Raw genomic sequence first — 71193 nt, 5'->3', positions numbered from 1 at the left:
GGAGGATGGGGAGAAAACAGGGAGCCATGCTCAGGAGATGCTTCACAGGGGTCATGCTCTGCTGGGGGGTGACAAGGCCTCATAGCTATGGACCTACTCCTATCTTTTAGTCCTTTACTGCCCACCTGAATGCATGAGCAAGGCACCAAGAGGTCTTTTCCTCCTTGCTGGTGCAGAGTTCCTCATGTGGATAAGGCAGTTTGGTCAGTTTGGTTTTGACTTACTGTTCATGGTACTCACATTTCTGCTGGTGCCTGTCCTTGGAGAGGGTGCAAGCTGAGTCCTATCATCTCCCTCACATCATCTCTAGGAGGTCAGCATCTCCCGCTCTGATCCTTCACTCAGCATTTCTCATGAGCTCATTTTTATTCTAGTTTCTTATAAAATGAGGCTTATGCAATCACGTCTTCTGCATAGGCACATGCATCCATCTGTCCCCCTTGACAGCTTCTGAATTTGAACCCATTCAGGCAACAGGGTGAAGGTTCCAAAGATCTTAAATACCCACAGCTTTCATGAAAATTGGCCCACAGATAGAAGATCCTCCTTCCTCCACAGTGAGGCACAATTTTTAGAAGATGGGAAGAACACATCCTTGGGGAAAAACACATCCTCCCAGGAAAAAAATGGGACAGACCCATCCCTGCCAAAGCTAATGGCAAAACCACCAAGCACTATTTTTCAGCCACTTATGTTGCTGATTCGCAGTTTTTCTCGCTCCCTCCGCTGAACTTTTCTCTAGTTAGTTTGCCTGGTCTCTTTCTTCTCGTGACTTATCAGAGCCCTGCCAAAGCAGAGGAAAGCACAAGACCGCTGTATTAAAGAGGCCTTGATTAGAGACTTTAATCAGCTCTCTGCTGCAAGATCTGATGGGCTAATGTCCACTTTGATGTTGTTCTACTGCATGGCTGGCCTRGGTTGGAAGCATCAGGGGATTCATGCTCAAGTGATCTTTCTTTTCTAGTTGTACATTTTTAGGATATTAATTGGGACAAAAAGAAATTMTCTCTTTATGATAGAGATGTGCTTATGCCTGAGACTTTGGTAATGGGCCTTTTCTTCTTTGTGTGTAACATCACTTGTGCTATAGGATCTCCAAGAAGTAAGGGAAGCTGCAAATGCCCAACCTCGACATGCAGCCACCTCTGTCACTTTTTAAGAGAGCAAAGCAAGAGTACGCAGTAGTTCTGGAAAAAGAGCACTCTAGCGGTTTAAAATGCCAAGGGAATTCATGTGATGAGGATGCGGTTAGTGGAGCGCAGCCAGTTCACTGGGTTAATATGCCTACCCTTTGCAGAACAGACCAGGGGACATTTAATCAGTGTAAATAGTGAGGACCTCGGTTTTACATCTGATCCCAAAAATGCGCATTAAATCCCAGGCGAAAGCTGAGCTTTCCTGGATTTTAGTGGAACATTGAGGATGGCAAGGCTCCTCCCACTTGCTGGTACCAGGGGCACTGGCTCAGGGCGCTGGAGCGGGCAAAGTCTGTGGGTTGAAACAGCTACCACCTAAGCAGCATGGTTCCTTGCGGCATTGGTGAACATGTCCCGAGCTCTGCCGTTGGTGAACTTCCCTTCCCACCACCCAGCCGTGGTCCCTGCAGGGTGCCCAGCAGGGCCAGCTGCCCCAGATGTGGTCTTAAGACACTTTGCTGCTGAGAAGGCTCTTCCTCAAAGAGCACATTTGGGAAGGTCACTGTGTGTTTGCACCGAGCCCGGTGCGAGGCCCTGAGAGGGACCTCCCAAGATGGGTCTGAAACCAAACTTTGCAGCTCTTCTCCCTTCACAACGATTCCTGGCCTCTTTGGACGTGCAAAGCGGGCTGTCCAGCTCAGCAAGGCCGTTGAACCCAGGGCTGGCTCCCACGCTCCTTCCCGCTGCCGTTTTCCTGTGCTCTGCTCCGGTCTTCCTGCCACTGATTGCCCAGCGCTGGGCCCCGCTCACACAATACCTCTAGCTGATCTAGCTGATGAGCTCCAGAAACCTGCAATATGCCCCTGATTTTATTTCCTCCCCTTGTCTGATGAATGACAAGGAAAGGCTGTGCTGGAGGAGCCGGGGCTGGGAAGCACTCGTCCTTATGGCTCTCCGGGCTGATGGCACTGCCGTGGACGGGGCAGTTGTTGCCTCTCCCTCCTAACTAATTGCCCCTTCCCTGATAGGCTTCTCCCAAGAGCTGGGGAACTCATCACCTGCATCAGGGAGGAAACCTTTTTCTCACCACATTTGTCCTAGGGTGGGTGAAGCGGAGCAGAAATTCACCTGATTGCGCCGCAGAAAAGAATAAGACATTAGCTTTGCTTGATTTTAAACACGTCTGGAGCGGAAGTGTCTGTGCGGTGTTGCTGCATCTTGGGCACTGCTGCGCTGTTTGCAGACTGGCTTTACCCAGGTCCTTCAACGTGGTCTGGCCAAGCAAGCTGGCGAGTCACAGGGGAAATTTATGACTCCATTCGGCAGCTCGTGTGAAGAGAAGGCTGGCTCCTAATGGACGAATATCCACAATGATTGTCTTGGCAAGGGCCGCTTGTTGTTAATCTCAGCAGAGTCCCTGGCGTGAGCTGCCGGACCAGCAGGACCGCATCGCCCTGGGCAGGAGCAGCAGTTCAGGGACGGAGGTGCAGCCCCAGCCGCTGCCTTTGCTTTGGGCACAGAGAGCAATAGAAATCGAGTCACTGCAGTCGCTGCACCATTTCCCTGCTAGCCTTGCAGTATTTCTGAGGTCTCCCTGGCACACGACGAAACGTCATCCTTGGAGAATAGCAGCTCAGAGCAACGCGGTGAGGAAGGAACGAAGCGCTGTAGGACAGAAAGGGAAGGACGTGACTGATAAGACGGCGCAGTGGCATTTGGGAGGACCAGTCTGTCTGCAGCCCAGATGTCTGGTTAGCCGAAATTCGTCTCACACAGCATAGTCTATAAACTCTGGTGCGGCTTGCTGGGACTTTCGGGATGGAGCCAGCTAACTGCAGGTGATTAATCCATCACCCAACGAGCAGTGTCCAGCACAAAGTCAATGCGCTGCTGCAAGGCAGCTCTCTGAGGCTATGCTGCTGGGGTTTGCAGCCAGGTCAAGGGGGACGGATGCATGGCCAGGCTCCGCAAAAATGCTCTCCCATCTCCTGCTCTGGCATCAGTCTGCAAGAGACAGCCCCGTGGGAGTGCCGTTTGCTGCGCCCAGAGCCCAAGTCTGCAGCTGGAGGCAGGCCTGGGCCATCTGCAAGCTTTGAGCCATCTGACGAGCAGAGGGCCAGATTCCTCATTAAAGGTCTCATTAAAGAGAATGACAGTTGAGGCACAGAGCTCACAGCAGGCTCAGACTGCTGCAATTTGAGGGATTTCTGATCTTTGCATTTGATGTAACTGCGTTTTCCCATGCAAGGCGGCAGCACAACACAATGAAGCCGGAGCAGGCTCTTGCGATCCTCTTGCATGCAAAGCCCATTCCAGCACCAGAGAAACGCTCTTGTCCCAAATTCACCCAGATATGAGGGTCATGGTGTAACCTTCACGTTGAGTAAGGGGCAATGCAAGTTGAAGACACTTGTGGCAATTCAGCCCAGCCAAGGATTTGTCTTCATATCGCAGCTGACAGCCCAGGAGAGTCATTTCCACACCCCCGGGAGTTGCTCTGAAGCAGCCGCTCTCAGGGTGACCCCGTGTGGTGTCCCCACATGCTGCCCACCTGGGAGAGGTGTTCGATCCAGGCRGCTGGGGCGACATGCAGGAGAGCGAGTGTGCCGCGCAAAGGGGCCAGCCGTGTCCTTGTCCTCCCACATCGTGCACAGCTAGACATCTGTCCCGTCTCGCTCCAGTCATAGCGTGTGCTCTGTCCTCTGCTAGCATATGGCCTGAGTCAGCGTGGGCCCTGATGGCTTTTTAATAAGCACTTGTCTGATGCAGAGTTCGCCGAGCAGAGCAGGTTGGCACCGGTGCCTCCTGTTTTCTGGGCRTTTGGTTTCCAAAGAGACTCATGTCGCAGCTGAACCAAGCACACAGACCTCTCAACGCTTGGGGGTGTCTTGTCCACACCACCCACCTGCTCAATTCAGTTCTCCCACGCACCAAGCTGGGAAAAGCCAGCAGAGAGCCCAACTCATTTATTGTCCCCGTGTGACCGCAGCCACCACCAGCGATGCCCAAGAACCTGGGCACTTCCAGGCACAAATCACTGCTGGCCACTGTGACTTCAGCCTCCTTCAGTTCTTGTCCCTGTGGCAAGGACAACAGGCTGGGTTTCTTCCCAGGCCCTCAAGGGGAATTCATTCCCCAGCACCCGTTGACACCAGGCGTGCGCCTTCCCACATCGCTGGCATGAGTCAGAGCCTCCCCCGACCTGTCGAGGAGATTGTGCTTGGTTGTGCTGCGCTATTGATGCCTGCATAATCCATTCTCTATGTTGGCCAAACAATACAGGATTGACTGGGGTTGGTGAGTCATTGGGGCCAGGAGGTCCCCATTGTCAGTGTGAACTTGTTTTTCTCCTGGGGGAGGGGGACAGAAAGAGCTGCTTATAGGAGGGGTCCCTAAAGGCACTGTTCTGCCTAAATCTCAAGAGTAAAATGCAGATTTCAGAGGGTGATGGCCAGGTCTCTGCGGGATTCTCGACTCTTGCAACGTTGGTTCCCACCCATGGCATAAAGAGCCAAGATGGGATGGGAGAAGGAGGACCCACAGAAAATATACAGTCTCTGGGATCTTTCACTCTAGTTTAAATTACCTTCCCCAATCCTGCCTCTGCTCCAAGTGGTCCCCAACTCATAGGAAGCAAAGGGAGAGGAGGTCAGCAAATCCATTCTTCTGCTTCCAGGCTCATCGGCTCTACCCAAATCATTTCTGACGGGGGTTGTCAAAGTTGGATCTCCAAAGCCCCTAGATGGACAGCGCACGCAGTGCTGCACTGCCCTGCCATCCACAAACACTCCCACCACCTGACTCGCGCATGAGGAGGACCCCGAATCCATGTGTGCCCTGGGGAACGGGGCAGCAGAGCAGGAGGCTTTGGTGAGATTTAGTCACATTCTCAACCCAACATCAGTTTCCCTCCTTGTAGAATAAGAGTATTTATGATCGGAGAAGCACCGGGAGACTAAATTCACTAACATTTGCAAAGCACTGTTGGCATGCACAGAAGAATGGGAGAGCAAATAGTACTTAAGGTATTAGAAGGCCATTATATACTGATGATACAGCTCCTCAAGGCGTACCGAGCTCTGTTTAGAGTGCTTAGCACAAATGGAGGCTCCAGCAACAGCTGATTACATGATTAGAGCCATGGACAGATTTCAGCATGAGAGACCGCAAAGTTCAGCGCTGCTCCCTGGGGCACCAACACGAGAAAGGGCCACAGCACGAGGAGGGGGCAAAGAAGATGCCCCTTTCCACCAGTATCAATAGCACGAGGATGATGGTAATAACCATAATGCCCMAAAGTGGTAAACATAAATCTAGATCTACAAGGAACAATTTCCCTTTCTTTGAACACCTCCAGAAGTACCCAGTGAACCTGGGGAACCCCCTGCCACAGGCTCCAACGGGAGCCAGGAGCAGCACCCAGCAGGATCCATAATTCACACGATCAATGACAACGCTCAAAGATGTATTAAACAGGACGCAAAAGGAATTAGAATAGATATAAGTCTTCGTGCTTTGTGGCGTAAATGGAACGATTAACTACCTGTGGCTGGGAATAAATGGCTCTTCTGGGCAGTTTATCCCTAATAGCCCACTCTGTGGTTTCTCTCCCTTTCCTAATAAAGCACCTGGAAAGGCTCATTGCTGGAGACAGAATATGGGAGTAGATGGCCCCTGGCCTTGCACGGAGTCATTACACTCYGATGCGCCTATATTTATAAATCCTTCCGAAAGCCTGATTGTCCATACAAATGGGCCAGGGGAATCGAGAACTATATTAACTGCCCATCTATCTTGTGACCGGCTACAGCTGTCATTACAGCTACTGCCGGGCACAGGAGGTTTTTTCCAGGCACAGGAGGTTTTTTCCAAACTTGTTTTCACTTTTACAAATATTTTTTGCATAGGAATATCTGCGCCTTTCTACCCAAATGGGTCAAAATCTCTGCTTTACTTCCTTCTTTTATCTCCACCACCATTTTTACAGGCCATTTTCCTTAATTATTTTTTTTATCCCAGGGCTTTTGAATGGGAGTACATGCAAATTACCAATTCCTGTGGTTTGAAAGCTCAGGTATAGCAATGAATAGGGAATCCGCTGGCTTTGACTGCTGAATATCACCCCACTGGCTTGCATGCCAAAAAACATTTGAAAACGCTCTGCAGTTATTCTAGATCACAGTTTTGCCCTATGTCTGAGTACACGCTTAACTGCATCGCTCTTTGGCAAAGCCTGTTCGACATTAAGGATGCTAAAAAGTCCAKTTTCAAAACAAAATCTCCCGGGGCATATAAGGGAAATGCTGCAGCGGGGTCTGCTGGCGACTTGGGTTTCTCTGGCCAGGGTTTGGGGGAGACATTGCTGCTGTGCAGTAGACTTTTTTCTGGGATTTGCGTGTTTGCTTCCCTGTTGGCAGAGGCCGGCCCAGGGCCCGGCGCTGGGTGCACTGACCCAGCTGGCGTGCGCAGGAGCCCCGRGCAGCGAGGCGCCCTCGCCCGGATCATCCCAGGCGGGCAGAGAAATAGCTTGGGCGATGCAGAAGGAAAGAAAAAAGGGACGAATGGTGACGGTCAGCGCAGGGAAACCCAGCTGCAGACGCTGGTCCCAACCAGCTGAAACGCGGCAGGCAAAACCAGCCYGCCACGTGCGGATGTGATAAATCACCTTCCCAGAAGGGACCTGCTCCCGAAGCCGGGACAATTAGCATTGGCCTCACGCCCTGCAGCACCGGGGCTTTTATCCCTCCTAAGCTTTTATCCTCTCCAACGTAACTGAGGCTCTTCTTATTATCCCTTTCAGTGTCTAATCCTTCCCCGAATACCGCTAAGCTTCTGTTGCGGATGTGCCCGGACTCCGATATCTGTCTGGAGATAATATACCTAGAGGAGGGTCAAGATATTCACAGCTTGTCCTGCTAAGGCATGCCGGAGCCGAGCGCTCCCGCCGGAGCCGAGCGCTCCCGCCGGCATCGCGGCCCCCAGGGGCGAAAGCCGAAAGCCGGGCGTGCTGCCCTCTTCGCCGCCCGGCGCAGCGGCACTGTCGGAAAGCCGATAGGATCTGCTCCAGCTGCGCCATTACGCTCCGGCCCCGATACCATCAGGCATCCTCGACGGGCTAAAATTAAATTGGAGAGAAAATGAGCTTTCTTTTGTTTCCTCCCGAGTCCTGCAGCTAGATAGAGAAATACATTCCTGGCTGCTTGACCTTGATAAAAGCAAGGCGCTCGGGCACCCGGCTCCAAATGAGATCGGAGGCGCAAACGCGATTAATTGGCATCTCCGGCTCCTTCCGTGAGCTCCCGGGGCCGCTGGGGGCTGATGGCGCGCGGAGCTGAATCCCCCCAAAATCCCCATTTCCCTGCAATTTGCACCGCGGTCTAGAAGACGTAACTAAAACCATGCTGGCTTGTGACCACCGGCCGCGGGCAGCGCTGCCACAGGGGCCAAGACGCTGAGCGGGCACGAGGCAGTTGCGATTTTTTGCCTTTTTTTCCCCTTCCCAATGCCAGGACTGAACTTCTGGGCAGGGGGGGAAGTGAGAAAATCCGATTTCTTTTGTTTTCCCTTGCAAGTTGAGCAGACACGAGCCGCGGCCGGTGGGTCAGTGGCACCTGCCGGGATGCCGGGATGCAGGAGAGACCTGCTGAAAGAGCGAAGGGCTGCGGGCAAAGCCGCGAGGGGCCCCGCGCCCCTCGTCCGACTGCAAGAGCCAACGCGGCCCTTTCTCTAGCTAGAAAACCCTTCTCCACCGCCCAAGGTACAAAATAAATGGCCAGGGAGCCTCGGGGATGGCTTCAATCAGCCGCTTCGGGCCGGGAGCAAGTCTCCTYCCTTCTCCCACGCTGTCTCAGAGGCAAGAGCAGAAACCGCGCGGCGCCCGATATTCGCTCTCGGCGGGAGCGYGAGGTGAGCGGCGCGGCCGAGCTGCCGTCAGATCGCGGCGGAGGGGGGGCAGCCCCGCCTCAATATCGCAGGTTTTCACAAGAAAAAAAAAAAAACTTGCGAATGAGGAAGGAAGAGCCTCTCCCGCGCTCCCCGGGGGCCGGCGGCTCTTGCGGCACCCACGGGAGCTGCTCGATTTGCAGGGAGGCTTCGCACGCCCCAGCCGGGAGCCTCACAAACCCCCAAGGATGTCGGAGAGGGGGTCCAGGATGGATACCAGCAGCTTTAACGCTCCATATATTTCCCCTCCGAGACCTCTGTGGCCTGGAAAGCTTATAGAGCAATAAAAGAGCCGGTCCACACTGCCCGAATAGTCCCTGCAGGAGCCCTTGGCGAGAGGGATTTTGGCTGAGGAGCCCCATTTCAGTCTGGGTCCAGTTTGTTCCTTGTCCTTTCTTTTTYGTGCATCGCTAGCAGGGGAAACCCTCTAAAAATAACCCCAAAAYGGCGAGAAAAGAGTGTCAGGGAGGGAAAGCATTCCCATGCAGTTCGTTGACAAGCTTCTGCTCCCACGCCGCTCCGGGCTTTTGCTGCACGGAGTAAACACAGCCAAAAACCGCTCGGGGAAGGATGGACTTTGCCTTTGATGGACTGCCCGGCTGGCACGAGTAATAGCCGGGCATGGAGATGGGGGGGGGGAAATGGGTCGTATTAACTCGCCGGTAACGTATGCGAGACGAACAGAGCGAGGGGGCCATAAACAAGATTGATACACGGATTAAAGAGAGGGAGGAAAGGGAGGCAAAGGTTAAGCATATAAAGAGGCCAAACTCCAAACGGGAGCCAGAGGTAGCAGAGAGGCAGGATAGACCGTGAATAAAATAAAAGGGCTGAATAGCCAGAGGGCTAGATAAACGTCAAATATGAAAGCGATGGGTGAATCAAGAGGAAAGCAAGATGGATAAATAAACAGCGAGACAGAGGGAGAGCATCACCTGGGGCGATAAGAGTTACGGCAGGACAAGCAAGCCGGGCAGACGGACGCGGGCAGGAGAGACCACGCAGGAGCTGCCTCTCCCCCGGGGCGAGCTACCGCTTCGCCTGGGCTAAGGCAGAAGATGGAGAGRGAAAACAAATTAAAAAGCCCAGATCCAAACCCAGCTTCTCCCAGGGAGGGACCCGGCAGGACTATCTGCCATGCGCCGGATACCAAAACCCGTGTTGAGTTTGGTGCTGGAGGTTGCAGAAGCACTTTGTCTCTTCGCCGTGGACTTACGCATCTCCTAAAGTTTGGGGTTTGGGCAAAGAAAGTGGAGGAACCAGCGACAGCACCAAGGAGCTTCATTGGAGCAACTTTTACGACTCCGTGACGTTCACGCAACTGCTGAGTTGCACTTTCGATGTCTCRAAATAGGCTGTCGTTAAAGTGTCAGGACGGCAGCTTCCCTTTGATTGTTAATTATTCTTTTTTATGATATTTAAGACGCTCTCCTAAGGCAGAAAAAAACCTCTAGGTGATTTACATCCCTTTGTAATTAGCTTTAGTAATTGGGATCGCCTTTATAACACTGCAGATCTGTGCTGAAGGCACATGGGCACGACAAATTTTGCCTGCAGGCGCGTGGCACCAGGTCCAAACTCCCTTCGGCACCATGAGACCTGGACCCTCAGGCCGGTTCTCGCAGGGGACCCACAGGGACATCGCTGCAGGGGCACCGGCTTCAGCAGAGGACCCCCAATTTTGGGGGCTTTTCTCCTTCCTCTTCCCAATCCAACAGCCCATCCCTAGGAAGCCTCTTGTTCAAATCCTCCCCACGGCCCCATTTTAGTCATCGCAGCCCAAACTTGCATCGGTCTTCCCCAACGCGGTGTCACRTCCCAGCCAACCTGCACCTTGGAGCCCCTCAACTCATGGGGCACCCAGAGGTCCTGACGGGGAGCTGCTCCTCGTTCACACCTGCAACGCAGCCACCGAGGAAAAGAGCTGAGAAAAYGCAAACCACGAAAAAAAAACAGCGTGAGAAAGGACTTTCCATCCGAGGACTTCCCACTTGCCTGGGGCAAACGTGCGGGTCTGTGGATTAGGGCAGACCGCAGCAATTAAAGGCTGGTGCAGGATCAGTCCGGCCGCCGGCGTTCCGGCAGTCGCGAGGCCGAGCAGCAGCGCCCGACGCCCCGGAGGTCTCCTAGATACAGCGCGCCGCCGCCGCTGCCGCCGCACAGTCACGTAAGCTATCCAGAGAGCCGAGATCAGAGCCAACGATCCTTCAAACATTTACCCGATGCTCACCGAAGCAGACAAAGGCTGTTAAATTATATGTAGTTCTTCCCTGTTATTTTCGCTTTTAAACCGGCGGCTTAAAAAAAAAATAAGAAGTCACTTAAAGGGAGGGCTGTTTTAAAACCGTGCCTGGCAGCCAGGCCCGCTTCGGCTCCCGGTTCTCCGCCGGCAAGGAGGATTCACCGGCCGCGCCAGGGCTGGAGGCAGGCGGGAGACAGCAGACGTGTCTGGGATTTGCACTCAGGGGAAGGAGAAGAAAGRTAGAGCCATCGGGAAGGTGACCTGAACTGACTCAACCCCTGGGAAAAAAATGGCTCTTTGGGGTTATTTTACTTAACCCTTTTCAGGGGTGACCTTACTCAAACCCAATTTCGGCAGCCCGTTGGCTGATCCCAGGCTCTGAGCTCCGCTTCGTCCTTCGGGTGATTTAGGGCTGTGTTTGCTTTTCAGCATTACAGAGATTATTATTATTTTTACTTTGGCATCGAACTGGTGGGGAGAGATGATGTTTGGGAATTGTTTTCTGTTAGATTTAATTCATTTTTAATCAGCTGACTGTAATGATTCGATATAAACAGTCTTCCCGAACAGAGGTTAATCAGTACTGAACAAGCCTTTCCCTGTGTTATTTAGAGAGGCATTTTATAGAAATACTGTTAGAGAGGTTATTTAATCATATATTTGCTTTCATTGTGTACACAGCCTCTTAATGGCCTTCCCGGCATTTAATGCARAGAGATTTTATTTATTTTTGTCATTTGTCGCAAATTCAGGACTGCCAGACCATCCAGGAGCGATGGTCTCGGAGGTGGGATCAAGCTATTCCGGCCATCTGGGCTCCATCTCGGAGACCAGATTTGGGGTGGCCAAGGGCGATTTAAACGCTCCTGCTCCTCGGGGACCAGAGGGGCCACGGGAGCACAGGGGGTCCTTGCTCCCCAGCAAAGTCCCGCTGGGCCAGGTTGCAACAGCGGGATGGTTGCTGCTCCCGCTTCCATCCGCGGTGCCCTGGGAGCAGGATGCGCCGGAGCTGCATCCCTCCCTGGGCACGGCCCTGTCCCCTCCGCAGGGACATGGGGTGCGAGCACAGCATCCCTCGGCCCGCCGGAAAGCCGGATGCAGACGCCAGGCTCGCTTTTGTTTTCGCCTTGTCGCAGGGAGTAAAGCACATGTCCCATGAGGGGCAGGTGCCGGGAGCCAAAGCGGCCACGGGACTTGGTGCCCTGGGACCAACAGGCATTTYGGCAATGAGCTGAGGGAAATGGGGTCCGGGCAGCGAGGATGGGGGTGTGGGGTTGGGGCTGGGTCAGCTGGAGATCGTTTTTCAAAATTATTTACTAACCTCAAGAATTTCCAGTGCTGCACAGCCCATAAAAAAAGCATATCTTACTTGCTCATCATAATTCTTCATTTTATGGCAGGAAACCCTTCAGTTCCTTTTAATTTGAAAAAACTTGCAGATGTTCCCTCTCCAGAAGTTCAGCAGGGGCACGATAAGCAGCCTAGGCAGCACAAAACTGCTGCAAAGGAGTTGCTGGGTGTGTTATTTTATTCTCTAAGGCGCTTGCCGCCACTCCACCTGTTTTCTGCTAGTTCCTTGTTTTTATTTAAGAAAAGAAACGATGTTTCTAGGCTAGAACTGGTGCCCCTAGCCCCTGGGAAAGGCAACCGTCTCCATTTCGCACCTGGGGCGGCACAGGGGAAGCCAAAGTCTGTCCAGTGTCTCTGCAGGCAGTTGCAGCACAAAGCAATAACAAGAGACTAACTGCTTTATCTCCCTTTCTTTCGTTTGGTTTAACGAAATTGGAATTAGCAGAGCCTCCCAAAGGGGCTGCAGCTGAGTTACAGCGCGGAGCTGTTGACTATGGACTTTTATCTCCCTTGTCCGTGACACTGCCTGGCTTGCAGTTTGCTTTTCGGTCGCTTGTTCCTGCATTTGTTTTTAAGGGGCTTTCCCCCTCCTGGCGCTCGTAAGATCCATCTTCCCCGGCTGACAAAAGCCAAGGGCTGTTGGTGCTCACGGGGAAGCAGCTGCTTCGGGAAGTCTCTTTCCCATGTGGAAATGCCGTGCCGGCAGCTCGCGGGAGCAGAGGTTGAGCAGCTGGGACCATCCAGGACCAGGAGGTCAGCTCTCCCAGCAATGGGATGCTCAGGATACCTCCGCACCTCCCTCACCCTTTTGGGGCTTCCCCMCACACACCCTTTTGCTCTGAGCTGTATTCCCTATTAGCTTTGCTAATCTAAACAGAGGACAGAAGTCTGATAAGCGCAAGGTAGTATTTTCCCCCTGTGGGATACATTATTTATGAAGCGTATTGATTGTGGGAAGTAACCCAGGGGCATTTGAACATGACCTAAATCACATCTTATAGCAGGGCTGTTAATTACCTGCAAGCTGTCGGGAGCACTCGAGGCCTGCCGCCCAGCAGATGAAGAGGCTGGAGCCACGTATCGCGTGCAGAATGGGCTCTTCCTTGGCACCGCCAAATACCGGGAGGGAAGGCGAGCAAGTAGCAGATTTTTTTTTTGCTGTACTGCATTCATGTCTTTGACTGGGGGCAGTAACAGTGTATTTTGTCCGTTCTGGGCCATCTCCAGATGTTTCACATCCCTGGCTGTAGCCACATCATACCAGCCGAATGTATTCATTAGCCACATTAATGGCCACTGCGTATTGCTCACGGGCTGATAGGGTTTAGGGCTACAAGGAAATATTGCATCAGCTCTTCAGCGGTTCACAGGCTGTTATATTTCACCATTTCAAATAGTCTTCTGGCATACCTTGCTGCAAGCATGCATCACCCTTGCTTTAAAACAGCACGTGCGTATCAGTCATCTGGATTCGCCTGCCTTCGCTCCCAGCCATTGACTCTCATACGCCTTTCTCTGCGGTGTTAAAGAGCTCTCTGGTATTTTCTTTCCTTGACAGTCCTTGTACATAGTAATGAAGTCACCTCTCCATCTTCTTGATAAACTAAACAGGCTCAGCTCTCTAAATTTCTTACAGTGAGGCAGTTTTCCCATCCTTTGGTCATTTTGTGACTCTCTCTGTAACCACTGTCATTCCTCAATGTCCTTTGGAAAGCACAGGCGGCAGAACTGCAGTACCTTTGCAACCAAAACTCTTCTTCCTGTAAAATCAGAGATAACAAAAAGAATAAACTGAATGGACCCGTTGCTAGTACCAGGTATGGTAGATCAGATGGCGTAGGTGACGCTCCTCTGCCCGTGCAGGAGGAGAAGGACCTGGAAGCGTTATGGGGGCACCAATGGCTGGAGGAGGTGGTCATGCCAGCTGGGAAAGTTGAGTGGAGATCAGCTGGAGGGCACCAGAAAGTTAATTTCAATAATTAGGACTGCAATAGAGATGAAAATGCTGGGATTACAATGAAGGTGGTGCTGATAACGCCAGTAACAGAGAACTGAGGGGGGAATGTACGTATTATGGCGATATGGGTGAAGATACCTGCTCAGATCTTCAGCTGGTGCACATCCATGTAATATCATTGACTCGAGCGTCAGGTTGTAACCAGGTACCAATCCAACCTACAACACTTCAGGGAAGGGAGAATGGCTGGTAAAGAGGCAATAATGGCAAAAGACAATAAAGCTGTAATGAAAAATAATTAAAAGATGAACATCAGCGTGGGGATAATTATGAAGACAGGAAAGGCGATGATAACTGCATTACCTGATGGAGGCAATGAGGATCGCTGAGTCATAACGGTGTGCGGCTGGTGGTGGTAACGGGGCCGTGGAATTGTCTGGATGGAGAGACAGATATCAAAATTGTAATGGGAATAATTATGACTGTAATGGGGTGGTAATAAAGATAATGGAATCATAATTGAGGAGGGGATGGCTGGAAAGGAGGAGGTGCAGATAACAGCCTTGTAAAGGAGATAAGAAAGATAATGGACAGTAATGGAGTTGTTGTTAAAGGTAATGGAGTTATAATGAGGTGACTACTGCAGCAAGTATACGGGATGGTTGGTTTRATGAGGACTATGATGCAAGGAGGACTATATTTCTGATCCGTCATGACAGTTGGTGGTGGAGGTGACTATGAGGCTAATAATAACTGAGGGGGGATCAACTGTTAAGACAAATGTGGACTTGCAATGAGCTCAGCACTGAAAACACAGCAGGAAGATCCAGATCCCAGGGGAGCAGAGGGATGCAGTCCTGCAGCAGAAGCTACAAGGCAAAGGACATACAAAAAGGACAGTGGCAAATGATCTGAGGAAGTCCTGTGAGGTTTGCTTCAGGCCAGGGCTGCCTTTCAGAGCCTCAGACCTGGCAGACAAGGACCTGGGGAGAAGCTACTAATGCCAGGCACATGGTGGGCTTCAACACATAAGCTTTTGATCTCCCCTTGAAGTTAAGGGCAAGGTCTCAAACCTTTCCTTCTGTTCCTTGCTTTCCTTCCAGAAGGTCCCCCTCACATGTGCAATGCCCTAGGCTTCCTAGGCGCTGTAAGGCTGATTGCAGTAGAGTTTTAGCAGATGCCAAGACTCTGAGACCAGCATGGCAGGTACAGCCGGTTGCACGGTTGCTTGTCACCAGCTGGCTAGCACACCATGCCCAAGAGAAAGGCTGTGCCTGTCCTGGAGGAGGTTGCCGTTGCCACCTGGAAGCTGCGTGTCCCTGTGCTATGGTTGCTCAGCCAGTTAATCCCCATTTTTGAATTGCTGTATTAGATTTCTCCTGCATAAGTGCTAAGTATACACTCAGCCTCATACGATTCCAGCTCATTGCTTCCGGACTACTTATGCAATTTGTCAAGCTCGCTGCGATTTGCGACTCCGCTCGCTCTCCCCGCGAGGTCACTCACAAACGCCTTCATCGGAGGCGCTGATGAGCGCCTTGAAGGGAACGAGGCCGGAGCACACCGCTAGGAGACCTCTTTGAATTCTCTCTGCCTGATCACAAACGCTTGATAACAACTAAGTGGGGTGTTTCGACTAGTTTTTCTGTCTCCGTGCGGTGATTCACTTTAGAGCATATTTCCTCAGCCTGCTTATGAGAATGTCGTGCAGAACAATACCAAAAACCTCACTAAAGCCAAGATACATCACATCTGCCACTTCTCCCTTACGCACTGGACCAGTTATCCTGTCAAAGGAGAAAATTAGATTGGTTTCACATGATTTGTTCTTGACAAACCCTGTTGGTTGTTATTTTATAGCCTTATTATTCTCTGGGTTCTTACAAATTGATTCTTTAATAATTTCTTCCAGTATCTCTCCCTGTTTTGAAGGGAGGCTGATGGTCTGTAGTTCCTCAGGTTGCCCTGCTGAAGGGGGGCCACCTTTGAGTGCTTCCGGAGTACAAGGGAAGTCTTAGAGAGCTGGAGGAGGGCAAAGAAATCCTTAACATTTCAGAGGTTGCCTCAGCTCYGCGGGCATGCGAGGGGGGACTTCGTCAGGCCCCAGCACTGTGAAAGCACCTGGCTGAGCTAAATCCTCTAGAAGGTGTTCTGCCCCGTCTGGTTCAGGTTCCTGTCCCATTGATGAGATCAATTTAATTTGCTGGTCATAATTAGGGCTAATTATTATTAATTCATAATAATCCATAAATATCCATCATAATTATAATAATTAGCTGGCGGGGGGGGAGGACTAAAGCAAAGACAACACTGAATCTCTGTATTGCAGCTATCAGCTCTCCTCCCCAGCTGAAGTAATGCACTTGGACTTCTCTTAGTTCTCCAAAGTATTTACAAAAGCTTTTCATGTTACATTTCCTTTTGTGGCCAGTTGGAGCTCGTTCTGTACCTTGGCAGCTCTGCCTTTATATCCAGATGTACGTTTGCTCTTCCATTATCCTCATCACGCGGTATCCATCCTTGTTTCCCCCTTTTGTACAACTCTTTYTTGAGTCTCGGCTCCATCGGGTCTCCTAGCCGACTTCCTAGTGTTCCTCCGCGTCAGGATAGCTTGTTGTGGTGCCTCTAATGCAGTCACTTTAAGTAATTGCCAGCTTTCCTGCACTCTTTATCCCTTAGATAATCTTCCCTGGAGGCCTCACCTACCAGCTCCCGGCGTTTTTTGAAGCTCATTATCCTTACTTTGCTGTTCTCACTCCCTCTTTTTCTTAGCGCTGCGGCCTCCACTATTTTGCGACTTATTTCCCAAAATTGCCTTCTGCTTTTTTCAAGCCAGTTCTGTTCTATTAGCCAGCATCAAATCCAAAAGAGCTGCTTCTCCGCTAACTTCCTCCATCACTGGAAATAAAACGCTGCCCTAACACATGAAGAACTTAACGTCTCCGTGTCCTGCCGCATTACCTTCCCAACAGACGMGGGTGCAATTTAAAGCCCGTCACCGCCGGATTGCACGGTGTGGAGACGTCCTTCGCTTGAAGAGCCCCTCACACTCCCCCACCTCCTCCTCCTCCTCCGGGCTCGTACAGCTGTGCTCCGTCAGGGTTTCGCCTCAGGTTACCAACGTTCAAGGAACCTCCCGCCAAGCCTCAGGGGAGGCACGGACCTTCCTTGGTGCGCTACCTGCCCTTCATCCCTGCCTCCTCCTCTTGAGCAAGCTCTGCCGGGTTCTGCAAACATCCCAGGTCGCCGTTTGGCCCACCGGGTCCCCGTAACGCTGCTTAAGCCGTAGTTTGAACAAGGCGCTAAGGCTTCTACGTCACCGTTTCGCGGAGGGACGCCTTTGCGGGATGCTGCGTTATCTGCTTTCTCGCGGACAGCGGAAAGGGACGGGCTCGAAAGCCAGCGCACGGCGCCGACGGCATCGGCGCAGCCCCACGCGCCCGAGCAAGGTGGGCGAGCTCCCGGCCGGCCGGCAGCGCTCCAAGCTCGCGCCCTCGCAAGCCTGCCCCTCTTGCTGGGGACCAGGATCTCAGTGCACGTGGGTTTAAAGTGCCATCTGCACATGCCTGAAAAGGAGGRGGGGAAAATAAATAGATTGTCCTTTAAGTGGCTCAAGCTCCTGCAAAATAAATGAAAGAGCTAACCACAGCAAAAAAAAAAATTCAAGGAAATGACAAAAACCTGGAAAGACAAGCACGCAGGAGACTACACCTCCCTCCGAGATAACCTAGGAACATTCTTTATCACCAAAAAAAAATCCATTTTCAGTCACAGATGGGACTTTTTTTTTTAAATCAGTTTCCCAACAGAAAAAGAGTGAAGTCAAAAATCACCTAACACACCGAAGGACAAAGCAATTAGAAGGCTTTTTTTCCTTTCTTTCTTTCCTTTTTTCTTTTTTTTTTTTTTAATCCCTTTCCTTGGCTGGGCACCAAATAAAACTTTGTTTTTCTAAGGAAAAAAAAAAAACACACACTACAAGGGGTCTCCCAGAGGGAAAACAGGGATCGAGGCGGAAGGATAGGAGAGAGAAGAAACGTGGCTCAGTTTCAGAGCCAGGATCCCACTCCGCTTCCCCCCGCAGCAGCCCATACTCACCCCATCCTGGTTGCTCCCTGGCTTCAGCCGCCGCCGCGGGACCGCGCGCAGCATAACCCATGCCTTGCCCTGCCGCGCTTCACATCCCGAATTTAACCTCTCCGGAGGCGACTTTCCCGCAGAGCTCCGCGGCTTTAAGTGCTGCTGCAGCGTTATCCGCACTGCTGAACGCCCCGGGCCGGCGGCGAGGGGCTTGCGGAGGAGCCGCCGGCTCCCGCTTCGGGGCCGGCAGGGTGCGGARAAGGAACAAAAGCAACAACTGCGGGGGAAAGAATAAAAAAAGAAGAAAAGCAGGCGATCCGGCACTGCCTGACTGAGGCAGACTCGACGCGGCACTTCCCTTGCTATTTAAAGGAATCCCTGCAGAGCGAGGCTCCAGCTCTCCTTTTTCTCGCTTCCACCCAGTTTTCGCTCGGTTTGGTATCTTCAGAGCCCCTGGCTACAGCAGCCAGGTCTAACCCAAACTGGCCGGCAGGCTCCCCCGCCACGAGGGGCCACGATGCCATTTCCTTGGAAAAGCGAGATTAAAAAAAAAACCCAGTACCACAGCTTGGATTATCGGCCCTGCACCTCCTCCTGGAGGGATCCGTGCTGGACGGTCTCCAACGAGATGCTCCGATGACCCCAACGGTGGCCTTAATGGGGACACAGCAATAATCAAGGGCCTCCTGCCCAATAGGTCAGGGAGGCACGGCCACCCCGGTCACGTTAGGACGGGGGAAAAGAAAGAAGAAAAAAAATTTTCTTTTCATTTTTAACTTTTCCAGACACGTACGCTTGTTTCAAGTGCCCCACGTGCAGAAAGCAGCCTTGCCCCGTACAAAACCAGCCGCCCAGGCAGCACGCACGTGCTCGTGAACCTCGCCGGTGTTTCCCTTCTGCGTGAGCCTGCGAAGCCGTCAGCATCCGGCCATAACCTTAGGATGTTTTTGAAATAGCTGGAGAGAGAAGGAAGAAAAAAAATAAATAAAAAGAGAGATACAGTCTCTGGTATGTAAGAGAGGAGACAGCGTTATTTTGGCTCTTGTAGATGCCAAAATATCTGTGTACGAGGTTTAAGTTTCCCGAGAAACTACACCCTATGGGAAAATCTTACAGAATTTAATAGCAATACAGCCAGCAGGGTTCCCCTGAAAGCCTGTAGAATTTAATAGCTCAGGGTGCTCTTTCTAATAGTGTTTTTAACTATCCAATACATTTTTATGGTGGGGACAATAATTCTCTCACTTTTTAGAGCACGATCCACAAAAAACCTGCAAGAAAGTTATTTTCCATTAAGCTCTGTATTACTTTCAAGGGAAGGGAAAAAGAGAAAAGCGGCATAACCAGCTGCTTTTTAAGCAGCATAACCAAAGTTATTTCCCCAAAATTACAGCTTCTTTTTACGGAAGTTTAAGTCTTATGAGCTGGACTCCGCACCGCTTGGCATCCTCGGTCGTTTCGTTTGGAATAAAATTCAGGTGTGTCACACCCAAAAAGCAAGAGTTCCCACAGGTCTCAGCCTAGCGCAGTTCCAGTCTTACTGGGATCCGAGTCTGGCCTGAACCCAAAACGTACATGTTTCAGGCGGGGGTTTCTCAGACAAGCTAGTGGCGGGGTGTTTTCACGGCTCCGAGCCATTGCCAGAGTACCCGAGCAGCGAGCGAGCGAGCGAGCCTCGCCGGTGCTGTCAGGAAGGAAGCAAAGAGCAAGGGGCAAAAGCTACGGGCATCCTTGCCGAAACCGCAAGCTTTCCGTGCAGGGGCACGTGCGCGCTCGCTCCCGCAGCAGGGCTCGCGGCCCCCTCCGCCAGCTCCAGCGTACGAAGGGACTGCGATTAAATGGAGGGAAAAAAAATAAATAAAAGGGAGGGAATAAAAGAGAGAAAATCCCATGCAAAAATTTCCGCTCGAGCCGCATGTCTAAAATACCAAAGTGCAATTCCTCGGCCTGATTCGCRGCTCACTCGCACACGTGCGACCTGCCCAGCAAGGCCGGGCTAAGAGCCGGTGCGCGCGGAGAGGGGTGCTTAGCACAGACGGGTCCGCGAGGCCACGCCGACCCCGGCAGCCCAAGGCGCCGGGCTGCGCCYGCGCGGCTGGAAATCCTCACCTGTGCCCCGCGAGCCTCCGCTCTCCCGTCACCTGCCGCCTCCTGCGCCGGCTCCGCCGCGCTCGCGGGAGCGGAATATTTTTGCAATTCATTCTCGCCCGGGAGCTCAGCCGGCCGGCGGCAGACGGCTCGCGGCAAAGGTCGCGCTGCTTCTCTAGCATCGAGTCTCCGGCTGAGCCTGGCAGCAAGACGCGGGGCCGCGGCTGGGCGCTTCCCTCCTTGTTCCCACCTCCGCCGTTCGGAAAACACAGGTTGCTTGGAAAAGAAATTATTCTGGGATGTGGCCTGAGAGACTTGCTTAAGAATTTTTTTTTAAGTATTTAAGTAAATTTGATACAGGTTTGCCAATTGTTTTAATCTCTCCCRGCTGCAGAAGGTGCAGGACTGCTGTGACCAATGGCTTTTTATAGGTATTTAAGCTTTGATGAAAGAAACGTTTTTTTTAATGTGCCAAGAAAGGCTGACGTGAAATGTAGGCGAGTTTCCATCACCTATCCCCCTAAAAAAAGAAAAAAAAATCCATGCTAACAAGAATATAATTAGAGACCTGTGGGTCTGAAGTGGATCCCACCAATTCCAGCAGTTGTTACTAAAGTATTTAGGGCTTTCCTAAGCCAGTTCAACACAAAACTGCTTTTCTTTATGTGCTCCAAAACCCATTTCATTGTGTGAAGTACCGTGTGTGCTACCATAGCCAGAGATTTAAAAAAAAAAAAAAAGAAAAGAAAAGAAAAAAAAGAAAACCACACACTAATAAGCAAGAGTGGGAAAAGAAACCTGCCTTTGGTTTCTTAAGCCCCGTTCTGTTCTGGTTGTGGGCAGGGAAACCGAGGGATGCTCGCCCGGCTGCAAGGACCGGCTCTCCCTCCTGGCTCCGGGTCCCTCCGGCGGCATTTCCAGAGGCCGGTAACAAGTCCCCTTCTGTGCTGCATCTCTGAAGCCTGGATATGACTCACACAGCCCCCCAAAATAAAAATAAATTAAAAAATATCAATTTCCAGGCTTTTCCAGAAGGGCATTCATAACACTGACGTCTCGGGCTGTGTGCGCTCAGGTGCTTTGTGGGAATTCAGAGGTTACCGAAGCGCTTTTAGGAAAATATTACTTAAGCTCCTCTGAAACGCGGGTACTTCCGCGTGGACTCCGTCAGCTTCATAACCACGTCAAGCAGCATTGCCCCGTGGCTTACGTACAGCAGAAACGCAAACCACGATGCCCAGTAAGGGAAAGGGGAGCGTTGCGGCGCTGACGGAGTTCACAGTTAACGCAAAGGCGGGCAGCGTTCGCAGGCAGGCTCCGGCCCCCAGCTCCCCGCGCGGCCACCACTCCTCCCTGCCCCAGCGCTCCGCGTTCGGCTGGAACCAGGCACCTTTTCCCAACATTAGCGGCCACGCTCGGAGCTTTCCAGCGCAATTATCCAGCAAAAGCACCCAGGAACCCGAGGATACGTGCGGAATAGGCTTGCCTAATTTGCTCAGGGAGAAGGGTCCAGCGCCTCCGATACCCCAGCTGGGGAAAGCCCCTTGCCCTTGGAGCAGAGCACCGACCAACTCGCCACCGCCAGCRGGCACCCCGCCGCCCCCGCGGCGATTCCCGCGGGCACAGCTGCACCTGGAGAGGCTGTTTGGAGGGGCTCCCCTCCTCGCTTCCCAACTGGCTCTTATTTACGGAGCACAGGAGGAGTTTTCAGCCAAAAACAGCAAACAAACAACAGAGCAGCTTTATGTCTAAAAGAAGGAAAAAAGAAGACGCAACAACAAAACAAACAGCCCTCAGGAGGCTGTTATAAAATCCTTCAACTCGCTGGATAATCCCAGCTGCAGTCGTGCCAGCTCCGAACAGCATGTTCTCATGACTTTGGAAATCACTGGTTTACCACTATACTCTCMGAGCAAGGACAAATCTTTGCGTTTGTTTTATTTATACGTATACATACATACATATATATGTAATAAACAAGCTGTGCCTCCTGGCTTTGGCAAGCGAAGAGCATCTTGCTTGATTCAAATGTTTAAGTTTCTCATTTACCTCATTTCAAAGCCTGGATTCGCAGAAGTGCCCATGTCTGGGGGAACCAGCAGGACTCACCCGGCACCTCCAGGAAAGCCTGCAGAAGGCACCCGGTACATTAGGAGCTGCAGGAGCGACACAGAGGAGATACCAAAGCAGCGCTGAGAAAAGGAGTCTCATCCAGGCACTCAAACTCATCACGTTTTTGTAAGCACCCCTTGAAGCCACCAACAGGAAACACGGTACCCCAGGTGGCCCCAGCTGGGACAGCAAGACAGGTGAAATGAGACCTTCCCATCCTATTTCCTCTATTTCCATCACTGACAGCCACCTCTGAGGAGCCTAAGATCGGATTTTGTTTTTAATGTTCTTCTTCTCAGGGTAGGAAGATAAAAAAAGAAGAGACACACAAATACTTGAATCCCTTCCAAACACATGGGTTASATGGGTTTCCTTAAGGCTGACTGTTGCATCCGTTCACCATCCCAGCTTTGCACAGAGTCACCAGTGTCCACCAGACATTAAGAAAATTATATGTCTATATAAATACATACACACAYATATCTATGCCTATATATAATGCAGCCAGCCACACAAGGCACAGCATTATAAAGGAGGAGGYACAGCAGAAAAACGAGACAAGCATACCTGAACTTCAGAGCCCCGGACCTAGGTCACAGCAGATCGATGCATTTTCTCCTCTGAGGCTCCCAGCCAGACCATGTTTGCTCTTCCCAGAGGCCACCAGGCCACCTAGCATGCTTAAAAACATGCTGGAACAAGAGAGAAATATTACTGCAAGGTCCACCTGCRTTTCTGTGGCCCAGCATTGCTCCTGGAGAGGCACACTCCCAGCAGAGCTTAGCACGGGTCCAAGGCAACGTTCCCATGGCCACCACACCAAGCTGGATCTCTGCAGATGCTCCTTCTGGAAGCACAGGCCACATRAAAACATAAGTCTCTCTCCTTCTCCCTCTTACCTGTTTCTCCATCTGCCCAGCATTAATGCTCATTCTCCCCCCAACACAACCACTACATGCACCCACCTTTGCCAAAGATGCTCTGCTCCTGACCTCAGCTGACATAAATGAGAGCAGGGATCAGCAGAGCCACATTGACTTAAAGGAGTTGATGAACTGGCCTAATTATTTATGATGGCTACTACCCTGCATAATTAGCTGTAGCACCTGAGAGAGCCCCAGCAGCACTGGAAAGGAAAGGAAAAGCACAGGGAGAAGGCTGAATTTCAAAACARTTATCAGCAATGCCTGTCATTCCTTCCGTTTCTCCATAATAGCTGAGGCAGGAGTATATCTAGGAGACTAGATCTCCTGCCAGGAGCATAATCTTATATTAAAGTGATTATAATACTTTGCACTCAGAAAACCTCCTATCAGAGGACCTGCAAGCAGCAGTGAGTGACAGTGCCTCAGCAAGGCACGCTGCAGGCACCTCGGCGTGGCCAGAGGCTGGGAACAGGCAGGCTGAACACCAGTTCTTCTAGCTGTGCCCTGATTTTAGGGTGTCCATGCAACGGGCAGAGCATTTCCAGGGAGCTTCTCCCAGGTTTCCATCTGAAGCCTATGAGAGGGGGGCAAAACCAAGCCTCTGCCCCAGATACAGCTGAAATGGTCTCATGGATGCACAAAACACCCATCTCCACATGCCTTGCCACCTGGGGGGTCTTGTGCTCTTCTCCAGCATTTTCCTGGGACCCTTGTCCCTCTCCAAGTGGCCCCCCAGCTCCAGGGCTCATCCGAGGATGAGCCCTCCTCCAGTACATCAACCCTCCTTTCTAGTCTCCCTCCCAAACTCTGCAACCATATCTGAGAAATATATGCACTCATTTCTCCTGTTCATCCGAGTGGTGCTTTGCAGCTGTGGGAGAAGGTCTGAGATGACTAACAGCAATCCTGGCTCGCTCCCTGCCCCCAGCCACATGGTTGTGCCTCCAGTAGCACCAGCTGGGGGAGGCAATTTGTGATAAAAGCCCAGAACCCAGCAGCAGAGCTTGTCACATCAAAAAAATGTTACTTTTCGTGTGGCACATGGACAAAGCCCTACAAAACTAAATATTAGACAAAAATACCTGTTAAGCTGCTATTGATCTTCCAGAAAACTTCTGCATTAAAAGAATGTTCTCCCACTTACCCTGCTTCACATATAAAAGCAGCAGCAGTATCAGGGACACCATCATTCAGTTTTATCTCCTAGAGACCAGCTAAACAACATATTCGAGTTGGGCAACGCCGGTTGAGATAGGAGGAGAACCCACCCAGATTTCAGACCAGACTGTAAAATGAAACTTTTTCAGTAGTTTGGCAACAGTCCTTCCTGTTGCCTGCCTAGGTGTCTAAGAGGGTCTATTAGAAGGCTTTCTGTTTTCATTTCTCATATGTACATTAGTAGAGCATTTTGAACTTGTGTCCAGAAGTACTCCATAATCACACCTGGAGCAAAGGGATGTCAGGTTATTAAATATCCATGTAAAGTGGAAAATTAGACTGGTACCTCTGCACAGAAGTGAATTTCTACCAGATCATTCATTATGTTGTCATCCATAAATTGCAGCATTTTATAGGGAGATAGCCCTATATTATCCCCATTTTTCAAAGGGGCAATGACAGCAAGAGGAGGGATCCAAGATGAGACAGCAAGGGCTGGGGTCGAGATGGTAGTTAAATGCTTGACTACTGCTGTCCMTTCCCATCCTCTGTTCACTCAGACACACCAAATAGATGAATTACATCTCGAAGGGCTAGGTCGGAAATAAAATAATCATTTGAAAATTGAATTAGCTGTGGGAACGTTGCCTGCCTGAAAGCTTCACAGTGACCTACTCCTGGAGGGTCACCAACCCTTGAGTGAAGCCCAACCATGGACAGCATATACATGTGTGGGGAGTGCATGGGGTGTTACCTTTTCATCATTATCCTCTCAAGGACCAGCAGGTTGCTCTGAAATGCTGGTAGATCTGTCCTTCACAGCAACAAACCACCACGGCTGTTGCAGAGATGCCCTGCTCTCACCACACTCCCTCAGGCCTGAGCAGACCAGAGAGTCTTAAGAGCAGTGGTGTTCTTGTTCTCAGGGCTCGTCTTGCAGGCCCAATCTATGGCRTTTTTCTTCCAGTTTTTACAGGCTGAGCGTACATCCAGCAGGAAATGCAGTTTAAGAGGTTCAGCACACGCCTGCCTTCCCAGACCTAAATGCTTGAAAACAATCCCAGATTTGGCCCCCTCTGCTTCAGGCACTGGAAGGGGGCTTGCTTTTCACGGAGTGCATAGTCAATACTTTCAAAAAATAAAATCTTTAGCCCTGCATGAGAGGGAAAGGTGGGAACACGTCTCGCTAGTTGAAGAGCTCACCYACAAATGTCTTGGAGGCCTCAGCCCCAGCCTCTTTCTTCTGTCACGAAGGTCTGCTCAGTCCCTCCGTAATGCATTTCCAGCCCTACCTGCTAGCATCCTCACCAGGGACTGTCCCGGGACTCCCACCTTCCAGGTACAGTGGCCAAAATATTTTCCCCTGCAGCGGCCAAAAGAGCCTTTTCTGCTGCATTGCCTTCCCCCTTGCTACCCTCAGCCGCTACAGGTAGCAAAGGCACCACAAGTGTCCAATGCTTTTGGTTTTCCAGGAAAAGCAGCAATTGAATTGCACTCGCGGCACGGACTGTTATGGGTTGGCTGTAGGTGGAAGAAGTCAGGGTGCAGCCACATACCAAAATATCTCTCCTATTCTGAGCACTGTCATTTTTGCAGTATTGAGGGTGCATGAGAAGGATCAATGTCCAGCTCAGCCGGTGCCTTGAGTCTGCCTAATTTAATAGGCCTGTCCTGCTCCCAGCTGAAATCAAGGGGTGTTTGCTCACCGGTTTCTGCAGGAATAAGATGGAATCATTAATCCCTGGCTTTCAAATTACTGCACTCCGACTCTGCAAATATTTTTGGCTATTTCCCCATTTTCCCACAGTGCTGCAATTGCTGTCCCAGTGATCTCATTTTTCAGTTCAGCAAACCCTACTCGGAAGGCCACAGCGTGTTATTTATCATTATTTATCTCTCCGTTAGATCAAAAGAGAAGAAGGGCAGCAAAGACAGGCAAGAAAGTGTGTTTTAACTGACTGTGATTAATTTTAGCCTAGAAATTATAAGATTCTCCAACTCTTCGAAACACGAGGTTCTGAACCGGCATCCTCATAGCACTAAACAGCGACTGTGCATATGTGCGGACAGACATTGAGAAACGAGGGAGGAGGGGACCCAGTTAACATGAAGATGGATCTTGACCAATTCACAGAAGGGGTTATATCACATCCGTGTCTGTGACAGGACCAAAGGAATCATTTTCATCCTGAATCTTACRTTCCCATGGAGTTCTTCAGCATAAAAGAAGTGACATTAGAAATGGTTTTAAGTGTTCACTTGTGCACTAACTGCAACACTCAATACTAGTGGGAGAATTTAAGCAAGCAAAAGCAACCTTCGGCTTAAAAAAATAACACAACAATAGGCTTACTTCCAAGCTCCTGCTCCCCATACCAGCTCCAGGCTCAGTGAAATGATGTTATGCATTTATATTCACTCCTTAAAGACATACTTACCTATTATAAGGCAATAAAACCTCAACCTGACTCAGATCTTCAGTGGAATGATGTGGATTTGCACCAGCTGACTAGAGCTATTTTCGCTCGCCAAGGATCTTGTTTTTCTCTGCAATAAAAGCGCTGAGGTTACTTCCAGTTCTTACACAGTGATGTAAAATTTAGAAGGATGCATTGGTTTTCCCACTCAATCTCAGTGATGTAGTGGCCCAAGTTTCCCTCCAAATTCCAAGAGAAGTTCCATTATAAAGTTTTGTAACCCGCCATAAAAATGATTAAAGAGCATTTTTAGCATACCTTGACTAAAGCCATTTTATACATGTTCAATGACATGAAGGAGATCTTTTCTTCTCTTTTCTTCCTGTACTGAAAGACAGCATTGAATTTCAGCCCATCAAACCCTGACTTTGCAGTCACCCAGCCACAAACGCACCAGTGACAGACTTCCCAGCAGGTGGGACCAGAGGTAATCTGGAAGTTTGAAAACCCACCTTAGCATGACCTATTGCACCTTTGTACTGCCAAAACCATCCTCATCCCTTTCCTRGCCCCCATCAGTGTCTGGAGGCTGGGCAGCAGCCTGCAGATTAGGGTAGTCCTGAATCAAAGTGGTCTTCAAGGGTCAGAGCACACAAAGGTCTGTGAAGCCACCTTTTTCTCTCAACTTCCTCATCTTCCTTTCTGTTCTTCTGGAGTGCAGCAATAACCCCCTGAAATGTTCAAGGATCTGGAGTCTTGACTCGTTCTCCCTTGAACAGGAATTTTTTTTTCCTTCCATTTTATGTGAAAATAGTTTTTAAGCTCATCAGCACAGAGAGCCAGGTGTCACATCCAGCCTCCAATGCAGATGGGGTGGCATGCAGTTTCCCTGATGTTGCCCTGAGGAGGTGGCTCCCGGCAGCTCCGCATGCCACGCTGGGCAGGGTACAGGGTGTAAAGGTGCTCAGACACACAGGTAACGGTGTCCTTATGGCCCAGCAYGGGCTTTGGGATCAATCCGTGCTCTTCCTTGCACGAATGTCCTTGCAGTTGAGCGGAGGTGGGCTGCAGAAACATCATGTGTGAGTCACTGGGAGAAGGGTACAGCAAGAGAGCACCAAGTTCCCAACAGAAGTTTCTCTCTCCCCACCCCATCCCCCCCCTTTTTTTTTTTGGCTTCCTAAAGCACACCAAGAGGTTCTCACTGCTGAAAACCCAAGGGTGGCTGAAGGCACAAGATGCTGAACCTCCCTTGGTGCAAAGGATGGCCTCTATGTTTCTACCTCACCAAGTTTTTTTTCTTTTATTTCCATTTTCTAACTCTAGGAAATTTTAGCAAAAGCTACCTTAAATTTGTATCTTTGAAGCTGCACATTAAGCATGCAAAAGTCAGGAAGCGCCAGCTTTCCTGTCCGCTGTCTCTGCATGTCCGTGAAAGCTCCCAGCCCAGCCCTCGCACCCCACCTCGCCGCAAGGCTGGGCGGCCCGAGCGGCTTTACTGTGACACCTTCTCCTGGAGCTGTGGTCCCCAGATGCTTGAGCGCTTTGCCATGAAACATTTAAACAGAACGATTTTAACGAAACTTGACACGGGAGTAGGTGCAGGTAAAGAGATCCACTCTCACCCACGCAGATCCCGTTTTCCCACCTTCGTAGTCTGAGATGTCAGAAGAGGGAGAAGAAAGGACCAAGTGCCTTTGTGGTGGGCCCCCACCACGACGTCTGCTGCTCAGAGCCAAAGGAACAGAAAACTGGGGGGGGGGAAGTCCCCAGACGTGATGGCCCTTGATTCACGCTATTATAACATCAGCACGGGCTCACAAAGCAAAATCTTCGCTCTCGGTGCTGCGCAGGAGTAAAACAGGGGTAATTCAGCTGGTGATTGCCAAGGTCCCATCTTCCGCGCTTCTCCTCCTGGCCCGGCGCTGGCGGCACGCGTTAACCTCGGGAGCTTTCCCGAGTGCTTAGCCCCGCGCCCCCAGAGCGGCTCTGCCTTCCCGCCGGTGCTTCTCCTCCCTCTGCACACGCAGGCTTGTCTGAAGCGAGGAGAGGGGAAAAAGAAAAAGAAAAAAAAGAAGCACACAGATTAACCCGTCTGACACAACAGGGACCGTTAACAGCCTGCTTTTCCTTTCATAACGCAGAAGCAAGCGCCGGTCACTCCATTCACCGCCGGTAAGGAAYGCACCCAGGATGTGTCGGAACCCAGCCTAGCCGGCTGCATGGGAGAAAGGCAGTTATCACTGCAAACTCCGTATACATTATTTATCAAATGAAGTCTCTGCAGCAGGACTGCAATTCTYTTTCCTCCCCCCTCTCTCGCTGGCGTTTCAAGAGGAGATGAAAGAAGCCGTTTGCAGACTCTGACAGCCGGGCCGGTGGTTGGAGCGGGAGCCRGCGGCAAGGCAGGGGCTCCCGCGGCAGCCCGGGATGCGGCCAGCGGGTACCAGGCGAGGGAAGGACGGCTGGAGAAGGAGGAGCCGGCTGGCAGGGAGGTTTTCCCCCAGGGAGGCAATGCTTAGCGTTTCAGTAGCTCCCGAACCCACACCGGGTTTTTTTTCCTGCTAAAAGGGGGCTTTTTGTAACGCTGCAGCCAAGCACCTCTGTCGTCTTCAATAGACGCGGGGTGTTTGGGGATGGGAGAGGTGATGAAGGGCTGCAAAAGCTCGATTCGTGCAAAAACGCAGTCCCCCGCAGGACTTGAGCCCCTCACCTGTGCGGTGGGAGGCCGGGCTCTTCACGCAGAGGAGTAAAGGCTCGTGTCGCCAGCGTCTGCTGCCGTTCCCAACGGCCAGGGGAAACCTGGCAAGAGGTGCACGGGGAAGATTAATGCCGAGTCTCAAACACGAGGCCTGGAGGGTTCAGCCCATCTGATCCCTGCTGCTACCTGCCAGGATGCAYGCGCATACAAATCAGCCTTAATGGGCATTTTTGCTTTAGCAGTACATTAAGGCGAGAAAAAATGAGGATTTTTCCCAGATGGGGGGCACTATAAAACAGCTTGTGGAGCCCACAGCGCGTGCCACCCGCCAGTCACGTCAGGCCTGCTTCATCGCTGGGCAGGCGAATGCAAAAATGCGCCAGATGAGCTTTTCTTTTCCATCTGCACAGGTGACGACACTTGTAAATCCTTTGTGCCAGGGTGTAAGTGAATAGGCAAACCAAAAGGCAAGTTTAAAGGAAAAAAATCTGCTCATTTGGCTTCAGGAGGAGGTTTTGCTTTTACAAAAGCTTCAAGATTTAAGCAAAGTCTCTGGGACCCACCCCCTGCTCGAGATTCCCATTCGGGGCCTGCTGCAATCCAATAATTATGCTAATAACCACAGCAAAAATAGCTCTTTTTCCTTACCTGGTTCACTATTATCCATTTAAATATTGTTGTGTCGGCTGCAAGAGGCAATTGTAGGTTAAGCAGAGGTCATGCGTGGGAGAGAGGTAGYGGCGGGATATACCTCTGTGGTCCAACAGTGCTCAGCCCAAAATACACCCGGCCTTTCCCACCTCCTCTTGCACTCTCCAATTTCCCCGCATCCGCAGTGTAACTTTTGTCTTGTTCTTCTGTCTTTTGATCAAGTTGCACGCTCGTACCATGCACGGGGCAATGGACAGCGGCATTTTGCCGGCGGCTGGACAGGAGCATCCCAAGCAGAGCAGTTCGTGCCGGCTGGGAACACCGAGCAGGGCAGGGCTGAGACTGGGACACGCTAATGAGACTTGACAGCCAAGCGTTAAGTACACGGGCACAAGGCCTGGCCGCCATCACCCGAGCTGACTAACGAGAGAAGGGGGGGGAGAAAAAGGAAAACAATAAAATAAAAATCAATAACGCACGCGGCYGAGACGCCACCGCAGGGCGGAGGGAGGCAAGGAAGGGTTTAGTGTTGCCTTTAACTGCGCCGGACCTTCCCCGCCACAATTAATAACCACAAGCATGGYGCCCGGACCAAAGATAAAAAGAAAATCATATTTATTTTTGTGCTTACATTTTAGTTGCCGTGTAATTAGGTACCGCCATGCAATTAAAGGGGATTTAGAGGGTATTTAACCCCACGACTCAGCGTAATTGCTGTTAATTCTTCCTCGATGCTTCAGCCTATTTCCGACTTGGCTACGCTCTGGCCCAGGGCACAGGATCCTCTATCCCTGAACGAGCTGTCGATCCTTCAGACCAGGACGGTGACGTCCTCAGGGGCCAGGAGCTGATGTTTCGGAGGTTAGAAACGCAGCTTACGGCTTTAACACTAAAGGTGGCATCTCAAAGTCGTAAAGCGACTTCGCTGTGCTTCCAGAGTGTGCACAGGCACCAGAGCCGCGAAGCTGGAGATTCCCGGGGAAAAAAGTGGGGCAGTTCTGCAAAATCCACAGCAGTCCAGAGCGTGGATTTCTCAGCACGATACCCTGGAATTGGCTGCCTGGTGCRGAAAGGCTCCACGTTTTCTGCCTGGTTTACACCAGGGGACTGTGGCACCTCAAGCAGCAGCAGAGAGCTTCCTAACCCAAGAGGCACCAAATCCGCAAGCCGTGCTGCGGCCGTGCTGGTCCCCGGCGCACCTCGCTGCCGGCTGTCCCAAATCCGGCCTCCCTGCATCGCGCCTGTGGTGCTTCCGACCCCCACCACTTTCTCAAATCCTGGCAAGGGTGTTGATAGACTCGCCGTGACCTGCCAGGAAAGCACGTTTCAAGAATATTTCAGAGCTTTAAGAATAAATCAAGAGAAAGGGCAGGTAGGAGAGATGCCCGGGAGCAGGCATCTCCAACTCTGCACGGGAAAGCTTGCTTGATAAAACTTCTTTAATGCATAAGGACAAAATAAACCCTCCAACAGTGTCTAGACCTAGCAAGAGCCAGGGGGATTTACTTCTTAAATACATCTGAACAAATACACTGTCCGAAACACAAGCTGCGACGACCCTGGCCCAGCAGGGCCGGCAGTCCCGCGCGCCGGGGTTAGCCTAGGAGCAAGGCTTTCGCCACACGGCGGCCAGAGCCCTTTCCAACATAAATCAGGTATTAACACGCAGAAGGACAGGTTACCAGATACTTCACCGCCACAACGGAGACTGCATTTCCAGCCTTGTACATAGGCATGTAACGGCTCAGCTTTTAAGCAGGCAACAAGTGCCATCGGGATCTGTAAGGTACCGGGGTACGTGCATACGGACCCAGAAGGGAGCTGGTTTCTCCAGGAAAATCTCCGCTTCAAGGCAAATCTGCAGGAGCGAGCACACCTGTGGGTCTGTCCCACACAGTGCTCGTCACCAAGTAACAGCTAAGAGGAATCTGGTATTTCAGAAATTAATGGCCAGGCACAGTGCTTTAATTATTAGATTAGGTGTCCATCTTTGCAGGCCAGGCTGCATTAAGCCTCCCCCAAGTGAGTTTTGCAGGGAAAACAGAGCAAGCGGGTTTCCATGATGCACAGCTGAACACAACCGCTTTAAAGAGGGAGCTGCCTAATGCAAAGGATGCTGCCTGTGAATGTACGTAGATGAAGACGGTCAAAGCAATGCTTCATTCAGTACCGAGCTAGCAAAATGCCAGGATGGATTCAGATCAGACCTGGCACCTTTGCAAAAAAAAATGAAAAAGCAATATCGCAGAGGAAGGAGGGGAGGGCTCAAATTCCTACCCGAGAGTACAGCAACACTTCTCCGGGCTTTGCACGGGAACAAGCACTAGGCAGTGATCCAACAACCCCTTCCAAATATCTTTGCAAGAAGTTCTGAAGTCAAACGCGTGGGATTCGCTCTTTACCTGTTAATGTGTAAATGAAGTGATATCATCCAGAACCTTCAAATTAAGCTGCTGGCTTCTTTCCTGTGGGAGCTTATAGAGGCTATTGATATATGCCATAACAATTCAATAAAAGAATATATAATGAAAGAAAGATATAATGTAGGCTGCAATCACAAAGGCACACATGAATTATTAAGCCTGCAGAATTTACAGTCAGTCCAGGGAACTATAGATTTCTTCCTCTGTATATAGTTAGAGAACACTGTTAAAGGCATCAAAGTATTTCATCCTTAAATATGAAGTTAGTCGGGAAGACCAAAATCATTAACTGAGGGCTGCTCAGTGGCAGGCACGAAACGAGTCAGTCCGGTTTCTCCAGGACAGGTACCCATGCCACAACACCCAGCTGTCCACAGCCCGAGCTTGGGCCCCGGCACCYGGGGAAAGGGGCCGCGAGGGCGTTAGGCTGGGACTAACCAGGCCAGCGCTCTTCCCCCTGCCAGGCTGCAGRAGGGAGGGAGCTCACCCGCACAACGCGCTGCGGCACCTGCTCTGCCCGGGGGGGCCGGGGCGAACCGGCCTCCTAACGCCGGAGCCGCAGCAGCCCGAAGCTGCCRAGGAGCTGGCCCAGTTGCGAGGGGTGGGATCGCTAAGGGAAGCGAGCGCGAGAGGTTCTCCTCCCGACTTCTAGTTTCTATAGGACTATATCGCCTAAGAGCAACTGCAACTTAAAGTCAGTGATGTCCGTTAGCTCATAGGATGGTGAGCACAGAGATCAGGGACCTCGCTTTCTTCTCGCCGCTGGAGTTAGCGCCTCTCAGTCACCACCATATATTTGGGCAGGGGAGCAGGCATGTGGGTTACTTTAAAGCAGCCAGCACTACAGCTTCTCTTCGGAGGCCTAAAAAAGCCCGAGACCCCAACCCTGGTTTCARTCCATCTCATCTTCCTGGCTCTCCATTTGCTTTAGCCTCGCACACTATTAGGACATCGTTCAAAATGTGCCCCTGGACACGGCAGCAAGGTTCCCACGCTCAGCCAAGAGGCACCATTTTACCGGGGACTGCCCTACAGATGGAAAATGGCATTATGGTTGTTCACATAGTGCGCGACAGCCTCACCGAGCATACCTTAAGCAGCTAAATTGCTTTTACTAATGCATACAACTTGATCTTTTCTTAAAAAAATCATGTTATTTCACTTACTAGCTCTACAGGCCACCTACAAATGCTTGCATAAATATGCAGGGCTGCACACGTCGTTGCACACCCCTTACAGCCTTCCGAAGGAAAGCCCGTTTTTCACCTGCAGGAAAACACACATCTTCTACCTAGGCTGCCAACAAAAAGCCATTCCTCATGCTTCCCCCCYGCCCCGTCCCTCCTCTCGGGCGCGCTTCTGTGCCTCGGCTGCCTTGCGGGCGCCAGCCAAGTTTGTGACTAGAAGATCAGGCGGCAGCGCTCCCCTTCCCACGCGCACGCCTTCCCGGCGCTCCCCATCGAGATTTACATGCCTTTCTCGCGCGCTGTCCCCAATTCCCCCGCAGTCCACCCGGTTTTAAATCAGCGATAAATTGGCTATACCCGCTCAGAGCAAAACGAGCCCCTGCCGCTTTGGTGTGCCGAGCAGGGCACAAACGGCGGCGGCTCTGTGGCCTCATCCACCCCGAGCCCCATTGTCTCGGGCCCTATTGTCCCGCACCCTGTTGTCCCCACCAGGGAGCGGATGGGACGTACCACGGAGCCAAGCTTCACCCGCTGGGAGCCAGGCGGCCGGGAGGAAAGCTTGCACCGGCCAAGTCTTGCCATAATATAACGTGGGCAACATCCGTGCGTTCTGGTGTCTCCAAACCTTGGAGACACCAGAAGACCAGGCAGAGCACCAGCGTCTCCGTCAAGACACCCACAGACCCACCGCCCACCCGCGCTGAGGGCTTTTTTTGGCAAATCCGTCAGCGCGACAGCTCCCAAAAGCAGCCCCATGACTGAGGCAGCTAATGAAACACGAGGCAGGACAAGCTGTAGCTCAAACCAGACGGCCTTAAAATCAGGTCGGAGACCTCCGGGTGCGAGCTAATACCCGTTTGCTGCTGCTGCATCCTGCGAGCTCTGCTCCTCGCTAGGCTGTTGCTTGGCGTTAAGGACAAGTCCTCGTTCCAGCTCCAAATCTATTTTGTTTTCCAGTTTGCCATCTGCACCGAAAAACAAACAAACAAAAGAAACGGACACACACACACACAGTGGTTGCAGTTTACCCAAAATGGGCATTTTGGTTATGTTCAGGAAAAGAGAAAGCAATGGATGCATAAGTTCAGAAAACAAAGTAATATATACACACACACACATAAAAAATATATATATGCACACACAAATACGCATTCTGGGTAAGATGGCTTTTGCCAGAAACTAAACATTCACTTAGTTTTCACATTTTTATCAGCTTTGAAAACATTTTAATACATCACATCTGACTGGAAAAACAGATGCTTTAATTTTTCAAGCGCATTTCGAGGCAGCTCTGTTTTGTTTTTAAACTAAAGCAATTTGCCAAAGCTGGCGCACACACACACACACAGTTCCATGTTTGTGCGTTTTAATGGCCTCAAATCTATATTTGTGAGCACGCAAGAGAGATCACCCTCAGTCTCCTCAGTGCTAGTCCTAACTGAAATTGGGGCTTCTTGCCCATGGCTTATCCCAGATGCCGGATGGTCCCAACGCCATATTCGTTCCAGCAAAACACCCTACCAAAAACAGCTGTCGTCACCCCATTTTGGGGACAGGGAGCATCGCCTGCTCCCCTGCACTGGCTTCTGCCATGGGCACAGCTTATGTTTAGCGCATTCATATTTACAGGCAATTAAATAAAATAAAGCCTGCAGGACCACAATAAGCTGCTGCTGGTGCCGCGGAGCGACTGCATCTCCCAGTGCAGCTGCTTGTGGCATCGCTCAGCACAGGTTTCCTCCCCATCCGCCCTCCCGACACCAAACTGCTCACAAATACCACCCGTAAGCAAAAAGTAAAAATAGCAGAAAAATATGTAATTAAGGTGGATGTGCCGCATGATTTACCAGGGCTTTTCTATTTCTTCCTTCACTGGCCCATAAAACAAATCCGGGACAGAGAGAGGCCATCAAGGAGGGGGAGAGCTTTGCTGTGTTGTGTTTGGCAAAAAGCACTCAAACGTCTCTCTCGGTTTTGTATCACGTGCCCTTTTATCGAGTACTTTGCAAATTAAGCGCAGCAGATCGATTATTTCACAGATTCCCCAAAGCTGAAGTGGCTCAGATCTGCGAGTTTAGCTCCTGCCAAACTTTAATTTGAACTTTAATTCAAATACCCACATTTCTAGGGGCTCACAGGAAAAAACAAAGCAAAACAAGAAAAAGCAGCAATGTTTCTCTAAGCAAATGGAAAGCTGTGCTTTGCAAAGAGTGCTGGTTCTCTCCAAGTGCAAGTCCTACCTAGCATCCACACGCGGCTGGGGAATAAAATTAAAAATAACGCAGCAGCCTGGAGCCTGAGCTTTGCCAGCAAGCAAATTCAGGTTTAAAAAAATAAAAGATTCTCTGCTCTGGTCTAAAGGAAGGGAGAGAAGAGGCAGTGCAAGGGGAAAGAARGGCAATGACAGGCTCCGTGCAGGACCCAGGAAACCACAGTTTAYGGTTTAAATCCCTCTGCTCTTATCCATGAAATAGCCCCAGAAATTTGCTTTGTTTCCCCCACCCTCACACAGAGCCATTTCCTAGAGAGAAAGAAAAAAATATATATATATATCCTTCCTGAATGATTTTGCCACTGGCAGACAAGCCATTCCCGGCGTCACCCGGGCAAGGAAAGCCAGTGCCCAGACAGGAAATCACAGTGCTGCCACTCCAGGGGGGAGTGGGCCGGCCACGCCATGACCCATCCTTCCCAAAGGGATGGGGAGCAGAGTCCCTCAGGAAAAAGCAAATTATTCACACTGGGAGCATGAGACGAAGAGCTTCGGCCCACACAGGACCAGACAGGAACGAAGAGGACGGACCGCAGTAATGCATCAGGAAAGCTGGCAGGTTGTGGAGCCAGCAGTCCGAGCCTCCAGCTCGCCCAGCCGCAGTCACTGCAAAGAAGTCAGGGATTAATAGGGATTTATGGCCCAAACCATCCACTGCAGATTATAGGAAACCAAGCAGCATCCCTGCACTGCTCAGGCCTGTGCTGCAAGTCAGGCATGATTTTTTTTTTTTCCCCCTCCAAAACTGGACTTGGTCCTGCCCATCGAGCAGCATCCAGCCACTCCAGCTACAGCAGCCGGCATGCCGTGGTTCACCTGCTGGTTCCCCTCTTCTCTCACGCCCGGCACCGAGGTTTGCTTGCCACTCGGCCAGCACCTTGTCAAAAAAAAAAAGTTACTAGCAATCAGGGAGGTGAAGTTGGGGGTATCGCCTGGGCCTCGCGATCTTCCCCGTGCAGCCAGTGCTGACGTGGGATTCAAAAGCCAGGACCTTCCCGGGGTTTTCACCTTGTCACATTCCCCAACAACCTCATACGTTATCCAGCAATTTTTCCACGTGCGCCTTTTCTGGAGGGTTTTTTGGTAATGAAAGTTACTTCCTTCTTATCATCTGGTTCACCGATTTCTGCGTTGTCCTCCAATGAGCATCACCACTGAACTCCCAGAGTCAGTCGGGTTGAGCTTCCTTCAGGTCCCGACAAGGCTGTGCCCTTCGAGCACAGCAAAGTCATCACCCGGATCTGGGATTTAGGTGCCGGAGTAGGAAGAAGGAGGGAAGGGAAGCCAGGAAGGGGCAGCTCCCTCCAAACTGTTTAGTGCCTCTTGCACCTTTATTAGATGGTTTCCASCACAGTTTAATTCCTCAGCCAAGGCTTTTCTGCAAGGAATTTCCTTCCCCCGGGCTCTCCCTGAACCGCAGCAAGCCTCGCAGAGGCTGTTTGCTGCAGGGGAAGGGGAGGAGAGTGCCAAATTTCTGGTGGAAGTCTCTCTCCTGCCATAACRAGGCCCACATCATCACATTACGCCCAGTCCTCAGCAACTGCCAGGAACATTAAGCCAGACAGAGCACCCAGATCAACAGAGGAAGACTTGCTTTCTTTGTTTTCCTTCCATAATCCTGTTTATAATAATGAAAAAAAAAAGAAAGGAAGTGTCTGGGAATGACATTTCCTYCAAAATCCATCACTTAGAAAGCAACCAGCTGGCACCAGCCCCTTTGCCCGCCAGCAGCGGGATGCAGCTGAGCCGGCCAGGGAGCTGCAGCACCCGGTCCGGGATGGTGCCTCTGTGCAAACGGCAGCAGCCCCTGGGCTGCTCTCCTCCTCGGGGGCACCAGCCAGTCTTGCTTGGCATCCTGTGGTCTGCTGGTGCCTGCTACAATGAACATACTGATAACGAGATTCACATCGATAGGCCTGGCAGTTTCTACCATCAAATGAATGTCTCCCCCCCCCCCAATCAGTTAGATGGCTGCTAACTACCCCACCTGCTTCCAGCCATTAGCAAGAAGGCTCTGTCACGCATCTGTTCTCTCTATTTTATCTACCTACCCGTCTCCTGTCCCTTGYACCGTCGCTCTTCCCCTTTCTAGATCAGCCTTTTCTCTACCTGGATTCCTTCTCCCTCATTTCCTCAGCCATGCGGCTCTGTTTGTGCTCATAAACAGGCTCTTGTGTTTCTGCAGAGCCGGGCTGAGTTTCGCTCCAAAGAGAAGAGCAGGGAGGGGAGTGGATTTTGTTTCCACGTGTCCAAGCTGCTGCTGTAATCCTGCAAGGAGGTTTGCTTTAAAGCACTGGCCTGGCTCTGTGCCGCTGGCTTAGAGCCACAGTTACTTCCCCTCCTAACACAGGACAGCAGGGAGAGAGGCCAAAGAGCCCGTAGTTAGCCTCTAATGGATACCAGTCAATCAAAGGCAGCAAGAGCTAATTAATCCCCAGGCAATGGCTGGCAGCTGTGAAGGGGGAGGCACAGGGACAAGATGTTTCTTCTCAGGTCAAGTGGGGCCACGCAGGAGCTGCTGGAGACCCCAAAAGGCAGATGAGGCTTTTGGGGGGAGGTCTCCAAATGCAGCCCCCCTGCAAGCCGTGCTTGCGGCACTGGTGTCAAGTCAGCAGCAGTGATTTACTCCACAAGGCACTGCCAGGAGCCTGGGGGGAGCTCTGGGGGCTGGTGGAGGCAGCAAAGCCCTGGGGACAGACCCCACAGGGCCAGGGCATCCCTCCCAAGGGAGGGATCAGTGGGATTACACAGCCTTTCCTGGCACCACAAGTGCTGGGAAGGGGAGAGGGACTGAGTTACCCTCCCACTAGGCACCTACCTCCTCCTCATGCTTTTTTTCTTCCCCTCCGATTTCAGCAAGATCCCACAGAAAACAAGCTTGGGACAGCAACAAGCAAACCAGGCTCCTTTCCTGTGGACAGAGACCACTAAAGTGATGCAAGAGACTTGGCTTCATATTAGCATTTAGTGCACATCAGTGCTTAGTTGCCCACAGCTGAGGCCGGTTAGCCCCCCAGGGTCACCTAAGGAGAGTGGATCCCACCTCCAGTGCTGCCTCCCCTTGCCCTTTTGGGGCACCCTCCTGCTTTCCTTCCTCCGTGAATACAACCAGAGCCCCTGCAGGGAGTGGAGGGGAAGGAGGAGGCTACCCCACTGTGGAAGCCTTTCCATTTTTCTTGTTTTTCTTCAAAACGTGAAGAAAAAGAGAGAGCCTACCAAAGGAGCCCAGGTGCCTGCTCACAAGAAGCAGGCATTAAGCATGGAGCTGGGAAGAAAAGTGCAGCAGAAACATTGCAGTAATATAGGATAATAACCCTGTAAATGCTGAGAGGCGGCTGAATAGTTTTATTTTCTGGAGTGCCATGGTATTGTAGAAGAGAGACCAGTAAACAAATATTTTCGTTTAGCAGCAGGGAAAGGAGGGGTGGGGATGTACTGCCATTCCCCAGGGAAGCGGAGAGAAGGTACAGCGCAGGGCGAGTGATTAGAAATAATAAGGGGCAATTTCCCAAGATTATGGCACTGGCAGGTCCCAACAAAGTCAGAACTTGAGAGCAGCCTGGAGTGTGAATCAGCAGGCGAATTGCAGCTGAGGAACATGCTGTATCTTCTCCACCCCCAAATGCAGAACTGCTGGGAATGTGATATCTGCAGCACGGACACCCTGATAGGGGCAGGGAAAARCTGGCTCCCAGGCCCTCGGCTGGCTTGGCAAGATGCAGGTCAGTGGTCAACATTTCCTAGCACAGACCTGGTGTTAAGACCTACACTAAATACAGCTTGGGAGATTCACCTTTGGTCAGCTTGTTGGAAATGTTTGACCTGCTATTCCTTTGTGCCTCCGTTTCCTATTTATAGCATGCAAAAGCTACAATGATAGGCCACAGGATGCCCCTCGGATCAGACCTGGGTTAGATCCCATCTCTTCAAGAGTCTGCAACCAAATGTCCCGGAAGAAGGAGACAGCTGTAACTGGCAGCTATAACTGCACACATATTGGCCCTTCAAGGAAGGCCCCATCCTAATGGATCATCCTGACAGAAACTGGTTCAAGTTTTTATGTTCTTCTTGACCCGTGTAGTCCCATGCACTTCTTTATAGTCTTTAGCCTGTATTGATGGTTGAAACCTCTTATAGTCCAAATGCAGAGTTATTAAAGCCATTCATGAATTAAGGCTGGACAATCCAGGAACAACCATATTATGTCTTTGGATGTGTATACCTAAAAACACAACTTTGAGGAGTATGGGTAAAATTYGGGGTGATGCAGTTAGGAGATCTTCAGTTCTTTGATTCTTTTCATCTTCTTACTGGTACTTTAAAGAGCCTGTTAACCATATGTAGTGTATCTAATGCTTCTTTTGCTTTGATGGTGTTGGGGAGGCAGAAGGGTGCAGCCTGGAGAAGCCCACGCCTAGGTCTGGTCCTCTGGTCCAGGGATACTAAGGCACCTAAGTCACTCCAGTGAAAACRAGATGCTGTAAAACTCCACTTGATTGTCCACAGTACTGGGAAGCACTGACCTCCAAATGATCGCCCATAATTCCACTGACTCTGGTTGCTCTTKCAGCAGACAGTGCTAAAAATACACAGGTGCTTTGCATTTCCATTGTGTTGGCTAACAAAGAACCGCAAAGCACGCTCCAGCGTTCATTAATCCAAGTCTTACAAACCCGGTGCAGGTAGAGAGCCACAAACACCATGATTTACATCCCCTAATAACAAGCAGTGGGAAATCCAATCATACATTTCCAGTTATTAGCTGGAATCATTTAATTAGCTGCCCCTATCCTGCAGCAGTGCCGGAGCTCAGCTCAGAGCAAGGGCAGCAGCCCTGGCTCTCCTGGCCCCTGCATCTCTTGCCTAGCCTCCGAGCAGCCGCGCTTTAGCAACCCCACTTCAACTACAACTTAACTATCCAATGCAAAGCAAATACAAAGCAAACTGATTGGGTGCCGGTAAGCGGCTGGCGAGCCATTCAATCTCTTTCTGTCTCTGCTGTGCTGGGAATAATGAAAGTCCTCTGGCTCGCAGACACAGCCTCCCCTGTCTATTAGCTTTATCCTCTCTGATAGATAAGGCGGCAATTCTTCATAGCGAGCTGGTTGGCGTTAACTATTGGTCAGCACACAATAGTCCCAACAAGAGTAATGGGGCCAAATCCATCCCTAGTGGAACTGTACTGACACCAGTGATTTTAGGCTGGAGATAAATGTGGCCCTCGGAGTCTGGATTACCACCTGGAGGCTCCGAATCGATAATGAAATGAAAAGTTGTTTTGTTCCAAATCAAGACAACTTTAACCCATAATCCAGAGTGCAGGTAGGGGGTGAAACCATTTTAGCAAGAGAGATTTGTCTGCTCAGAGCATAAACCTAAACAAGCTTAAGACTGCATGGTATAATTTAATGGTGTTTAACACTGAAGCTGCTGTTCCTATAGCTACTGAAGGAAGCTTAGCAACCCAGCGCTCAGTTTCTGGGGCACAGAAWTGCTGCCTGAGATAACCTAAGGAGAGCGTGAGGATGTGTCATCATCACCCATGCATTAACCCGTCTTACCCTCATGCACCGTACYGCCATTGTGCTGAAAGCAGATCCCACAAGGGGTGTTTCTGCTGAAAAYGCAGGCATTTGATGCTGTCTTATTACCAAATGACCTGTTTTCCTTTAAAAAAGTAATAATGGTAAGAACCAGCCTGTTTCACTGCTTGAGAGCCAAATCCTGGCAAGATGCAGGTTAAGAGCAAGGGCCCGTGCAGGCACCTCCCACGGGTGCTGGCCCATGCGCCGGTGGGGTCTAAAGCCCAACGGCAACCGAAAAGCACCCCGTGCCCACAGGAATGTCAAATCTAGTTGTTGGGGGAGGCAGGACTGTTGTTCCAACAGCTGGGACTGGAGGAGCTGAGCCGGCCTCACRTGCTGCAAGATGTTTTCTGATTTACCTCCTGCGCAGCTATACGAGGGTCCTTGGGTTAGGATGCAAAGGGCCRGGATGTCAGCACCCAAAAAGGCACAGCTGTTCCCTGGGCAGCAGCGGGCTCTGCCTGGGGCCAATTTAGCCTCCTCGCTTACACCAAAGAGAGCAAGACCATTCTTGGGTCGAGTCTGCCCTGAACATCTCTCTGGACATCTCACCCAGAAGAACTCCCCTCTCTAACGTGAGCACAGCCCCCCTATTTCAAGGCTAACACCACACATGTTCTTTCTCTTCTGTGTCCCCAGGTCCTCACAGAGCTTGGCTGACCAAGGCTGGCTTAGAAGGCTCTTTCCTTTCCCAAGAAAATGGGGACTGACAGTGATAACCCAGTCCTGAGGAACGTGCTTATCAGCTTCAACTTGCTATTGCTAGGCGCCATCCTCAAGCCTTTTGAGTGCCGACTAGAAGTGACAACAGAGGCAGCCAAGAGGCCAGTGGTGGATGAGGAGGGCAGCGTTGCCAACTGCAGCCCACCCATCAAAGAGCAGCCCATGGTCTTCCACCACATCTACAACATTAACATCCCCCTGGACAGCTGTTGTTCGTCAATGCTCAAGTCTTCAGCTGAGGAGGTGAGTTTGGAAGATGACAGGATGGCGGAGTACGCAGAGCAGACCTCAGACAGCGAGAGCCAGGTCACCTTCACCCACAGGATAAACTTCCCCAAGCAGGCCTGCAAGTGCTCCACCTCCTTCCCGTCCATTCAGGATCTGCTGAGCAGGATTGAGATGCTGGAGAGGGAGGTCTCCATTCTCCGGGACCAATGCAACTCCAATTGCTGCCAAGAAAATGCAGCCACAGGTAGTAATGCGATCCTGTTAGATCTTGCTGGGGACTAAGGGCTCAAGCAAAGGAAAGGAGGAATGAATTCAGGCTGGTGATGCCACCTGGTAGCCATGGAGGAAAACCTATGTTCACCCATAGTGCCGTGGCCACACCTTTGCTAAGGCCACGCCACTTCCTGGCCTAAATTCATTAGGAAGAAGCCTAGCTTAGGTTCTCCGAGGCAGGAAAGCTCCCAGGGGAGGGATCTGGTAACTCATGCACCCATACTGGCGGGGAGCAGCGGGTGACCTTCCCAACCCTCCATTCCTTAGCAATCCTGATTAGAGATCCATAACCTCACAGGACAGGGAGGAGCGAGACATCTCCTGATTTCCTAAGGCGTCCCTGAGCTGAAGGCAGCACCGCGGGAGGCAGCAATAAACAACTTCTTCTCTGTAGGAAGAGTGAATAGATATGAAAATCAGAGCTAAAAAAAAAAAAAATACAGGGAATAACTTCTGTTGCCATGAAAGACATAAACAAAACCTATAATGCAGGCACAAAACTATCAACAGGATACTTCAACTGAATAATAATACGTAAGCTTTATGAAGCTTTCTGTGAGTCCTCCATTAGGGTTACTCTTTCAAAAGACACAGTTCAGTTCCTCTTTTCCACAAGGCTGTTCTTCAGAGCCAGGGAAATAGTGTGTTGTTATAATGAGATGGGTTATGAAAGGTTTGGTTTACAGACTGAATTTCAGTAGCGTGGGAGCTAGCACACAGATGATTTTCCGTGCATCTCAGAGAGCTTCATAAGAGCGATGTTTCACACAGAGCATCTGCTTGCCCCCTCAGTCAACCCAGCCCCTGCCCAGGTCTCGGCAGGAGCGGATGCTCTAACGAAACGGCTGCGGGCTCCTCGCAGGGAGGAACAGCCGAGCAAGGCCAGGCATGCAAGGCCCATTGCCCAGCAGGGAAACTGCTCTTCAGGCACAACATGCCAACAGGGTGAAGGAAAAATCAAAAACAAGCCTTTCCTCCCCAGGGCCTGCTGCCTTTCTTTAAGTTTTGCAGCTATTAGTGTGATTTTCAGGCAGTGGCCTTCAGGCAAGCTCCTCTGTTAATGACACATTAAAATAAAACCGGCRTGACTCAGGTCAACGGCGCGAGGGGCGGGAGAGTTAGAGCAAGGGTTGGGGAGGGAGAAAACGGGAACCCGCGCGTGCACGGAGGTGGGGACGTCASTGCAATCCCAGCAATGAACTCGGCCCTTGTCTCTGCCTGACATAGTCATCAGCTGCGTCAAGCAGAAGAAAAATGGAACCCCCCCCAAGTATGCCGTTGGTGTGCTGTAAAGCAGGGGTTAAAATCAAGTAGGAAATGCAAYGGGAAGAACGTGTTTTAGAGGAGCTCATTGAAGCTCTGATAGGCCTATCTGGGCTGCTTGCAACATATGTAGAGGGTCCCATTAAACATTTATCACTCGATGGAGCCTCCCCTCCAATCGCAGATGCACGCTGAAGCAAATCTGGAGTAATTTCATTCATTTTCCCGAAGTTGCTTTCAATTCACTGCACTGCAAATAAGATCAGGATCCCTACCCGGCAGCCTGAAACATTTCCCCAGGGAAAGCCTCTCTATTCCAGCAAGCCCACAAGCATCCGCTCTCCTCTTTTGATAACTTAACTAGAGGCTGAGACCTGAAGAAAAAATCTCCTCACCATTCCCACGGTTAGGGAAGGCTTTTTCCCTGCTCGGGAGCTAAACCGGGGGGAGGCCGCCTTCCGCTCACCTGGTTTCTCCCAGCCTCCACCCCGTGGCCGGCGCTGGGGCGGTGGGCTGCGCTGGGGCGTTTTTCRGCGCCCCAGCGGGGATGGGGGGCGGCCGGCGCCTGACGCGGGGCTCTGCGTTGTCCCAGGGCAGCTGGATTTCCTGCCGCCCTGCAGCGGGCACGGCAACTTCAGCCTGGCGGCGTGCGGCTGCGTCTGCGACGAGGGCTGGGCGGGCAGCAACTGCTCGGAGCCGCGCTGCCCGCGGGGCTGCTCGCGCCGCGGCGCCTGCGTCGAGGGCCAGTGCGTCTGCGACGGCGACTACGGCGGCGACGACTGCTCCGAGCGCCGCTGCCCCGCCGACTGCAGCGCCCGGGGCCTCTGCGTGGACGGCGCCTGCCTCTGCGAGGAGGGCTTCGCCGGCGACGACTGCGGGCAGCCCCGCTGCCCCCGCGACTGCTCGGGCCGGGGCCGCTGCGCCAACGGCACCTGCCTCTGCGAGGAGGGCTTCGCCGGCGACGACTGCGGGCAGCCCCGCTGCCCCCGCGACTGCTCGGGCCGGGGCCGCTGCGCCAACGGCACCTGCCTCTGCGAGGAGGGCTTCGCCGGCGACGACTGCGGGCAGCCCCGCTGCCCCCGCGCCTGCAGCGGCCGCGGCGCCTGCCGCGAGGGGCTCTGCGCCTGCGAGGACGGCTACGCGGGGCCCGACTGCTCGGCAGGTAGGGGCCCGGCCCGCCTGGCCGCCCTCGAGGCGGCCCCGGAGGCCCTCGCATCTCCTGGGCGAGCCGGCGCGCCGGGGAGGCCTCGCGGACCCCTTCTCCCCCGCCGCGGCCGCCATTTCGCGTGGCGCCCGGCGCCTGCCCCTCACTCCGGCCTTCCCCGCCAGTGGCGCCGCCGGAAAACCTGCGCGTGGCCGGCGTGGGTGACGACAGCGTGGAGCTGGCGTGGGACGGCCCGGCGGCGGCGGCCGAGTTCGTGGTCTCCTACGAGGCGGCCGGGCCCGGGGGCGGCCGGCTGCAGCAGCGGGTGCCCGGCGACCGGAGCGCCGTCACCGTCCGGCCGCTGGAGCCGGGCCTGGCCTACGACCTCAGCGTCTACGCCGTCGTCGGCAAYGTCCTCAGCGCCCCCGCCACCGCCAGGGCGACCACCAGTAAGTGCGGGCGCGTGGCAGCGGCCCCACGGGCTCGCCGAGCCCCACGCCCGGCCCTGCGCGCGGAGCTGTCGCTCGTGGCGTCCGCGCGAAGCCCCCGGAGCGCGGCCCAAAATGCCCGGYACGCAGGGAAAACGCTGCTGCCCCGGCTGGGCCGCGACGCAGGGAGGGAAATGGGAATATGGAGCTGTCACGGTGACGTCCAGAAAGGGTCCTCTGAAACGCGGAGGAAAGGGAGGGCAYGGAGAGCGTGCAGGCACCCTGCTTGCAAACCCGCCCTCCGCTCCGTTCACGCGGGGTGATACCGAGCAGGCCGCTGCAGTGCTGTTTCTCGGGCGATATATTCCCTAAAAGCAAAGCCAAAGGTTCATCCCGGCAGCTGGGCCGGGAGCGGGGTGGGGGCTGGGAGGCCGGGAGGCCACGCCGCTCACCGCACCACGCTCCCTTCCAGGCCTCGCCAYGCCGCAGGGGCTGAAGTTCAAGACCATCACCGAGACGACCGCCGAGGTGCAGTGGGAGCCCTTCTCCTTCCCTTTTGATGGCTGGGAGATCAGCTTCATCCCCAAGGTAACGTCGGCATCGCCGGCCGCCGCCGCCGCCGGYGGTGCTGCTCCGCAGCTAGCTTTGACGCGGGCCACCCCAAAGGCACGTCCCTTCCTCCTCCTCCTCTCTCTCTCACCCCYTCTTCCTGCACATTAAGCTACTTTAGGAAGCCTAGATTTAACTCAACAACCATTAGCTCGCAGACAACAACCTTCTGCAACCTACAGTCACACAGACAGATAATTTCTGCCACAGAATTTTAATCACAGTGATGAACAGGTAGAATTTGTGCCAGAAAAGATGAAAGGACAAAAATGTTGCCCTAAATATCGCATATTTTCTATGCATGATAACAAAAATTGTACATCAAGTATTTCATCTATATTCATAATTTCTACACCATTTATCCATAAGTATAGCTTCAATTGTATATGGAGCCTCTTTACAAGAGCATTCAATCCCCAGCAGTAAAAGAAATGCTGATTAAGGGCTCAATTATGCCATTTTCACTTGTACAATATCCTCACTGGAGTAAAAGGCAGCTCTGGGCAGCAGAGAACGGCAGAACTTGGCCCTAAAGTTTTAAAAGCTCTTAACTGTAAAAGTACAATTAGAAACACTACAAAACAAGGGCCCAATCGCTTTAAATAACTCGTTCCCCACTTTGCTTTCCAAAAAGGCTGGAAGGATCTCACTGTAATTTTAGACCCACACAGAAAATTTTCTCCAAAGTCGAAGTTCATGCGTTGCCGTTATAAACCCAGAGGTAATTTTCATTCACCGTCAGGATAAAATACTAAACAATAAGCCCATGTAATGGAAAGGTCACTTTYGGTTTAGTAGCAAAAACTAGCATATCGTTAAAATGTTTCACCGATACTCATGAATTAATCTTTACAGGGTGCCCGTGAAGCAGATAAGTGGTTATACAGGCATTTTAAGATATCGCCATGGCGGAAGCAAGCTTCTGTCCTGGGCTGTTTCTTTGTTAAAGCCGATCTCCACCCTCAGGCGGCTGCGCGGACCCCACCGTCGGGGCCCCAGGGACCAGGTCCCCCGCAAGAAAAGCAAAATAAAAGCATAGGTGCTTTCTCCCCACCCTTTTGGCTTCATAATAGCTTTCCTTTCCGTGGTCTTGAACGTTTCAGCCTATCTCAAATCAGTTTTTTCGGGACAAATTTGTCCAAACTTTAAATGATGGGAAAAGGTCCTCTTAAACTCTCAAACCAACCAAAGCATTTCAGGATTTAAACAAGTAAATAAAGTGCAAAAGGATAGCTGTTCTGAGACTGCAGGATTTCAGGAGGAGCAAAGGGATGTAGCTCGTGGGGCGTTTGAGTCTGTTGGTATCCATCGGTGAAGTGCATCGTTGCAAGGCCCAATTGCGCTCAGACGCCTGCACGCCCGCTGCTGAAATCGCCCTGTATCACACCGCCTTTCCTCCTAAAATAAGGCAGAGAGTGCTGTCTTCCTACCTCCCTGGAAGCAAAGCTCGCTCCAGCAGACGCTAAACCTGAGCTGCCTCTTTTCATTGCTGCACCCCAAATAAAAGCAAAAGGTAGTCTGAGAGTGGGCAGCCAGAAAGACCAGGTGCATGCCGTAACATTAATATCGCAACTCACATCTAAGCCATGGGCTTGCAAAAGCGGGCGCRCTCTACCTTTCCGAAAATTGGGCGAGAGGCTGGCTATTGCGGTCCCTGCCGCCGCGGGGAGGGTTCGTGCACCAACATGCTGCGGGGGAATCCCACTGCTGCACTCCCACCTTGCTCACGTGCCATGAGAGCCGTGTCAAGCAGCGATTGCGTGTTTGCTCGTGGGCCCAAAAGGGAAAGGGAGAACAAAAAAAAAACCAACACAAAGAGCTTTGCGGCAATGAGAACGGCTCTGTGCGACAGTAGAGCTCAGGGTGAAAGGATGAAGCAGTGAAAGACTTAGGAAAGAAAATTAAGGAAGGTAAAATGGCAATTTAGGGGTAAAATGGAAGACTTCTTGTTTAATGAGACCRGAGATGAATATGAATTGAAAGCTATGTGCAAAGATTTGTTTAGTATATTATTAGTGAAGACAGCAGAGAGAAAAGATCCATTGTCCAAAYATTGGCAGGAAAGGTGACATTTGCAATTGCTTAAAGACTTATGTTTTTCAGAGCAAAACATGAAGTATAATGAATTTAATAAAGATACTTAAAAAGCAGTGTATGCCAAAATAAAGACCTTACAGTTTCTTACCAATATACAAACCACAGAAAGCTCCTGGCACCGGAAGAGCAGCTGCAGAGGCAAAGGGAGTCTAGCCTAAGCTCTGATTTTATTACCTTGTTTCTTCTGGAGGCAACCAGCTGGCGACGTACACATAGACAGCAAAATACTGCGCAGGGGGAAAAAGCAGGGACAGGGGAGGATTCCTTAGGCCAAAAACCTGGGTGCTCAGTGCTTCATGGGTGCCAGATTTGTGTGAGTCTGTGAGCCAAGGTGGGAAGTGCCAGGCGCTGGGGTCAGGGCAGAGGAGCCCGTTCCTCCTTTGGTGGGGAGCAGATTTGGGGYGCAGAGCTGTGCCGGCCCTGGGAGAAGTGAGCCACAGGGCCGGCTAAAAGCTGCGTAGCAAAAAAAGATGTGGCAGGAGCCCGTCCTCACAACGGGGTGCTCCCGAGCCCCACTGGGTCCCCGCGCGTGCATGTCAGTGGTGCCCCAAAAACCTCTCCCACTCTTGTGCCTCCATTAGGCGTTGCTAATTGCCAATGCTCATTTGTTCCCCCGGCAGAACAACGAAGGCGGCRTGATCGCGCAGCTCCCCAGCAGCGTCACCACCTTCAACCAGACAGGCCTGAAGCCAGGTGAGGAGTATACAGTCACCGTGGTGGCCCTCAAGGAGCAAGCCAGGAGCCCCCCTGCATCCGACAGCGTCTCCACCTGTGAGTGACCCTGTCCCCTGCATGCCCAGCTCCCCAAAATAAGAGCCTGGTTATGTCCCCCAGTTGCAAAAGCAACCCTCATGTCCGGCATTACTCCAGCAGGGGTAAAACTAGTGAAACTCACCTTAAGCAGAGATATTTTTTTAATCCCTGAAAAGACACTGGTTTGGGGTTCTGTGAAAGCTTGAAATGAGTGTTTTGATCACCTCCCCAAGCGCCCTCTCTACCGGCAGCGATTGGCAATACTACCTTTACTAGACCGATGCAAGTAGCCCCTGAGGTGTGTCCTCTGCCCCACGCCACGGTCAGGCGAGCCAGCAGCGCTCTGCCCAAGCACGTAATAATCCCAGAAATCACAGCCCTCCTATATTGAACTGAGCTCCAAGCACAAAACCTGCTAGCGAGGCGGGCTGGGGCCACAAAACCTGCCAGCGCCAGGCAGTCAGAGCATCAAATGCAGAAAGGTGGTTTCCTTCAGTCAAAGGGCCCGAATTTGGGGGGCTTAGTCAAACAGCCCAAATGCCAGAGGTGCATCGCAGCAACAGCTTTTTCATGTAGTATTTTGTCACGTTCCCTCACAAATTACCGCTGGCACAGAAGAAACCGTGGTGAGGTTAATGGGGTTGTGAGTGAAGGCACTGGTCAGCTATTATTACATATCCAGATAAATTCCTTTTCTCCCATAATCTCACATGAGGCACATTTCAGAGGCTGGACACCCCCAAGAAGCATCTCTATAAAGRTACTGCCTACTCAAATAACAGAGAGATTAAAATTCCCACCTGCTTTTGTGCTGCTAAATGCCCTCTACTCCCACCAATTCAGTCAAATCAGGCAGTGGGGCACAGAGCCAGAAAGAGCATCGCATCCCCTCCTAACCTATTTATTTGGCCGGTCACTTGTCCGCCCCATTGACTAGATGAAATTCAGCAAGTGCAAATGAACTGGGTCTTTTCCCYGCTGGAGGAAATCTGGTGATGGGCACAACACATAGCCACCATGCAGAAGAGGCTCTCCRTGCCAAATCTGCTGCAATCTGACTTGGCAGCCAGGCAGACATCTACCTCCATCCACGCTGTTGCAAACAGAAACGGCATTTAAATAGCTCCTGGAAGGTTATAACGAGGTGGTGTTCTCTTCAGGCTGCTAATTTGAGGCTTACTAGAGGCAGGGGCTGTCTCCAAGCCCACAGAGAGCATAMCAGAGCGAAGGGGAGGGTTTAGCCACCAGCAGCAGCCCTTGGCAGCTCTCTGCAGATTTTAGCTTCCTTGACACAGTCCTGTCCTACTGCTTTGCCTCTGTGCTCAGCTCCGCGTGGCTTAACAGAGACATCTCCTGGTCAAGCAAAATCTTCCTTTCCTTTTCCAGAAAATAAAAAAAAAAAAAAAAGCTAATACCTTAAGCTGAGTGATTTACCTTTGTAAAGAAGTGCAGCTAGTCGGGCAGCATCCTAGCTCTTCACTCCAGAAGGCATCCAGCACTATCCTATCTGCCATAGGTTTGCCCCAGCATTCTTCTTTTCTCTCAGCACCTTGTGCTGGGTGATGGGATCAAGCAGGGAAGGAGCGGTTTCATGCCGCACAACTTGCCAACAACTTGTTAGTAGCCCTTTATGCTCTCCAGCACCATCTCAGTGACTGGAACTGGAGATTCAAGTGGAATCTGGCCCTGGCTGTGTTGGAGACCCGGCTCCTACCCCATCGCTTTGTCCCCCAAATACGTTGCTTTCCAATACTCCTTACTTTTCCACTGCAGTTTCTTTCTCTGACTTCACATCTACTGCTCCCAATTTCCCCACACTTATTTCCTAAACCTCTCTCTTACCTACTCAGGCACTTCACCCCCGGGATCTTCCCACCCTGAGATGCAGCACATACTTATTATGAAATGACATTTTTAATATATATATGAGCTGTACTTGCATTCAGAATAACCTGAATTACAAGACCAGTGTGTTTTTTCCCCACCTTGTCATCATATAAGCTGTCACAAGTGCAAGAAACCACCATACAATGAAAATGTGGAAAATAGACTGCAAATGCCTGGATAGAAAGTAAGTCATAAAACTGACCGCCCAGCAGGCTGTGCATGTTAATGTACAGGGTACCTGAGCAATAGCCAAGCATTTGCCCCCTTTCGGTCATTAAAACAGTTAAGACCTTGAGATGCTGTTGGACTCAAAGCATCACTCGACYAACTTTGAGCCCACATTTTTCAGAGGCTTAGTTTTGGGGGATGCAGAGCAGGGAAGACACCACTTGTCTAAAAAAGAAAGCTGAAATGTCATAATAGTCTCATGAGAGTTTGAGGCCAAGGAGAAAGAAGTGAAGACAGAAAGGGAAGGAGCATCTCTCAGGAGATGCCCAGCATGAGCACTTTAGCTAAAAATCCCTTTTTTTAAAGAGGTGTGGTCGACACCCAATGTATTGTCATTCCCAGCTCATTCTAAATAGCCACAAAAGCAACTGCCATTTTCTCCTCTTCTCCATGCTAACACTTCAAAAACTGTCACGTTATTAAGAGCTGGCTAGCTCTCCGATCTCGTAGCTCAGCTACAAACCAGGAATTGGCACCAGAGCTGGAACATTTCTAGAGACGTTCCTCACTTCTTGATCATTTGGATCAGTTCTCAGCCCCACAGTATTTAACACATTGTCAATGCCTTTCAAAAGACAGAAAATCATTGCTGATAAATTTTGTCAATGATAGAAAGGCTAGGGAAGGAGTAAGTCAAGTGGAAGGGAGTCATCAATAAAGAACAGTTTAAATGGCTTGAAAAGCTGGACATGCGAAAACTATGTGTATTTTAACACATCCCAAACTGTGAGCATTCATCTAGGAACAAAGAACACGGACCACAGTCAGATTTAGAGGTTTTGTCCTGGGAGATGCTGCCTGAAAAAGCCAGGGAGGACTTGCTGCCAATGAACAGCTCAAGACAAGGGCATAAGTTGTATTATAGCTGTAGCAGGAATTGATGGGAGARGTCCAGTATCCCCAGCTCAAGAGAGATGTAGATAAAGCAGAGAGGGCTCAGAGAAGAGCTGTGAGGTTGGGTCAAAGGACTGGGAAGCCCACCAGGAGCCAACCCCCTGGGCAGCTTGGCAAGGCCCAGCTGGCCAGCCCTATGACATTGGGCTGCTGCTGCCCTCCCCACGTCCCCCTTCCTGATCACCGTCCGCGTCTCTCCCCCAGTAATTGACGGTCCAACCCAGATCTTGGTGCGGGACGTCTCCGACACCGTGGCCTTCGTGGAGTGGACGCCGCCGCRCGCCAAGGTGGACGCCATCCTGCTGAAGTACGGGCTGGTGAACGGGGAGGGAGGGAAGACCACCTTCCGCCTGCAGCCCCCGCTGAGCCAGTACTCCCTGCAGGCCCTGCGYCCGGGCTCCCGCTACGAGGTGGCCGTCAGCGGCCTGCGAGGCACCAACGAGAGTGACGCCGCCCTCACCCACTTCACCACAGGTAGCCGGCCGCGGACCAACTCGCTGGTTTTCAAACCCAGAGTCTAACTACCCTTCGTCCCCCTGGAAAGGGAGCGGGGAGCCCCTCGGCCGGCTTGCTTGGAGCCTGACCAAACCCAGGTGTGGGGAAGGCGATGCAGCTCTTCCCCACTGTCACCCAGCTTTGCCCTTGAGCAAACGTCCCCGACCTCCACAAGACCCTGTCTTGTGACATCCCTTGAAATAGGTCCGCTGCACGGTGAGTCACTGCGTGAGCGCTGCTTCTGCCCAACTCCAGGGTAAATACTGCTCGGGCTAAGGATTTTTCCTCTTTAGCGGACTTGTGCGATAGCCGCCTGTACGTTTTTGCCTGCAGTACAGCAGCAATTATCAACATTTAAAAGGTTCAACCCCAGCCAGTGCCTTCCTATCTGCAAGCATTTGTTTGTCTGTTCTAATTGCAATCTGTTTGTGAGGATTAAAAACTCATCCCAGCTCTGCAGAACATAAACGCTGCAGCACAAGTCAGAGTGTCCATGGGTGTAAGTGGGACCACACCTCTAGCGATCGGTGGAGCCGAGCCAGCGCTACCCCGCGGGGCTCGCCGCTGCGCGAGCGCACCTCGGCGAGGCGGAGACGCGCTGCTGCAAGCTGCAGATGGGTTGGCCTTTAACGAGGGCGTGCGTTTGCATAGCTGGATCCAAATCAAGGTTGCGCCAGACTGAGAGGTGTTCATATCTGCCTGCACTTTAGCGAGATCCTTTCTCCCCTAACACAAATGAGCTGAGGTTTCATCTGATATAAATGAAGGAGGYAGTAGCACAAGGAAAACATCGAGGTTAAGATTCAGGTCCAAATTAAGGTGCCTCAGATCCCATTATAAAGCAAGTCAAGAGAGCAAATGAGAGATCCAGCTCACTCTAAAACAGAAAGCTGCCAGCTTGTCAGCTGAAGTGTCCTTGTCCATCACCCGCTACTTGCTAAACTCCTGTTCAGCTACCTAAACTAGAGCTAAACCTCTAGTGCCACGGTCCCCACTAYGTCCTGTGCCCTGCAGGGATCTCTCACATTGCCCTGGGCATCTCAGAAGACTCCAGATGCCAGTGTTTAGGTGACTGGCTCAAATACCTAAACTGAGGTGTCGGTCTGAGGGTGAGTCCCAGCTTGGCCACCTCCTACCGCAGCATCGAGCTGCCTGCGGGTTCCCACGGGGACAAGGCYCCAGCCAGCAGCATGTTGAGCCCATCCTCCCACCAGCTTCAAAGCACATTGAGCCCCTCAACTAGGCTGGAGCCCATGGCCATGCTTTAAAAACCAGAAGCCAGAAGTTATGCCCTTAATAACACCTGTAGATGAGCGTGCAATTTTCAAACGCACCAAAACTGCAAGAAATGCAGTACTTTGAGAGAAATCAGGGACCTTCTTCAGGCATGAGAGGCCTGATTTTAAAAAGATGGTCGCTCCATTTCCTGCTCAGCTGCCGGAGCCGGGGCAGATGCATTGCCTGAGAAATCTGCAGTCAAGCGCCTGAAAGCAACACAGTTAAAAATGTGGTTATCTTATTTTATATCTTATATGAATACTCTAACTGGTCAGTAAAACTTTAATTAATGTTAAGCCTGCAGATAGCTACCAGGTTTAATTTACCATGCCATAAAGGAGGAGGTAGAGAGCATATTTCAATGCTATTTTATGGTATATAAAYTACCTATCATGTATATTACTGGTGGATACTAGGCTTCCATTACAGTAACTGTACTGCATGAATTGTGTGTGTACATATATATCTCTATATAGATATATATTTACAACRTGAATTTCACTGCAATTGATTTGCTGAGTTGGCCTTCCTTGCTTTATTTCTAGAAGACAACATAAAAAATTCCCCCATAAAAATCTGATCCAGAAAAGAACAGTAACTACTCCTGCCTCCTAGCATTCAACAACAGCCAGATCCTGTCTTGTAGCGATGCCTACACAGACCTGCAGCTCGCAGGAGAGATGYGTTGTGCAAATCCGAGCAGATTCGGTACACAGCCTTAGCAGCACTGATAAACACAGYGCAGCGTCAGTCTGAGCAACCTCTGAACACGAATGAGTCCATAAAGAAGCTCAAGGTCTCCCAAGCTACCCCATCAAAATTCACAGCAGCTCCGTTCAATGCTTGACTGCTGCAGAGCCCTTTTTTCCCTCTTACACACAGTGCCTCAGTTTCCCTCACTGCAAAACAGGAAGAAATAATGCTTTTCTTCTATAAATAACACGCCATTAGCTCCAGGAGCAACTCACTGAGGGATGCTGTGACTGCACCGGCGTCGCATCAACCCTGATGAAGCCCTTGGCGGCTCCTCGCCACGGGAGCTGGGCTCGGCCGCGGCCACGCTGAGCCGGTCCCTCTGTCCCTTGTGTCGCGCAGAGATCGACGCCCCCAAGAACCTGCGCGTGGGCGCCCGGACGGCGGCCAGCCTCGAGCTCGCCTGGGACAACAGCGAGGCCGAGGTGCACGGCTACCGCGTGGTCTACAGCACCCTGGCCGGGGAGCAGTACCACGAAGTGCTGGTGCCCCGCGACAGCGGCCCGACGACCAGGGCCACCCTCGCAGGTAGGCTCCCTCCTCCTGCAGAGGTCGGATTTGGGTGGTAGGAGCCCAGCGCAGCATCTCCAGCGGGTCCCGTCCGAGTGCCTGCGGCATCCCAGCTAGAGCTGCCAGGGAGCAAAGGGAGAAATGGAGGAAGGAAGGTGTTTTAGGTTGATCTGCAAACAATATTATTTCCCTCTCTTCCCCGCCCCCCCCCAAAAAAAGTAGCATTTTTGTGGGCCAGGCAGACTTGCCCTGGAAGTACACTGTTGCACATCCCAAAGCACTGTCTACATAAGCACAGAAGAAATTTGAAAGTCACTTCAGTGGGAAAGAGCCCCAAACCCAGGTATCCCATATCGAGCTATTAGGAAGCCAGGATCCCCGAGTTCGTTACCCTTTTCCAAATCAGGCACAAAGCCGTTTGAATGGGGGGGATCCCATTTTTCCCCAGGTCCCCTAGGGTAGCACATGGATGCCACCTGCGGTTTGCAAATACCGCCCACTCTGAGCGTTGCCAGGAAAGTCACAAACACCCTTTTCAGAAACACTGAGAAAAACAACACGCAATCTGTATTTTTTTCCCAACTACAACTATTTGCCTGCCAGATCTGCACTTCCAGTGGCATTTTGGGGCAAAGAAATGATTTACGCACACGTAAAAAAAACCCAGTCATTCAGCTTTACACTCACCTAGTTCTGTAGCGCGCACCACCACATTTTTCAAAGCTACACAGCAGCGTTTCCCGGTTTCTCTTTGCCCTCCTGGCACCTTCCCAGCCTGAAAAGGGCCCAACCACTGGGTTCGTTGGGAATCTCCCCACGCTTCAGCCGTATGGGTCTGTAGAAACAAGTCTGAGTGAAGGCTATAAAAGAAAGAGCTGCCAGGGTGTGGACAGTGCATGCCCCGTTATCGGCGACGTTTAGGCGCTGCGGAGGCTGGAATTACACACCGTGCTCCAGACGCTTCCCTGCCGCTGCCAGTCTCAGACAGTGTTAAGCAAAATCCCGCTGGACCGTGTTAACAACATGTTCGTAGATAGCGCTGTCCTTTAGTGCTCTCTGTAATGACTCTATTCCCCTCGGTATTTAGCTGCTCTTGCATTACATGCCTCAGCTCCAGAGACATGGAGGCTTAATCGGTAGCCGTAACTGATTTTTATATAGTGCTTGTTTTCCATCATCATCATCATCATCTAAGTGCATTGCTTCTTGCTCCCAGGGTACTGTATAATAAACAAACAAAAGAAATTCTAATTACAGCAGAGAAATAGAGCCCTGCTAAAAGAGAAATCACTTAAATTTGACTTGAAGGCCTCCCTTTTTCCGCCGCTGGCGCTAGCAGCTGTTTAGCAGCTCTGCAGCAGCCCGCCGGCACGGAGGTGGAGAGCAGCGGCAGCGCGACTCCTCCTCTGAGCCCGGTGCCCTGAGGGCACCCACAACTCATTGCACCCCAGGCCTGGGACGAAGGGAGGCCGGGGAAGGGTGGCGGGGAGGAGAGCCGGCAGCAGACGCAGGGCAGCGCGGTCGGAGCACCGTCGGTGGTGCTGAGCTCCGGGGGGGGGGCGCTGGGTGGATCTCCGAAGATGCAAACCTCTCCTCGCTTCGCAGAGCTGCAAAAGCAGGGCTGGAGTTTTGCAAGCCAAACCACAGCAGCTGCCCGCGGTCAGCACCAGCCGGCAGACCCTGCCGGGGGTCTTCCCCACCCCGCCTTCATCCCTCCCAGCCCACGCTCGCAGCAATCTTTCCCCACCCGAAACAGCTGGGGGAGAAAAGACGTCATTTTATATTTTCCTGCTCATTTTTTTCTCCCCCACCGAACCAATTCCTTTCCCTCAGACTCTTTTCCTCCTTTCCAGGAGACTTTTATTACTTAGAGGGTAGGAGCAAAGGACAAAACTCAGTATTTCAAGTATGTGAAACCACCAGCCTTTTTCAAAGCTACGGAAAGAAAAGGGCCTGCTGAGGTGCCCAGGAGCCGAGTCCCTGCTCCAAGCCCTCCTCCTGGCCTGCAGCACCGCCRGGCTGGTGAGCACGCCTYAGCGAGAGGGACAGAGCAGCAGACRAAGGCTTCCCTCRCCCTCGTCATCCCTTCCCGGGGAAGGTGCGGAGGCGGCGGGAGCCAGCGCGTGCTAATCTCCCAACCGCACTGCAGAGGAGCCTGAGGCTCGTTGCCTCCGACTCCATTTGCGAGGATGTTCCGCCCTGGAGGGGGATTTATTTTCAGTGCTTGTTTTGCCCAGGCCTTTGGTGGGAAGCCGGCAGCCTCCGCTGCTTGTCTTCCTGCATAGACACAAGCCTGGCACTCAGCTAGCCTTAAAATCAGTGCTTGGGTTTGCAGGGAGATGCTGCCTCAAGGGTTGAGGCTGAGCTGGAAACACAGATTTGCTGGGGGTAGGGCTTTCCGCAGGCGATCCCATGCCCAACTACCATCCTCCCGTTCTCCTGCGCCAGGAAAAAAATCCGTTATCCTTCCAGCACCAGCCAACGAGAGAAAAATCTCACGCCATAAGGCGCGTGTGTTTTCTGTRCACCGTGCAAGGCGGGAGGAAGAGACTGTCGCAGGGTGAGGCTCCCGCGCTGGGCTGTGTTGCATTACGGCAGGGCCACCTCAGTGGAAACGAGCTTTGCTCTGCCGGTGGGTTTTTATAGCTTTTTCTAACCCGATGGGAGAGATCAATAATGTGCAGGYGGGAGAGAAATAAAGCCATCAGGAGTCAAACAGAAGTGACAGACAAACCCAGGAGATACTCCGCTAAGATAAAATAATGATCAGCAATAGGTGCTCAGGAAATTAGCTAGATTAGCTAGATTTCCATCTCCCTTGAGAYGGGAATTGCAGAATATGTCAACCACAAAGAATATGTTTGATTCAGCTCCCAGAAAGACTGTGCCTTTATTAATTAATGTGCATTTCATTTACTCCGCATAATTTATTTTTTTCAAGAAACCAACCCTGTGACAATATTTGATGTTGAATCACTTTGGAAACAAATACAGTTACTTCATCATTCCTATCTCAGCTTGCTCTTGCTCACACACACAATTTCTGTCTCAGTGCAGGCAATTACAGCAGATCTCAGCAACGACTTTAAAAAATTGCTTTTTTTTCCTGAGTTAGAATAATCCAATTTCCCTGGCCAAAGGCATACACGGGGCTTTTAAAGAGGGCCAGGCCTTCTCGCYCAAACCAAGACACAACCCGCACAGAGACTTGCCAGTCACTAGGAACACAACTCGCCTCTTCTACCGGCAATTTCACTACCTTAGCAGGGTCTCGGCAATGGCTGCAATGTGCACCTGCAAACACAACCCCAAAGGTGCGACAGTGGCAAACGGAGCAGAGGGATGCCGAAATGTTATGGCCCCATGGCCAAGGTGACAGAGGTGTTTGCACACGTGCTCCCACTCGAGTGCTTTCTGCTCATGGCAGTCGCTGCATTTTTCCAGGATCAACTAACCACCCACACCTCCAAAACCTCCAAAGCCCTTTCCCATCTCAGTGGCAGGGACGGTTTCTGGCAGCCAGCCTTTAGGTCCCCCGGGCACTGAAACTGTTGCTTTCAAGCCATCTCTGAAAGTGTTGCCTGATGCTCTTCAGAGCATCTCTTCTGCTGTTCAGAGATGATTCGATGGAGCTCTCACAACATGCTTGCTAACGAAGGGGGAGCGGGGAGGCCGGGGAGCTCACAGCTCAGCAGCAGCACAGCTGCGCACTGCTCTCACTGCTCTCTCTCTGTCTCCTTTGCGCCTCCTGGCAGATCTGGTGCCAGGGACCGAGTATGGCATTGGGATATCAGCCGTCATGGACAACCAGCAGAGTGTGCCAGCCACCATGAACGCCAGGACAGGTGAGTTTTCTGCATTATGTCAAACCACGGGCCAATACAGAGAGAGCAAATGCTTCCCCCTCACCCCAAGCATGCCGAATCTTGCATTCGGAGCATCACTCCCTCATGGCAAGGCACTGGCTGTCCTCACCACTCTCCCCACAGGGTATCAGACATCCACTCAGCATGGCTTGCACCTGGGTATATGCGTCCACATCACCCAGCTCCCACCACAGCCTCCCCAAACCCTGCAACCCAACCCTTACGTGCCTCCCCCACAGAGCTCGACAGCCCCCGGGACCTCCTGGTGACGGCCTCCACAGAGACGTCCATCTCCCTGGCCTGGACCAAGGCCAAGGGGCCCATCGACCACTACCGCATCACCTTCACCCCGGCCTCGGGGATGGCCTCCGAAGTGACGGTGCCCCGGGACAGGTCGCAGCTCACCCTCTCGGACCTGGAGCCCGGAACGGAGTACACCATCTCAATCATTGCCGAGCGGGGACGCCAGCAGAGCCTGGAGTCCACTGTGGATGCATTCACAGGTACAGAAGGGCAAACTGCATGGGGCCAAGCATGGCATGGTCCACCATGCTGGCACCTCTGCCGGGGGCCACATCCCTAGCACAGGAACTGTCAGGATGGCGAAGGGGATGAGAGAGGTGGTAAGGTGGCAGTTCATCCACACAAGAGCAGGTCCCTGGACCTGAGAAGCAGGACAGCCTAGGAGCCCAGCAGGCTCTCATARCCCTTGCCATCAGCATTCAACACACCTGCTTTGTTGGTGGCTCCCGTAAGGAAGAGGCAGGGGAGGAGGGAATCACCAACCTGCGCTGTCCTTCTCTGTGGTCAGGGCGGTCTGTTTGCCCATAACAAGGAGAAACCAGGSCTTGAGGGGCCTCACAAGCCTCTCAGCATGAAAAGCCAACACAGAGCCCCATCATCCACCACACAGCGCTGGGGARGGAGCTGCTTTGTGGGCAGAGCCGAGAAAAGTAACATTTTTTCACTCCCAGTTATGCCTCTTGATCTCAACATAGTTTTGGAWCAATGGAGAGCCCCCAGAACTGGTGTTTTGCTACATCTGTTCAACATTTCCTGGACTAGAACCAGGGTACTATGGTTTGAGTATTCAGTATGACCCAGAGGCCAGGATCTGCAGATGATCATGCTGCAGATAGTCGTGCTCTGACACCACCAGGGTCTGACCTCCTGATCAATATGATTCTTGGTTGGGCACATATTCCCTGGCAAATCCCAGCCACAGCCACCTCACAGTAGCAGGTTTGCATCTCCCCCTCTCTGGCTTGCAGGGGTCCGGCCCATCACACAGCTGCACTTCTCCCACCTGACGTCCTCCAGCGTGAACATCACCTGGAGCGACCCGTCACCGCCAGCTGACCGGCTCATCCTCCACTACAGCCCACGGGGCAAAGAGGAGGCGCAGCAGCTCACACTGGATGGCACCAGGAGACACGCCAGCCTGACAGGGCTGTGGCCAGCCACCGAGTACCAGGTGTCGCTGGTGGCCGTGCACGGCACAGTCAGCTCAGAGCCCATCGTGGGCTCTATAACTACAGGTAACACAGCCACCCCCACACAGGGCTGAGAGCTCTTTGGCTCGGTTCAAAGAAGGGCTTGAGGGAGATGTTTGGCTTGAAGCCAGCAGCCGAAGTTGGAGTTGACAAGGCACTTTGTTTTCTTGCAGAAGAAGCGGTCAGACTTAGGAATCATTTTCTGGGAGTTATTGTAGGTTGAAATCCTATTTCACAAGCTGCATGACCACATCTCCTGCCTCAGGCTTCCCTAGATACTGAGCCCATATACTATTTCATCTCACTTTTGTCTTAGGCTCTTCTTTGACACGGCAACAGAATCTAAAACAATGCCAGCGGATTAAGCATTTTGTCCTCCCATAATCCCAGAATCTCCACCTCAGCCAAAAAACACATTTGCTTTTAATTTGTGCTCCAAAATCCCCTTAAAACTAGTATCATCTCCCTTGCTTAGCTACAGCAGTCGCAACCACGCACAGCAGGGCTGGCATTGGGGCTGGGACCTGAGCCAGGCAGGGAAGCAGGGGGCAGCCGCACCAACGGCCAGGGACCCCCATCAGCACTAGAATCATCCCACAGGCAGTTCAAGCCATCTCGCCCCCAAAAAGGTGGCAGGCCTGCTTTGCTCTTCCAAACCGCGGCGTAGGCCAGCGATTAGAGCACAGTTTTCCCCATTAGGTGCTGGTTTTGGAGCAAGCRCACACACAGCTGTGCCAGTCCTGCAGCCCAGCCTGGCCGCTAAAGCTGGAATGGGCAGACCCTGGCCCTTTGCCCCCTTGCGCAGTGTTGGCGGCCCAAGCACCAAGCCGAGGGCAGTTATCTGCACCAGGAAAGGCAGTCTGGTGGGAGTGTGCCTGCCTCTGACACCTTTGTGTCCTGCTCTGTCTTGCCCAGGGATCGACGCTCCAAAGGACCTCAGGGCGGGCAACGTGACCCAGGACTCCATGATCATCTACTGGAGCCCTCCCATCGCCACTTTTGACCACTACAGAATATCCTACCGGGCTGCTGAAGGTAACAGCACAGCCAGCTCTTGCTTGTGCTCTGAGCTACACTGCTGCAGACCCCTCCTGGGCTGCCTCTGGCCCAGTTTGGAAACAAGCCACTAGGTCTCCCTAACCAGAGGGAGCCTCCCAGCATCCCTACGCAGGCGTGCACCTGCAGGCACAAAACTCACTTAGGCCACCTGGCACCAGCCTCCAAGGGAWGCCTGGCCTTTCCCTCCCCTCCCAAGCATCCCCTGCAGCCCCAGGAAGGGACAGGGTGAGCCGTGCCGCGATGCCAAATCTCTTTGCTCTGCCTCTGCAGGGAGGACGGACACCACTGCGATTCCCAGAGATGCTACCGAATACGCCCTCCACCGCCTGCAGCCTGCTACRGAGTATGAGATCACCGTGAAGAGCATGCGGGGCCGGGAGGAGAGCGAGCTGGCCTCCCTCACCGCGCACACAGGTGGGAAGGAGCTCCCCGGCAGGGAGACAATGATATAACAMCACCATGGCCAGCCCCAGGCTGGTCCTGGAAACTGCACAGTCACATTGGCACCATCTGCGAGGTGCAAAGGACACCCAGCCCCACCGGCTGGGTGTCTTTGCAGCCACAGTTCCATTAAACTATAATCCCACAAACAGCTCATCTAAATGATGAGTTAGGCTCATGGGGGCCCAGTGTGGACTTCTGAAATACATCCAAGTAAAGCCTTTCCCATATATGCATGGCTTGTCACAGAGGGGAATGATAAATCTACTAGGTACTAGGCACGGGGAGGCCAGAGACATGATATTGGGTAAYGGGAGCCGTAACGACCTTTCCTAAAGGAAGTACAGACTTCCATAAATAATCCCTGGGGAAAGGCTGTGTCAGAGCCCTGAGATAAACAGAGACTTAAACCTCTGCAAGAATTAAACCTCTCCTATCCCCAGACTGTCGTCAACATCCTCATAAAAAGGCTCTTTAGAACCTAAAAAAATGCTAACATCCTAGGTTGCATGTCAGGAAAACCCTGGAAAAGCCCAGCCCAGATAACAGAGCAGTGCAAACTACTGACACTTCTGGTATTCAGCCAGGCCAGAAATAAACCCTCCATTATTACATATGTGCCTGATCAGCATGAGCCAGGGCCAGATCAGAAGACAACCTGGGAACAGCCACAAGAAGTCCTTCCAGAATGGAGTTCATAATTCAGATTCCAGATGCTCTTCACGCCTCTGACTTGCCTAATCTCTCTTTCCTGTGCAGCCATGGATGCCCCCTTGGGTGTCACTGCCACCAACGTCACCCCCACCGAGGCCCTGCTGCAGTGGAACCCACCACTATCAGATGTGGAGAACTACGTCATCGTCCTCACCCACTACACAGGTATACAGAAATCTCTGTGTTTATCTGTGCCAGCAAGCTGTGAGATTTGCCAGGGACTTTATTTCAGCTTACTTCCATCAGAAACAAGAAACAAGACCGTGCTTCAGACCAGACACCATCACCACAGCTCAGCTGCCAAGCAGCAGCTCATGATGTATCAGCAATGTAATTGCTTTTGCTCATAAGATGATATCCTTCAACACACTTCAGAGAACAAGCCAAAACACCTACCCTAACCCATCTTCTTCGGCTTTCAGTTGCAGGCGAAACAATTCTCGTGGATGGAGTCAACCAGGAGTACCAGCTGACCAACCTTCTACCCAGTACCACCTACACAGTCAGCATGTATGCTACCAATGGGCCTTTCACCAGCCAGACCATCAGTACCAACTTTACAACTCGTACGTACAATAACCTCCTCCACTCCCAACTATTACATGCCCTTAGTCATTTGTCCATCCAAGGAAAAGAAGCCAGAAAGGCTGAGCCACCAAAGCTCATTACATACATGTGGATGTAGATGTAGCCATGTACCAAAAGGACACCCAAATAGCATGGTTTGTGCATGGCACAAGAACTGAATTATAATGACAAGTATAAGCCATCATTTTCATAGGAAATGTTCTTTCAATATCCATCCATCCTTTTCTTTGATTTCCCCTAGATGTGGTTTCCTAAGAAGAGAAGACCCTTGACCAGGTCTTTTTCTTGCCTAGAGCCATATCCAGAAGAGCATTAGAACCCATTTAGCTTCCAAGAAGCTTGACAGACCCTGTACTACACGCATTTCAGAGCCATTACCCTTCAGAGAGAGTGCAGGTAGAGGAGCACATTTAGAGGGTTTGCAGAGCTCTGTTCCAAGCTGGGGATGGGTGATTTGGTCTGGATACTGAGGGCAAGGACAAACTTTTGGCTGTAGCACAGAGTTGTGAGGCTGAATCCCAGTTCACTGAGTTGGGGAGCTGCTTATATCAGACTGGGGTGGTAGTGTGTGTGTGTGTGTGTGTATGTGTGTGCGTGTGTGTGAACTTGCACTCCCCTGGGTGCCTATCCACCCTTGCAGTTTTGGACCCTCCGACAAATCTGACTGCAAGTGAAGTCACCCGACGGAGCGCCCTTCTGTCCTGGATGCCTCCAATGGGAGAGATTGAGAACTACATCATGACCTACAGAACGACCGATGGAAGCCGTAAGGTGAGTCCTCTCAAGGAATGAGGCTCATCAAGTTAGGCAAAAACATGACCGTGGGAGAAGTGAGTAGGGAAAATCCAAAAAAGCAGAAGAGCAATGCTTCTTAAGCCAGGGAGACCAGAAGAGCAGACACTACTTTCTCCATAAGCAATATTTACTTCAGATAAACAATTGAAAAAGCACGAAGAGAATGCCTAGGGCAAATTTCTTATGCACACCCGCAAGTCTGGACAAAGAGGGTATACCTGGAAAGTTTGAAAGAACAGGGGAAATTCAGATCCTTTGAAAACAGAAGCAAGCGAAGGCAGGATAAAATTATCCAGCAAACAGAACAGCTAGAGATGCTATTTGGCCTTCTTGCAAATAGGAAGATAGATAGAGACAGCTAATTAATCTTGCGATACAATATATTTGATTATTTAATGAGTCCGCCTGTACTTGCCTGTCTGGAAGAACTGCTCCAGACTATTAGAAATACCTCACTGCAAATTGTCTCTTTTCCTTTGCCAGCATGACTTGCTCACAGTGGCCAAAGGATAACAGCTTTGCATAAAGGGTTCAATATAATGCTATGTGGCATTGGCTGAAAACCAGAAAAATTAACGTGACAGGAATTAACAGGGCCGAAACTGGCCGATAACCAGGTTTGGCCAGCTCTGCTCCTTACAATGCTTGGGCAATCTGTCATGCCCTGTATTGAGGGCATTTAGATCCCAAAAGAGTCAGTAAATAAAACACAGTGACTGCAAACATTTTTATCTTTAGGAAAGAGAATTCAGCCTTGTGTTCAAACCAACTATCTTTGTCTCATCCAAACCACCCCAAAAAGACTAAATATGTTCACGGAGCTCATGCTGGCTTTCTGCACTGGTCTGAAGTCCATCTTAAGTAATTTGGGCCTTTTCAACATCATATCACATTCTATGAAGGCCCAGGACTACTGTCAAATGACTCAGCTCTCCATATTCCCTGGCCTCATCACATCAGCCCTCCCTCCGGCTGATGTTTAAAGAATGTGATCCCAGTCCCTCACCCTCACTGAACCACTGGTAAAATGGGGGTGATGAGATCTATCTGCAAAGAGGAAGGTTGAGGGCTTAGTTTGCAGGTGTATGTAAGYGTCCTCAGTCAGACACTAAGGGCGGTAGTAGTTTTTGGCTCCCTTCCCTCCTTGCTTGCTCCTTAGGCTCCGCATCACTTTTCTCATCTGTTGCTCTTGGTATCTACCTCCTTCTGGGACCCATGCACAGGAGCTGATTGTGGATGCCGAAGACACCTGGATCCGCCTGGAGGGGCTTTCAGAGACGACAGAGTACACTGTGCGCCTGCAGGCTGCCCAAAACGCCGTGCGGAGTGGCTTCACCTCCACCACCTTCACCACAGGTGAGCACTCGTGTCACCTCCGCTCAGCCAGGCAGGCCTGGCTGTGCTGCTGGCAGCACGAACCACTGCTACCAACAGGAATGCTCTTGTATTGAGTGGGGAGCAACCCAGCTGGTTTCCCCACTTTGTAGACAAGGTCTGATCTCTCCCAACTATGAAGCAGATGCATTTCCATCAACATCAGCGGAGTCACAGCAAAACAGAGTCAGCATGACCTCATGACTGTGGTGCCACTGATTTTATGACTATCTGATTGCAATATTCCCCCCCTCCGCCAAGTGTGGAGAAGTCATGATCTGTTAAGGCAAAGAAGATGGTTTCCCTTACGAATCGAATGGTTGGTATCCACAGCCACTGTAACCCTTACAGAGAGAGCAGTTAGCTACCAAGAGTGAAGGTTGCATGAAAATGTCATTATTGCCCCATTCTTTGCAATCATTCACATTAGAAACCGTGGAAAGCATATAGTCCCAACCCTCTTTGAAAAGCCTTGCAAGACCAGGCACTTAGACAGACTGCATTTTGTTCAGGGCCAAATCCAATTACATTTCTCCTAGACTTCAAAAGCGCTAAGAAGCCTGAAGATGATGTCCATTCCCCTGCACTGAAATTCCTCCCCTCTGTGCTCAGAGTTCAGTTCAGAACTGCTGTGGACACACTTCTCCATTCTGGTTACATGCAAGGGTCTTTTCACCTCCTTTTAAGAGATAATAGAAACTATTTATGTCAACAAAAAGGAAAAGACTCTTTTCTAATATTTCTATAGATCAGGCTTTCCTGTTGTTCTCACCTCTTATTTGGGCACATAAAGCTAGTATAATTCAGGCAGGTGACGGAAAAATGCGTGTAATCTTTGAGGTTGCTCTGGAGTCAGGGATGAAATTGCACAGGGTTGGATTCTCAGCTAGTATAAAACAGCAAAAACTCACTGATGGCAGGCAATGAGAGCACTGTTTCCATTAAACAAAAATTTTGGACCTTGACAGTGTTCAAGATGCTATTGCCAGCTGACGCATCATCTGAACACAAGTTTAATTTGCTTCGAAGGTGAAGATGGACATTAGCAGGAAACCAGTTTCTCCCCATCTGCCCCATATATCTATGAAACAGAAGCATCCAGGAACGACCACTAAGGCAAAGCAATCCACAGCCAGAATCCCTTAGGTAGAAAACAGGGTCTCAGATTCAATTAACTCTGACAGCATATTTGGGCACTTTGCAGGAGAACGAGGAGCAGTGTTTGAGGAGGAAAAAAGCCAGGCTTAATTTAAAATGCTTTGCTTCCTTATGTTCACAGTACACATCCTGCAGTTCTTTCATTCTTTCTGACATATCAATAGCTCTGCCTCTTTGTTTCATGTTTGCATAAGATTCTTGGGGAACTGTATACAGATGGGACAAAAGGAAGAAATAGATACAGTATTTATAATTTATAGCGGTGGAAATGTCTTTCAAGGTCTGCTTGGCTTTTAAAGATATGAATATAAATTAAGAAACAAGTAATCTCTGCAGAGCTCAGGGGAGTCTGAAGTGGCTGTCTTTGAAGCAGTTTTCATTGTTTAACACTAGAAAATGCAAACACCGTCTCACTAGACCTTGCATTACAGACCACGGAGACAGGAAAAAAAAGGGGAGGCTCTTCAATCTTTGGACAAAGTGACAGCCATTGAGTCTTCACGTCACAAGGATTTGGAGAGTGGCAGGGAATATACCCAAATGGAAAATAACACATGGGCTGAACCCTTGCCCTCCCATCCTACCGGGTGTCTCGCATTTGTGATGCATGCACACAGCTTGCCATTCACACCCTCTGAAGGTGCAATTGCAACCACCCTTGTAGATCGTGATCAGAGGTTGCTCAAAATGACACTCATTTACCCACCATCCAGATGCACCAGCAGTGACAAAAAGATGCAAATCTCCCTTTTGCACTAAATGAGAAAGCAAATGAAGCCAGAGTCAGATTCTCAGTACTGCTGAAATGTGCTGAGATCTTGTGGTTAAGACTCACTGCAGTTCAGAYCCCCAAATGAGAACGTGTCTTTATTAGAAGGCAACTGGAATGTGGCCACGAAGCCCAGGCTACCTGTATCTAACAGGTCTCTTACGTTCACTACCACAGGGGCCTAATTCCTGCTCAACTTGCAAGCGGCAATCAGCCCAGTACAAGCCTGCCATCATTTACAAGGGCATGGATCAGGAGAATTCCTCTGGAGTCAGTGAAGTCACGTACTTATGTAGAATTAGCAATACCGAGAGGAAAACAGATTTTGTTACTCCACAGCTGTCCAAATATGCTGATGACAGCTTAAACCCCAGGGTTTCAGAGGCTGTGCAAAAAGATTTTCCAAGAAGTGACATTTCTCATCATTCACAGTGATATTATCATGCACCTTTCCGATAAGGGACACGTGAGAGATTAATTAAATATATGCAACACGTTTACTTCATTAAATTCTCTGATGCCTTTGATCAAGATTTAAAGTTACCACTGCCTCCCAGAATAGCTCAGGACGCAGAAGTCAAGTCAGACCCTTCCTGGATTGTAACCAGCTGGGGCTGAGGCTGGCCTCTGCGGCACATGGAAAGGGGGTCCCCCTGCCTAAGCTTTGCTTCTTTAATTTCGCAGGTGGTCGTGTCTTTGCTAATCCTCAGGACTGCGCCCAGCACCTGATGAACGGCGACACGCTGAGCGGAGTCTACACCATCTCCATCAACGGTGACCTCGGCCAGAGGGTGCAGGTGTACTGCGACATGACCACGGATGGAGGCGGGTGGATCGTAAGTAGCTGCGTGGAGCTATAACCCAAATGGGGCCTTTCCCTTGCACCTTTCTTCCCTCCCTGCTGGGATTTAGAAATCATGCCAAGGTCCCTTCCTTCGCAAAGGCAATGCCACCACTCCAGGGGGATGGCAGGAGAGGCAGGATCATGCAGCAACCATTCACCTGCAGGTTGCAATGATTTTAAGGCAAGAAGCAGCAACAGCAACCAGGAAGGGCAAAACATCTGGGATACCAGGCATCACTTCACCCTTCTGACTTTGCTTCATGCCGTGGCTGGCTTAGGAGCAGGAGCACAAAAGGAAGGAGAAGTTACCAAACCTGCCTTTTCCTTGCATATTGGCTACCCTCTCAATCCTCAGTCTCTCTTCTGATCATTCGAGCAACATCTTTCCTGGGGGCACAAGTCGTCCTTGTGCCTAGAGAGGCAGGGTAGCTTTGTGCTCACCCAAGCTGGTCTGCAGAGCATGTCCCATTTGCCCACCCTCAGCCCTGGCTCCTGGCTGCTCCCCAGCATCATGGCCACGGTTGCCCACCACACCTCTGTGCTGCCTTCCACATGAAAAGCAACAGAAAACATGGTCCAGTCCATGGCTCATGTAATAGACACTACATCAAACAGCACGATGGCCCCAGCTTTATCTCAGAGGCACCAGTGCAGTGGGACCAGAGGTGGTTCCTTAATAACCAATGCTCCCTCCTGCAGCAACATGGTTTTCCTAAACCTCGTCCCCACCAAGGACAGAGCAAGCCCCATCCTGCTTAACTGGAGAGTTATGAGGACAACCCAGCAGTGAGAYGCCTGGCCACGAGCCCAGTGAAGGCATCGAGTATGCCCACGGTGAATGAAGGCAGCAGGCTGCCCCATCCAGCAAAGCTGCCAGGCAGAACAAAGCACCACACCAGGCAGGATCAGAACAGGCTTAGTACTGCACACTTCATTTTCCATGCCATAGGGAACAGCCCATGCTCCAGCACTAACAGTTACACTTGGAGAAATGCCCTTTGATTTATTTGACATGTTTGCCATGCTTTGACATGTTTGCCGTGCTTTTGGGGAGCAAAATCTGAGAGTGAAGCTGAAATTGATTTATTGTTCTATAAATGAAATTAATGGCTAATAGCTTTCAAAGTGGATGATTCATATTTACTGCCTGCAATAGAAAGGTGTCAGCATCAGCTGGATTGGATCTGCACAGGAGCATTTTAGAGGCAAATGCCCATTTTGCTGTTGAATTGCAAAATCACAGCTCGACTTGACTTGGATGGATTGGCAACTTAAGTAAAGAATGCTCTGGCACTTTGATTTTACTTGTGTCACAAACACTCACTTACATGTATTACACAAAGTTCCAGTAGATGTGCAGTCAAAAGGAGAAAAAAAAAAGGAAAGAAAAGCTTCCACTACCTACTTTGAAATACCTCAGATGAACTTTTTTTCCAATTGCACTCTGTTCAGTTCCAGTTTTACACAACCTCTGTCACCTTAAACAAATAGAAATGGAAAAACTGAAATCTCAAAGTTTTCTTCAGTCTTTGAGGATTTATTCCATCATACAGCACACCAGATTCAAACATATCAGGGAATGTTCTCCTTGGTGTTCTTACAGAACTGTTTGTACCAAGTTACTGAGTAGTTTTGTAATCTACCCAAATGGAGACTGCGTTGATTTATAATCAGTGTGAACCCAGGTAATAATGAGACTCAAGAGTCTGGTAGGAGACTGTAAACCACTGACTTGTCCTCTTCATGCATAGAAAACCAGACTGGACTCTAATACCTGGACTTAGAGTTTGAGTGGTGAATACTTAATGATGGATCCTCCAGTATTCAAGAAGCTGAAAAATTTAGTTTCTGGCTCTGCTGACTTGAGGTGGGGATCATTCTGAATCACAGCATTTCTGCTTTGGGGATCCTTGCACTCAATGAACTTCATTCGCTCACTTCATTATAGTGGCCTGGTATTTAGTCCTTGCTGCACATCATGCCTTAGAGTGTAAACACCAATCTTATAATGCTGCCATGTGATTGCTGCTCCACTTAAAGGGTATGTACCATTGTACAGTGTGGAGCTTGCAGCACTCAGGATGAGTGACACCATAGGTCTCACTATTCTCATTATAGCTGAGAGTATGAATCTTGGCACTAGTGTTCAGAATATGGACCTCATCATGTGCATACTGGGAAGGGGTTTAGATCTCCTTCTATGCAGAGAATGAAAGTGTGAATCTTGTTTATAAAATATTTGTATGTCTGCAACACTGATATTGAAACATGCATATGGAACTGCAGCCTGTCCTCTGTGACTGAAAGGCAGGTACTATGGTCTGGCTGTAACCTGTAGAGGTGAAGAAGATTGTTAGGCTGCAGAAAATAGGGTACAGTGATTTTAACTGTTGAGCATCAAGTACATAAGAAAACCTTTCTTCATGGTCAGAACCCAGCATTAATTACTTTTATAAATAAGATAAAGACTGTGTATCAAACACATACTTATGCCCAGCTCAGCAGGGTAATATTGTGGCCTCTTTATTATTTAACTCTGAAACCTTAACAAAGAAAGAATCCATGCAGGTCTTCTGCTTTACAACCTTCCAGCCCTACACATTGTTCATGGCCATATACATGATTTCCCCTCCTTTCCTCCCTTAGAAGGACTAGATAGAGCACTTTTTCAGGATGAAGCTCATTGAATTTCCCATAAATCCTCTTTGGCTCATCTGTCACATTTCACTCATCTGCCCTAACCTGCTCTCTGGTTATACCTTTCCCTGACCAGGCCCATCTTTCTCCTTCTTTCTCTAGCAAGACACTGAAGTCTGCCCAGCCCAAATAGCAGTCATCAGGCAGTCCATTTATTCCTTACAAATAGTAGTAAACTGCAGTGGGTCAGACTGAGCTCCCAGCTGGAAGCTGTTCATCTGTGCATGGAAGCAGACATAAAGGAGTCACTGGGGCTAGTGGCCAAACTTGTGGTGCACACAGAGTTAACATGCTGACAGAAACACTGAGGTTTACATCTGAAAAACCAAATATAAAAATAATATGATGAGTAAGACTAAAATTCCCTGTTTTGAGCTTCCATGAGGCCAGCTCTCCTCCCCCCCCATTCAGGGCTCAGCAGTCACTTCTCCTTTTCTGCTGTGCCTTGCAGAAATGTGTCCTGGGATGAGTCAGAGCAGGACTTCCAGGCAGTAGCATTACTGCATTTGGCTCCCACCAACGAGCAGGCAAAAATGCCTGCTGCTGGGGCCTCACAGCTCCTTTCACACTCTCAGAGGGCTCTTCCTCTGATTCACTTGTTACCC

The 71193-nt window shown here is 51.1% G+C and overlaps 1 protein-coding gene across 1 annotated transcript; it reads left to right on the top strand.

The window, feature by feature from the left end:
• The first annotated feature begins 41926 nt into the window (after positions 1-41926).
• Positions 41927-67907, top strand: TNR (tenascin R). Its single transcript, XM_026084645.1, has 18 exons — positions 41927-42422; positions 44307-44575; positions 44663-44876; positions 45044-45307; positions 45759-45874; positions 48613-48763; positions 51959-52228; positions 54623-54808; positions 58546-58635; positions 58896-59159; positions 59928-60194; positions 61065-61184; positions 61479-61622; positions 62409-62528; positions 62786-62929; positions 63592-63722; positions 64970-65102; positions 67732-67907. Exons 1-18 carry the CDS (start codon positions 41927-41929, stop codon positions 67905-67907), a joined length of 3555 nt encoding a protein of 1184 aa, XP_025940430.1.
• Positions 67908-71193: the final 3286 nt, after the last annotated feature.

This window comes from Apteryx rowi, unplaced genomic scaffold (genome assembly GCF_003343035.1).
Source record: "Apteryx rowi isolate R43461 unplaced genomic scaffold, aptRow1 scaffold_65, whole genome shotgun sequence".
In the NCBI taxonomy this organism is placed as follows: Eukaryota; Metazoa; Chordata; class Aves; order Apterygiformes; family Apterygidae; genus Apteryx; species Apteryx rowi.
This window is presented reverse-complemented; position numbering and strand designations above follow the sequence as displayed.